The 72089-nt window shown below is 45.1% G+C and overlaps 2 protein-coding genes and 2 non-coding genes across 6 annotated transcripts in view; all 4 read right to left on the bottom strand.

Moving 5' to 3' along the window:
- Positions 1-19538: 19538 nt before the first annotated feature.
- Positions 19539-45777, bottom strand: TRIM28 (tripartite motif containing 28). Of its 2 annotated transcripts, none has more exons than XM_056543008.1 (17): positions 45128-45777; positions 33593-33702; positions 31228-31360; positions 27220-27352; positions 27013-27129; positions 25964-26078; positions 25598-25744; positions 25156-25270; positions 24425-24603; positions 24314-24338; positions 24169-24211; positions 23899-24094; positions 23068-23339; positions 22358-22460; positions 22142-22216; positions 21856-21990; positions 19539-21514 (listed from the first exon to the last, which is right to left on the bottom strand). In XM_056543008.1, the coding sequence occupies exons 1-17, from the start codon at positions 45375-45377 to the stop codon at positions 21302-21304; spliced, it is 2361 nt and encodes a 786-aa protein (XP_056398983.1). In that variant the 5' UTR covers positions 45378-45777; the 3' UTR covers positions 19539-21301. The 2 variants fall into 2 exon arrangements, with proteins under 2 accessions (XP_056398983.1, XP_056398984.1); XM_056543009.1 differs by having other exon boundaries at positions 24533-24603; positions 45128-45775.
- On the bottom strand, positions 31983-32123 carry LOC130294747 (small nucleolar RNA SNORD94). The gene has a single exon (XR_008848619.1). It is a non-coding gene; the product is annotated as a small nucleolar RNA SNORD94 (small nucleolar RNA).
- On the bottom strand, positions 34317-34455 carry LOC130294746 (small nucleolar RNA SNORD94). Its single transcript, XR_008848618.1, has one exon. It is a non-coding gene; the product is annotated as a small nucleolar RNA SNORD94 (small nucleolar RNA).
- An 11310-nt stretch (positions 45778-57087) lies between the features above and the next one.
- The window catches only part of THAP7 (THAP domain containing 7), a 37979-nt gene continuing 22977 nt past the window's right edge, over positions 57088-72089 (bottom strand). For both annotated transcript variants that reach the window (XM_056543020.1, XM_056543021.1), the window contains exon 7: positions 57088-60275. In XM_056543020.1, the coding sequence (XP_056398995.1) occupies positions 59609-60275 (667 nt within the window). In that variant the 3' untranslated portion in view covers positions 57088-59608. The remainder of the gene's footprint in view (positions 60276-72089) is intronic.

The raw sequence follows: 72089 nt of genomic DNA, 5'->3' as shown, positions 1-72089 counted from the left end.
CCACACACTGTAGCCTCTGAATATAACCCTGCCACACACTGCAGCCTCTGAATATAACACTGCCACACACTCTGCTCTCTGAATATAACCATGTCACACACTGTGCCCTCTGAATATAACCATGTCACACACTCTGCCCTCTGAATGTAACCCTATCACACACTCTGCCCTCTGAATATAATCCTGTCACACACTCTGCCCTGTGAATATAATCCTGCCACACACTCTGCCCTCTGAATGTAACCCTGTCACACACTGTGCCCTCTGAATACAACCGTCACACTGTGCCCTCTGAATATAACCCTGTCACACACTCTGCCCTCTGAATATAACACTGCCACACACTCTGCCCTCTGAATGTAACCCTGTCACACACTGTAGCCTCTGAATATAACACTGCCACACACTCTGCCCTCTGAATGTAACCCTGTCACACTCTGTAGCCTCTGAATATAACCCTGCCACTTGAATATAACCCTGTCGCACACTGTAGCCTCTGAATATAACCCTGTAACTTGAATATAACCCTGTCAAACATACTGTAGCCTCTGAATATAACCCTGTCACACACTGTAGCCTCTGAATATAACCATGTCATACACTGTGCCCTCTGAATATAACCGTCACACACTGTAGCCTCTGAATATAATCCTGACACTCACTGTAGCCTTTGAATGTAACCATGTCACACACTGTAGCCTCTGAATATAACCCTGTCACACACTGTAGCCTCTGAATATAACCGTCACACACTGTAGCCTCTGAATATAACCATGTCATACACTGTGCCTTCTGAATATAACCCTGTCACACACTGTAGCCTCTGAATATAATCCTGCCACTCACTGTAGCCTCTGAATATAACCATGTCACACACTGTAGCCTCTGAATATAACCCTGCCACACACTGTAGCCTCTGAATATAACCCTGCCACACACTGCAGCCTCTGAATATAACACTGCCACACACTCTGCTCTCTGAATATAACCATGTCACACACTGTGCCCTCTGAATATAACCATGTCACACACTGTGCCCTCTGAATTTAACCCTGTCACACACTGTAGCCTCTGAATGTAACCCTGCCACACTCAGGGTTACATTCAGAAGGCAGAGTGTGGCAGGGTTACATTCAGAGGCTACAGTGTGTGGCAGGGTTTTATTCAGAGGGCAGAGTGTGTGACATGGTTACATTCAGAAGGCAGAGTGTGTGGCAGGGTTATATTTAGAGGCTACAGTGTGTGACAGGGTTATATTCAGAGGCTAGAGTGTGTGACTAGGTTATATTCAGAGGCTACAGTGTGTGACTAGGTTATATTCAGAGGCTACAGTGTGTGGCAGGGTTATATTCAGAGGCTACAGTGTGTGACGGGGTTATATTCAGAGGCTACAGTGTGTGACGGGGTTATATTCAGAGGCTACAGTGTGTGACGGGGTTATATTCAGAGGCTACAGTGTGTGACAGGGTTATTTTCAGAGGCTACAGTGTGTGACAGGGTTATATTCAGAGGCTACAGTGTGTCACAGGGTTATATTCAGAGGCTACAGTGTGTGACGGGATTATATTCAGAGGCTACAGTGTGTGACAGGGTTATTTTCAGAGGCTACAGTGTGTGACGGAGTTATATTCAGAGGCTACAGTGTGTGGCAGGGTTATATTCAGAGGCTACAGTGTGTGACAGGGGTTATATTCAGAGGCTACAGTGTATGACGGGGTTATATTCAGAGGCTACAGTGTGTGACAGGGTTATATTCAGAGGATACAGTGTGTGACAGGGTTATTTTCAGAAGCTACAGTGTGTGATGGGGTTATATTCAGAGGCTACAGTGTGTGTGACAGGGTTATATTCAGAGGCTACAGTGTGTGACAGGGTTATATTCAGAGGCTACAGTGTGTGACAGGGTTATATTCAGAGGCTAGTGTGTGACGGGGTTATATTCAGAGGCTACAGTGTGTGACAAGGTTATTTTCAGAGGCTACAGTGTGTGACAAGGTTATTTTCAGAGGCTACAGTGTGTGTGACAGGGTTATATTCAGGTGGCAGGGTTATATTTAGAGGCTACAGTGTGTGACAGGGTTATATTCAGAGGGCACAGTGTGTGACAGGGTTACATTCAGAGTGCAGAGTGTGTGGTAGTGTTATATTCAGAGGGCAGAGTGTGTGACAGTGTTACATTCAGAAGGCAGTCACACACATTGCTCTTTGAATGTAATCCTACCACACACTGTGCCCTCTGAATATAACCCTGCCATACACTCTCCCCTCTGAATATAAAGCTACCAGTTTCTTCTTAGTTAAGCTGAATCCCATCCCTGTACTATCTTCTTCCAGATCCTCCCCCTATTCTCTTCCAGACACCTGTCTGCTTTAAACTCCTTTGCACTCCTCCAGACACATCTGTCTCCCATAGATCCCTAAGTCCTCCACCAGACCCCTTTGCCTACCCCCAGACACATCTGTCCTCCCACAGACCCTTAATCCTCCTCAGCTCAGGGGTCCCTCATTGATTACCCCTGCCCTGGCTGAATGTGCTTGGGCCAGGGAATCGACCCAGCATGAGGCCTGGCAAATCAACAGCTGCACAGGCTGGGAGAGCCAAAGCCACATATATTTAAAAAAATTAAAAGGACAATGTCCTCAATCAGGGAATGTCTGTCACCTTATGGAGAAGTGCAGTCACACATGCTGTCCAAAAGAAAGCCAACTCTATGGCACAGTTACGCCACAGTACCAGGACCTCCCAAAGCACAACTGAATTTACTTTGGGTGATCCGGCCGACTCCTTACATTACACTGCGCTCAGCCTTTCACCGGCTGAGGCAGGACATCGCTGCGGCCAGTGATACGCTGACGGCTCCGTGACGTTCCCGTCCCCAGGAAGCAGCATGAAGATACCGGAGCAACGGAGAAACATAGGAAGGTGAATCAAAGCTTATTTTATTTATTTTTGCAGCCTAGGCACAGGAATAAGGAGATTTTTTATTTACTTACCGTAAAGTCTCTTTCTCAAAGGATCCATTGGGGGACATAGACCATGGGTGTATGCTGCTGTCTCTAGGAGGTGTGACACTATGGCAATAAAAAAGTCAGCTCCTCCCAGCAAGATATACCCGCCTCCAGGCCCTGAGCTAATGAGTTTTAGTTCCAGAGCAATAGGAGAGGACCGACAGGTCAAGGAGAAAACACGAACTGTCCTAGAACCAGAGAAAATATATATAACTGAACTCACCCTCGGACAGAGAACCAAAGAAAAACCCAAAAGGGCTGGAGCTGTGCCCCCCAATGGACCCTTCGAGAAAGAGATTTTACGGTAAGTAAATAAAAAATCTCCTTTTCTCTATCGGCTCCATTGGGGGACACAGACCATGGGACGTACCAAAGCCGTCCCTTGGGTGGGAAGAAGTAAAACCTGGTTAGGCGGACGGCTGAACCACCGCCGCCTGCAGTACCTTCCGGCCCAGACTAGCATTAGCCGGTGCGAAGGTATGAACCCGGGGGGAAAAAATCCAGAGAGAGTATGCAAAGACGACCAGGTAGCAAAATCCAGAGAGAGTATGCAAAGACGACCAGGTAGCCGCTTGCAGATCCCCAAGATGCCCCAACAGAACGGGGAGAATGAGCCAAAACCCAGAAGGGAGGGATCTTCACCCTACAGCGAAAGGCGTCCAAAATGGCAGACCGGATCCACCAAGAAATGTTGGTCTTGGAAGTAGGTTGTCCCTAGCGACAACCTTCCGTTAGGACGAACGGGAATCACATCGAAGAAAGGAATCAGTGACAGAGAGGTAAGACTGAAAGGTCTGCACCACATCCAGATGGTGGATTAAACGCTACTCAGAATGGGAAGGAGCGGAACAAAAACAAAAATGGAAGGACAACGTCCTTACCGAGATGAAAAGCCCAAATTACCGTAGGCAAAAAAGAAGGAGCTGGCCGAAAAACGACTTTGTCCTGGTGAACCACCAGAAACTGAGAATGGCAGAAGAGAGCTGCCAATTCAGACATCTGCCGAATAGAGGTGATAGCTATAAGAAATGCCACTTTTCAACACTTCCCTAAGAGGTTCAAAAGGGGGACCATGGAGGACACCCAGAACCAGATTTGAGTCCCACAGGGAGAAGGGGACCGATGATGGAGGGGCAGCCCGTGCCACTCCGTGAAGGAAGGTCCTGACATGAGAATGAGAAGCCAGAGGACGCTGGAAAAGAAGAGAAAGAGCTGAAACCTGACCCTTAGGGGAACAGAGAGACAACCCCAATTCCCAATCCCGACTGCAAGCAAGCGAGAAGACGGGAGACAGAAAAAATAACAGGACAGAAGTCCTGAGTTGCACACCAACTAAAATAGGACCGCCAGGTACAGTGGTAAATTTTTTGCCGAGGAGGGCATACGAGCCCCGAGCATGGTGCGAATGACTTGGGAAGAAAACCCGCGGTCCCTCAAAACTGCGGCCTAAACCACTATGCTGTCAACTGCAGTGACTATAAATTGGGGTGGCAAAGAGGAACCTGCTACAGCAGGTCCGGACGAAGTGGAAGGCACAGCGGAACGTCGTCCAGGAGCCTGACCACGTCGGCGTACCATGTCCTTCAGGGCCAAACTGGAGCTACCAGTCTGGCGAGGACCCCCTCCGCCTGGGCTTCCTCAGAACCCTGGGAAGGAGAGCAAGGAGAGAAAAAAGAGAGGGCAGGGGAAACCCCACCCAAGGAATCCCAATGGCAACCACGGCTAGAGCCAAGGGGTCCCGGGACTTCGACACAAATGAAAGAATCTTCCAATTGTGCCGGACACGAAAAAGGTCCCCGTCTAGAATGCCCCAGAGGTTGCAGATCTGCGCGAAGACTACTGGATGTAGAGACCACTCGCTGAGGACCGGCTGAGGAAGTCCGCTTCACAGTGGGCACACCCGGAAGGAACCGCCGAAAAAGGCTGGAAACATACGTTCCGTCCAGAGGAGAATCTTTGACACCTCGGCCATGCTGCCGAACTGCGAGTGCCGCCGTGCAGACTGATGTCGAGGTGTTGTCCGACTGGATGCGGACAGGACGGGACAGAAGATGGGACTCCCAATGAAGAAGACAAAGAAGAATCGCCCCCAGGTCCAGAATGTCTATTGGAAGAAGGGCTTCCCTGAGAGACCAGAGGTCCTGAACCGACCAGCCCGACAGAGTGGCATCTGTCGTGACTACCGGCCCGTGGAGGGAAGGAATGGTCACCCCTGAAGAAGGGGGGAACGGAGCCACCAGAGCAGAGACTGATGGATCCGACGAGGGAGAGCAACCTTGCGATCGAGAGACAGAGGAGATCTGTCCCATAGAGAGAGAATTGCCAGTTGAAGGGGACGGAAATGAAAACTGGGAAAAGGGTACGGCCTCCATGGCCGCTACCATCCGAACCAAGACTTCCATACGAATTTGGATGGAAACTGGGGCCTTGGCCCGAAGAGAGCGGACTCCAGACAGGAGGGTCAGACGATTGTCCGGCGGAAGACAAATCCGGCCAGAGACCGTGGAAGTGAAGTCCCAGAAGATCAGAGACTGGGTGGGAGAGAGGACCGACTCGTCTCGGCTGAACGTCCACCCGAAGTGATTCAGGGTCTGGAGAGTAACATCCACAGTCTCTAGTGTCTGGACTCTGGTGAGAGCCTTGATGAGAAGGTTGTCCATGTGAGGAATCACTGAGACTCTGCACGACCGCAACAGGACTATCACTGGTGCAAGGATCATGGTAAAGACCCGATGAGCAGTGGCCAGACCAAAGGGTAGGGCTACGAATTGAAAAAGCCCCTCTGGAAACGGAAGGCGGAGGAACCGCAGATGGCCGGGGAAAGAAACTCCCCTTGTGCCCTAGAAGATGACGGTGAGACGCTTGAGGCCCAGAATCGGCTGCACAGAACCGCCTTCCTGGGAGACCACAAAAAAAAGTGGAATAAAAAACCCTGAAAATATTCCCCTGTAGGAACGGGGACAATGACTCCCTGGGCAGGGACTAGAGGGCCTCCCGAGACTGCTTCCCGGAGAAGGAGACCGGGGTGTTCGGGACTTCCTGAATGTGTGTGGTCCCGATGTCTCGAAAAAATAAGAGACGACCTCCCACCCGAGAAAAACCTGCGGGTGGTGGCTGCACTCCATGTGGAAGTGGGATTGCGGTTACCCGATTTTTGGTCAGAACGGTTGGTGTCCGATTTCCAAGACGAACGCGCCCGGAACGAGGGAGACCCCTTATTGGGGCCAAAGGTCCGAAAGGAAGAGGACTTCCCCCTGGGAAGAAAAGCGAGCCACAAGTAACTTTTACCCCCCGTTGCCACAGAGATAATCTCGTCAAGGCTCTTGTTAAAGAGACGGGTACCAGTAAAAGGCAACTCGGTAAGAGACCTTTTGGAGGTGGCATCCGCATCCCACGCCCTAAGCCACATGGGGCGGCAGAGGGCCACTAAGAGACCCACAGCAAAGGCAGCACAATGGACTGACTGCATGGAAGCTGTGCACAGAAGTCCCCAGCAATGGAGAACCAAAGCAAGATCGATCCACCGGGGGAAAATCCCGCCAGGATACTCTGACTGAGTTGTGAGCACCACAACAATAGGGTCTTGGACCCAGAGCCTGCTGCATCCGAGGCAAACTCTGCTAAGGACTCCACCGTCCGGTCTGTCGAGTCCTTGAAGGCAGCTGCATCTGCCAGCGGCAGTGTAGTAGCCCAGAGAAGCAGGAATTTGCTGGAACCATTGAGAGAGGGGAAACCACCTTAGAGGCAAGGTCCTTGGCGAATGGGTAACGCACTTGAACCCTCTTCATTCCCGTGAACCTCTTGTGCGGATGTTTCCATGCAGATTCCAGAAAGATGTGAAGTTCTGCGTGAAAGCTGAACCCTTGAGGTGCTGGTTGAGCACGATGAAAGGATACTTCAGGAGTAACGTCCGAAGATCCTGGGTCCTCTAAGTAAAAGGAGTCTCTTATGGCCGCAACCAATGAGTTCACCGTTTCAACTATAGTCGAGCGGTCCTCTGAGTCAGATGCTGATTCGGACGCCTCATCCGCCAGTTCACCAGGAGAAAGTGAACGCATGGAGGCAGCGTTGTGCGCGCGATCCAGGTGGCGGGGGCCAATTGGTCAGTGCCCCTGCTCTGGGAATGCCCCTCTCAGGGGTTAACACTTTACTGTCATAGGGGACACTATTCTGTTTCTCCCTCTAAACTGACAACTAGACTACTAGTCTTCTATTTTGTCGGTATGACATATTATTCCTAAAATGCCCACTGACTCTGCCTGCTCCACTGCTCCCCCAGACCCCCTAGCTTCCCCGGATGTTACAGTTCCGGTGGATTCGGCCGCCCCTTCAGCCTGGGTTTCTTCCTATCCCAGTATATGGCTGACTTGACTCAAGTCCCCCTTGTGGTGGCTGAGGCCTCACGTGACATGGTGTCTACCTTGAAGAGGTCTGCCCTGTGCCGGCCCTCTGGTGGGTCCCGCTCCTCTTTTCCACAAGCCTCACGCTCTCACAAAGCGTACTAGGGGTGTTTTGTCTGACTTTTACATTGAGTCTCCAGGTAGACGTGGGCGTCCCTCCATGGGTCTCGCCTCCCCGTGTCATCTGGTCACAGATGTCCCTCCTCCAGAGGAAGTTTCCGGAATCGCCGCTCTGCCCCGTCAGAGCCGTGTACCCGGTCAGGGTCGCCCCTCTCCAGGGCTGCCTCCATGCGTTCACTTTCTCCTGGTGAACTGGCGGATGAGGCGTCCGAATCAGCATCTGACTCAGAGGACCGCTCGACTATAGTTGAAACGGTGAACTCATTGGTTGCGGCCATAAGAGACTCCTTTTACTTAGAGGACCCAGGATCTTCGGACGTTACTCCTGAAGTATCCTTTCATCGTGCTCAACCAGCACCTCAAGGGTTCAGCTTTCACGCAGAACTTCACATCTTTCTGGAATCTGCATGGAAACATCCGCACAAGAGGTTCACGGGAATGAAGAGGCAATTTTGTGGAAAATTGCTGCTATAATTTGAAGCCATCTGATGTCTTCCAGAATTAAAAACATGTCAACTTTATGATGGAAACATAAAGAAGACATGTTGTATATGTGAATCAATATATAATTTATTTGGAATATTCATTTTCCTTATAATCAGAGCGCTTCAAAGTAAAAAAAAAAATGCAAAATTTTCAATTTTTTCATCAAATTTTGGAATTTTTAACCGAGAAATTATGCAAGTATGGACAAAATTTTACCACTAACAAAGTAGAATGTGTCACGAAAAACAATCTCGGAATCAGAATGAAAGGTAAAAGCATCCCAGAGTTATTAATGCTTAAAAGTGACAGTGGTCAGATGTGCAAAAAATGTCCGGGTCCTACAGTGAAAATTGGCTGGGTCCTTAAGGGGAAACTTAATCTGTACAAAATTTCAGTAGGTGATACGTGTCACAGTAACATCCACAGGACACAAGGTGGCCAACAGAATATCACACCACCCCTGCTGGCTTGTCTTCTTCCCATGCGCAGCAAAACACGTTGCATCTTAGTCCTAAAATAAACGAGTTGGATTTTACCTTGGCTCCTCTCAACTCCTCCCTGGTCAGTACCATCATATTCCCACCTGTGTCCAAAGTTACCTGTTCTTAAAGAGATTATCCAGAAATAGAAAGACAGCTAATTACTTTCAAAAACAGTTCCACGTCTGTCTCCACGTTGGGTGTGGTTTTTACAACTTGGCTCCATTAACTTCAATGGAACTGAGCTGCAGAACCACACCCAACCTGGAGCCAGACTGGGAGCAGTTTTTGAAAGAAAGTAGCTGTGCTTTTCTATTCCTGGATAACCCCTTCAAATGTCAGTGGTGGACAGGGGGTCTGCATGGGTGCTTTCATTGGTCAGCAGGGTCCCATACACAGCAAGCTGCAGTGTCCTATGTTGTCTGACTGGTTGTGCTTCCTTGGACACTATTTGTCAGTACTAACCCACAGCATGCCTGGAACATCGAACAAGACCTGTTGTTCTGGAGATGGTTCTCCCCCCCCCCTCCCCAAACCACTAGTTATAGCCAGATAAAAGCGCACTGCTGCGTGCTTCACTCCACCAGCTGGCTTCTGATCCGATTGATGTGCTTCATTATAATTTGTGGAATTTATCATCCAGCTAGCCAGAGAATAAAACACCCAGCAGTACACTTCACCTGGCTCTATTAACAATGCTTTAACCCCTTAATTTTCATTTTTGCTCCTTGCCTTTAAAAAATCATAACTCTTTCAAATTTGCACCTAAAAATCCATATGATTGCTTATTGATTGCGCCACCAGTACTACTTTGTAATGACGTCAGTCATTTTGCCCAAAAATCTACGGTGAAGCGGGAAAAAAAATCATTGTGCGACAAAATTGAGAAAAAAAAAAATGCTGTTTTGTGACTTTTGGGGGCTTCCGTTTCTACGTAGTAAATTTTTCGGTAAAAATAACACCTCATATGTATTCTGTAGGTCCATACGATTAAAATGATATCCTACTTATATAGGTTTGATTTTGTCGGACTTCTGGAAAAAATCATAACTACATGCAGGAAAATTAATACGTTTAAAATTGTCATCTTCTGACCCCTATAACTTTTTTATTTTTCCGTGTATGGGGCGGTATGAGGGCTCATTTTTTTGTGCCGTGATCTGAAGTTTTTGCATTGATAGGACTTATTGATCTTTTTATTCATTTTTAAATGATATAAAAAGTGACCAAAAATGCACTATTTTGGACTTTGGATTTTTTTTTGCGCGCACGCCATTGACCGAGCGGTTTAATTAATGATATATTTTTATAATTCGGACATTTCCGCATGCGGTGATAACAAATATGTTTATTTTTATTTACACTGTTTTTTTTTTTTATTGGAAAAGGGGGGTGATTCAAACTTTTAATAGGGGAGGAGTTAAATGATCTTTATTCACTTTTTTTTTTGCAGTGTTATAGGTCCCATAGGGACCTATAACACTGCACACACTCATCTTCTATGTTGATCACTGGTTTCTCATAAGAAACCAGTGATCAACGATTCTGCCGCATGACTGCTCATGCCTGGATCTCAGGCACTGAGCAGTCATTCGGCGATCGGACAGCGAGGAGGCAGGAAGGGGCCCTCCCGCTGTCCTGTCAGCTGTTCAGGATGCCGCGATTAGCCGCGGCTATTCCGAACAGCCCGACTGAGCTAGCCGGGAACTTTCACTTTTAGCGGCTAAAGGGTTAATATCACGCGGCGCCGCGATCGGCGCTGCGCGCTATTAGAGGCGGGTCCTGGCTTCACTATGACGCCGGGCCCGCCGTGATATGACACGGGGTTACTGTGCAACCCCGCGTTATATCAGAATAGCAGGACCAAGGACGTACCGGTACGTCTTTGGTCCTTAAGGGGTTAAAGCATACCTGTCAGATCAAACAACATACATTTTTTTTATGTTACTCAGTACCAACTCCTATAACAGCACTTTATTTTCTTTATTACATTTATTGTTGCTCACTTGCTTAAATTTATCTCAAAGGGAGGAGGCGTGGCCTCACTGTGCAGGCATCAGCCTGCCCCTCAGTCTGCTGTTAGCTCATCTCTTTGCATTAGCAAAAAGGAGATTTTTTTAACACTTACTGTAAAATCTCTTTCTCGAAGGATCCAATGCTGCTGTCTCTAGGAGGTGTGATGGTAATAAAAAAAAAAAGTCAGCTCCTCCCAGCAGGATATACCCGCCTTCAGGCTCTGAGCTAGTCAGCTTAAGTTCCAGAGCAATAGGAGGAGACCAATAGGGCAAAGAAAAACCCCAAAACTGTCCGAGAACCAGAAGAAAAAACATAACTGAACACACCCTCGGACAGAGAACCAAAGGAAAAATCCAAAAAGGGCGGGAGGCGTGTCCCCCAATGGATCCTTCGAGAAAGAGATTTTACGGTAAGTGTTAAAAAAAATCTCCTTTTCTCTATCGGCTCCATTGAGGGACACAGACCGTGGGACGTACCAAAGCCATCCCTTGGGTGGGCAGATAAGTAATCAGGCAGACGGCCGATCCACTGCCGCCTGCAACACTTTACGCCCCAGACTAGCATCAGCCGATGCGAAAGTATGAACTCGGTAGAACCTCGAGAAAGTGTGCAAAGACGACCAGGTAGCCGCCTTGCAAATCTGCGAGGCCGAGGCTCTATTCTGGAGAGCCCAGGATGCCTCCACAGAACGAGTGGAATGAGCCACAACCCTGAAAGGAGGAATCTTCCCCTTGCAGCGATAGGCTTCCGAAATGGCGGACATAATCCAACGAGAAATGGTGGCCTTGAAAGCAGGTTGTCCCTTGCGACAACCTTCCGTAAGGACGAAAAAGGAATCACACTGACGAAACTAAAAAGAGATGGAGAGAAGGCGGAACAGCCCAAACTACATCCAGCTTGTGTAATAAGTGCTCCTCAGGATGAGAAGGAGCCGGACAAAAGGACGGGAGGACAATGTCCTCATTGAGATGAAAGGCCGAGACCACCTTAGGCAAAAAAAAGGAACGAACTGGCCGGAAAACGACCTTGTCCTGGTAAATCACCAGAAACGGAGAACAGCAGGAAAGAGCTGCCAGTTCAGACACCCTCCGGATGGAGGTGATCGCAACAAGAAACGCCACTTTCCAAGAAAGGAGGCGGAGAGACACTTCTCTAAGGGGCTCAAAGGGTGCACCCTGGAGGGCACTCTGAACCAAATTCAAGTCCCAAGGTGGAGAAGGTGACCGATAAGGAGGAACAGCGTGCGCCACTCCTTGCAGGAAGGTCCGGACACGAGAAATAGAAACCAGGGGCCGAAACCAGACCTTTAAGGGAACTGAGAGACGACCCCAGTTCCAACCCCGACAGCAAAAAAAGGAGAGAAGACGGGGAACAAAGAAGGTCACCGGGGAGAAGTCCTGAGCTTCACACCAACAAAAATAAAACCGCCAAGTACGGTGGTAAATTCGTGCGGAGAAGGGCTTACGAGCCTAGAGCATGGTGTTAATGACTTGGGAAGAGAACCCGCAGGCCCTCAAAACCGCGCTCTCAACCGCCACGCCAACAAATGCAGCGACTGTAAATTGGGGTGGCAAGAGGACCCTGAGAGAGTAGGTCCGGGCAGAGTGGAAGGCGCAGAGAAGCATCGTCCAGGAGCCTGACTACGACGGCGTACCACGACCTTCGGGGCCAATCTGGAGCTACCAGAAAGGAGAGGATGTCCTCTTCCTTGATCTTCCTCAGCACCCTAGGAAGGAGCGGAAGAGGAGGGAACAGATAAGGTAGGGCGAACCCAGCCAAAGGAAGCACTAGGGCGTCCACGGCCAGAGCCTGAGGGTCCCGGGACTTGGACACAAACGGAAGGATCCTCCGATTGTGCCGGAACGCAAAGAGGTTTACGTCCGGAAAACCTCAGAGGTCGCAGAGCTGCGCGAAGACCTCTGGATGAGGAAACCACTTGCCGGGGTCAGGTGAGGACCGACTGAGGAAGTCCGCTTCCCAGTTGAGCACTCCCGGAATGTGAAACGCCGAAATGGCCGGAACCTTACTCTCCGCCCAGATGAGAATCTTGGTCACCTCGGCCATGGCTGCCGCGCTGCGAGCGCCGCCCTGTCAATTTATGTACGCCACGGCCGTGGCGTTGTCCGACTGAACGCGGACAGGACGGGACTGAAGTCGGGACTCCCAATGAAGAAGACAAAGAAGAATTGCCCGTAATTCCAATATGTTTATCGGAAGAAGGGTCTCCAGGGGAGACCAGAGTCCCTGGACCGTCCAATCCCTGAACACGCCGCCCCAGCCCGACAGGCTGGCACCGTTGTAACAACCTGCCAGAGAAGGGGAAGAAATGACCGCCCTTGGAAAAGAAAGGGGGAGCGGAGCCACCAGAGCAGAGACTGATGGACCCTGCGAGGGAGAACAATCTGACGATCGAGGGACAGAGGAGACCTGTTCCATCGAGAGAGAATCGCCAGTTGAAGGGGGCGGTAATGAAACTAGGCAAAAGGGTATGGCCTCCATAGTTGTCACCACCCGACCCAGGACTTCCATGTAAGTGCAGATGGAGACTGATACCTGGGTCCAAAGGGAGCGGACCACCGACCAGAGCGCCTGACGTTTGTCCGGCGGAAGACAAATGCGGGCAGAGGCCGTCGAATCGAAGTCCCAGGAAGGTTAGAGACTGGGTAGGATCTAGAACTGACTTGTCCCAGTTGACCATCCACCCGAAGCGAGTCAGAGTGTGGAGAGTGACATCCAGACTCTCCAGAGTCTGGACTCTGGTCGGAGCCTTGATGAGAGGGTCGTCCAGATAGGATATCACCTAGATTCCCCTCGATCAAACAGGCCCAACACTCGCGCAAGGATCTTTGTAAGGACCCGAGGAGCTGTGGCAAACCAAAGGGGAGGGCTACGAATTGAAAGTGCCCTTCCGGAACCGCAAGCGGAGGTACCAATGATGGCCCGGAAATATTTGCACATGGAGGTAGGCATCCTTGATGTCCACCGATGAAGAGAACTCCCCTTGTTCCAGGGACGCCACCACCGAACAGAAAGATTCCATTCTGAAGTGGTGGATGAGAAGGTGACTGTTGGATTGGTCGCACAGAACCGTCCATCTTGGGGACCACAAACCCGAAAACGTTCCCCTGGAGGAACGGGGACGATAACCTCCTGGAGAAGCAGAGACTGGAGAGCCGCTCGAAATTGCTTCGCCGGAGGAGACCGGGGGGCCCGGGATCGAAAAACGCGATCCCTCGGAAGGGAGGCGAAGTCGATCCAGTAACCGTTTGACACCACATCCCTGACCAAGAGTCCTGAATGTGTGAAGTCCAGATGTCTTGGAAAACAAGAGATGACCTCCCACCTGAAAAGAAACCGCGGGTGGGGGCCTCACTTCATGCAGAAGTGGGCTTGCGCTTGCCCGATTTTGGCGCAAAACTGCCGGAGCGGTTGGAGTCCAAATTCCAAGCCGGGCATGCCCGGAACGAGGGAGCCTTCTTGTCCCGCGAAGGCGCCTGGCCGGACCCTTAGCTGGAACCAGAGGTCCGAAAGGAAAAAGGACTTCCTTTGGGAAGAGGGGCAAGCCTTATTTTGAGTTAATAAGGAACGCTTCCCACCCGTTGCCTCAGAGATAATCTCATCGAGGCGTTTGCCAAAAAGACGGCCACCCGTAAAGGGAAGCTTAGTGAGGGACCTTTTGGGAGCAGCATCCGCATTCCAAGCTTTAAGCCACAAATCGGCGGAGGGCTGCTAGGTGACCCACAGCAAAGGCAGAACAACGGGCTGACTACATGGAAGCTGCGCACAGAAAGTCTCCAGCTTTAGAGCATTTGAGAGCCAGAGCAGATAGATATCCTGATGGAGCTTTTGGCACCACTCCGACAGGGCCTTGGACACCCATGTCGAGGCGAAGAAGGGAAGAAGAGAAGAGCCAGCTGCTTCAGAAGCAAACTTCGCTAGGGATTCTACCTTCTTGTCCGTGGGATCTTTGAAAGCAGCGGCAACTTCCAGAGGCAGTGTAGTCGCCCTAGAGATCCGGGAGATTGGTGGATCCACTGAGGGAGGGGAAACCACCTTAGCGACAAAGTCCTTGACAAATGGATAACGTTCTTGGATTGTCCTTATTCCCGGGAACCTCTTGTCTGGATGTTTCCATGCAGATTCCAGAATGTCGTCAAAGTCAGCGGGCGAGCTGAACCTTTGGAGGTGCTGGTTTAGCACGATGAAAGGATACTTTTGGATAGACATCTGAAGATCCTGGGTCCTCTAAGTGAAAGGCGTCTCTTATGGCTGTCACCAATGAGTTCACCGTTGCAATTGAGTACGAGCAGTCCTCTGAGTCAGATGCCGGCTCGGAAGCTTCGTCCACCAGTTCACCAGGGGAAGTGAATGAGTAAAGGCAGTCCTGGAGGGGGGGCGACCCTGACCGGGTACGCAGCTCTGGCGTGGCAGAACGGCGATTTCGAGAACGTCCTCTGGAGGAGCGACGTTTGTGCCCAGATGACAGGGGGCGGGACCCACGAGGGGAAAGCCCACGTCTATCTGAAGACTCAATGGAAGAGTCAGATGAGGCACCCTTAGTACGCTTGTGAAAGCGTGAAGCATGAGGAGACGAGGAGCGGGCCCTTTCAGAAGTCCTGCACAGGGAAGACCCCTTCAGGGCGGACATCACTACCCGGGAGGCCTCAGCCTCCGAACGGGAGACTTGGGTCAAGTCCGCTATATACTGGGTCAGGGAAGAAACCCAGGGTGGTGGAGCGGCTGAACCTCTCGGGACCGAAAGGGCAAGTGGGCACGGCAGAGCCAGGCATTTTGGTACTACAGTGTATACAGACCAAATAAGTCTATGTACCCTGGCAGCTGCAGAGAGAACAGCTCCATGCAGCTAGAGTGAGAAAAGGAACGGCCAATGGTAGAGGGGGGCGTGCTTGCAGCAGAGGCACTAACTAGTTGGCCCCCCTCTGACGGAAATTCGCGACCACGGCGCTGATTGGAGGCTGATGCGCGCCTCAGAAGAACTCCGACCACCCTGTGGGCAGAGCTAAAACCAGGTCGAGAAGGAGCTGTAATGGCGCCCGCTCCTTGTCCCGAGCGCACGTCATTCGCATATGCGCTCGGGGGAACAGAGCGGGCGGTTAATACGCCAGCAGAAACCGCCGGAGAAAATGAAAGTAAGCCGGCGCTGAGAGCGCCCGGCTCGTACCAGCACTGCGGCTGTCAGCCGCATATAAGGCGCTGCCGGCGAAAACGAAAGTAAGCCGGCCCGTACTACAGCCGCGGCTGTAAGCCGCATATAAGGCGCTGTTCAACGTAACACTACACACACACGGTGCCAAACATACATGCCCCCTCAGAGTGCCACTGCTCCCCCGAATAAAGTCCTCAATAAAAGTCCATTCCCAGTAAGCCAGCCCAACCTGAAAAGGTGGGCCAAAAACAGGGGGTCTCCAGCAGTTGCAAGTCCGCTTACCTGAGGAGAAAGTACTTACTTCAGAAGAACTTAATGAAGTCTTCAGTCAGCTGTAGTTACCTGCATCACACCTGGCTGGTATGCGCGAGCAGGAAAAATAGGAGGACCCGGACCCATGAGGTACCACCCAGGCGCTGACCGTTGGCAAGGGGGGTTAAAAGTACATATACACAATATCTGTGCCCCCCTTACTCGCAATGGGTAAACAGGGAACCGGAGTGCCCACCTGAAAACAGAAAAGAAAAGGGAATAAAAAAAAAAACACGTCCCTATACTAGGAAAACAAAAAAACAGAAGACCTGGTCTGGAGCAAACCAGACCATGTCCACCTCCTGCAAGACACTAAGCTTAAAACGGACTAGCTCAGAGCCTGAAGGCGGGTATATCCTGCTGGGAGGAGCTGACTTTTTTTTTTTTTTTATTACCAGTGTCGCACCTCCTAGAGACAGCAGCATAACCCACGGTCTGTGTCCCCCAATGGAGCCGATAGAGAAACCACAACTCCCAGCATGTCCTTACAGTCATGGCGTACTGGGAGTTGAAGTTTTTATAGGAGATTTAAGTGGCGGGCAGACAGTGAAACGGGCAGCAAGCGGAATCATCAGTGGCGGACAGTGTGAAATTAACAGCGGGCAGAGAAGTGGCTGCGGGCGGCTGTGTTAGCAGGAGAGCCGATGCGATACGTGTGGCAGTCTTGGGAGCTCCGCAGCAGCAGACAAGCAGTTTTCCTATGTACACTCCTAGCACTTACAGCATCAGTGATACCAGGAGTGCACTGGGGGGGGAAGCTAATGGCTGCGGCGGAGCTTCAGTGTAGTAAAAACCCTACTCACTGTGCACAGCCATGTCCAGGGTGCACAAATCATCATGACGCTGCTTCTAGACTCTGTCCCAGCAGGTATAGGGACCTCTAGTGGCCAGTTTAAGCCACAATTTCTATAAAAAAAATGTAATTACATTTTCTTATGAAGTATATTAGAAAACGTAATGTTTCGCCAAGACATACAACATAAGTTTTTGTATCTGACTGCGTCCATTTAAGATCTGGAAGGCCAAGGAAGAAAGGAAAACTGCTGTCATGTTCCTTGACCCTTGTAGATGGTGCATTGTACCAACAGTCTTCTGGCATAGGGGGTGAACTTGGGTCACAATACTTAAAGGGATACTCCACTGCCCCAGCGTACGAAAGATTTTGTTCCGAATGCTGGGTGCGAGCTGCGACTTCAGTCGGATCCTCCACAATCAGCTACTTATTCACCGATAGCAGTTACTCAGAATTTTAAGTGAGCGCATCTCCTGAGCTTACTTCAAAGACTCGTTGAAGGCCCAGGGTTTAAACATACCCTGTATAAAAAAATTAAATATAATAATTTTAAATCTAGTTTAAAAATAAATAAAAATGTGCCACCCCTGTCCTCAGGTTGTGTATAATATTACAAGTCTGCTCTATTAACTTCAATGAAACAAACTGCAATACCACACACAACCTGAAGACCGTTGTGGTGCTGTTTTTTGAAGAAAAAAAAAAAAGGCTGTTCTTCTAATCCTGGTTAACCCCTTTAAAAGGAGTTATAAAAGGGAATTCAAGAATAGTGCAATAGCCTATAGTTGAAGGGGTACTCTGCCGAAACATCTTATCCCCTATCCAAAAGGATAAGATGTCTGATTGCGGGGATCCCTGCGTTCTCCGACAGCACCCCAGTCATCTATGCAAGGAGCAAACTCTGTGCCGGATGACTGGTGACTACAGCTGCCACACACCCTCAATTCATGTCTATGGGAGGAGGCATGAAGGCTATGTACTAGCCATTACACCCCCTCCCATAGACATGAACTGAGGGGGCGTGACAAATGCAGAAGCTTCAAGCTTCCATGTTCCTGATGCTGCTGCAGCCAGACCCCTGTGATCAGACATCTCATTCCCTATCCTTTTAATAGGGGGATAAATGGCTGGTGACAAATATACCGATATATACCGTGGAACCACCGAAAGTTAAAAAAAAAAATACTGTGATACACACATTTGGTCATACTGCCCAGCCCTAAGCTCATAGTTAGAATTTCTGGGTCTGAAACAAATGGTCCTTTTAAGCAGAAGATGCAGTCACTGGCCGCTCCTACCTGAACATGTAAGAACGGATAAGAGATCTGCCAAACATGGTCTTTCAGCAGGATGGCCACCTTCATGTTTCCATTTGGATGTTCAAGGATACATTTATTAAAACACTACTTGAAAGTTGGATGAGCCACGCTGGAAACTATTCACCAGTGTCAGGCTGTCCACCACAAATGCCAGGTCTAAAACCTTGTAAATAGAGAAAAGCAAAGTTAGTGATTCGATTAGTCACGAACTTCTCGGCTCGGCGATTGCTGACTTTTCCTGCATAAATTAGTTCAGCTTTCAGGTGCTCCCGTGGGCTGGAAAAGGTGGATACAGTACTAGAAGACTCTCCTAGGACTGTATCCACCTTTTCCAGCCCACCGGAGCACCTGAAAGCTGAACTAATTTATTCAGGCTAAAGTCAGCAATTGCCGAGCCGAGAAGTTCATGACTAATAGAATTACTGTAACTTTGCTCATCTCTACTTATAACCTGTGGGGGCTACATCAGAGACTCTGTATGTATGTTTCTCCCCCCCCCCCCCCCCCCCCCCCCCAGCTACAGGATCTGAATGACCTGAGACAACTTATTACTGAAGCAGTGGAGGCCATTTCTGAGATTATGCTGGAGGTCTGGACAAATCTGGACAACAGACATCTGCCATGTCACCAATGGAAATCACTTTGAACATTTGTAGTGTATAGATAACACCTTTAAGGTTATAAAAAAAAAATTTTATAAAATAACTAGAACCTAAAACTATGGAGAAAAAAAAAAAAAAAAAAAGAAGAAATAAGACCAGGTCTTAGGGGCTCCAGACCTGTGTCTGCCTACTCTGACACTAAGCTAAAACTGAGTTACTCAGCCAGGAGGCAGATATATCCTGCCGGGAGGGTCCGACCTTTTTGTTTTTGCCTAGTGTCAGCCTCCTAGTGGCAAGCAGCATATTCCCATGGTCCTGTGTCCCCCAATGAAGTGCTCAAGAAAAAAAAATTAGCACCATACTTATTGAATCACCAGGTACAAACCATTCCTAGCGTCAAAAACTAAAAAAACATTATTTCATCTCTAGTGACACTGTAGGGTTACACCGGCTATCAGTTTTCTTGAGATATTGTAGGTAATCCAACAGCAGATTCAGAATTGATGTACCACCCCCTTAAAAGGGTAATCCAGAAAACATGAGTTACAGATTGTTCACAAAAGTTTGTAAATTTCTTCATGCATGTTACTGAGAGTATAAGTTATGCTGCTTGTCTGCAAGACAGAGCCGCTTCCTCAGAAGAAAATGCTACCAAGGTCTCCTGCTAAAAATGACAACAGGACAGAAGTAAAAGAACAGCCATTCCTTAAGGAAACCAACGCACCAAATATTTATTTCACAAGAAGCATTCTAAAATATACAGCCATATCTTAGCCAGGTACTGCTAGTAAAATAAACCGGAACTAGAATAAATGCCACTTCTGTAAAACGAATACAAGCTTGTAAGTGTTTGAGCTTTATTTCATAAAAATAAACAAAAAAACAAACAAAAAACAAGTCATCATAAAGGATTACTGCTCTTACAAAATGGTCTCACCAGGCATCTCCATTAGTATCAAGGCAAACAGGACAGCACACGGGCTAATGAGTAGACAGGTAAAGGCTACAACAGTAGTAGTGGGGAAGGGGCAAATGTCGATTTATTTAACAGTACAGTAATGATACACATCAGCTCACATCTGTCCATGTTGTCATCCTCTGGGGGTGGGGATCCTTAATATATCAGTGTCCAATCTTAATTTGAGAACCTTCATCCAGAATGGTCACTAAGCATCAATGGGCTTCATCAAATCTATAAAGGGCACATGACACCTAAGAGCAGTATTACAGTCTTATAAGCTACAACAAACCTAGTGAACATTTTGTAAAAGAATAAAGTGAAATGTAAATTAACAATATCTATATCCTGATTGCAATTTCAGGATATAGGTTTTAAGAGTAAAAAAAAAAAAAAAAAGAAAAAAAACTCAAAGCCCAAGTGACCCAAGACTCCGCACTGGGATTTCTTCTAGATTTTGTCGGTGTTTATGCAAAACAAAGTATAAAACAATAACTTCAATGCAGACTTTATTCTATTTTAAACCAAGTGATCAAGGAAATAGGAGGTCGGGGAAAAGGTGGGTGGGAGGTTGGGACCCTATGACATAAAGATGGCACCAAGCTCTACACAGTACAACTTCTGAACCTGAATCTGATTATCTATAGGGCAAAATGGACTTCAAAATAATGTTGGTTAAGTCTTTGCATGAACAGTTTGGTTAAAGGCCTGCAGTGCAGGAAAAGGGGAACAGATTCAAAAAGGTTGTGTAACAGGTAACACGTTCTTTGGATTTACCCAAAACAGCAAAGACAGCTATAACAATATAAGATTGAGACCTTGTTATTTTATTGGTTATAGGAAGATGGTTAATGCCATTTAGGAAGTGTAATCCAGGCACACACGTCCACCCGATCTGACACTGGGAGTCCGAGGCCCAGCAACTATTGTGCACATAAAACTCATGAACACAACTCTGAGCATCATATGGTGTCTACATTATTGATGTCCGATTGGCTGAATGAGTGATCGCCTGTAAAACCACTTCAGCATATCCAGACATTTTGGGAAGCCCAACCATAGGGTCAAGGGGGGTGGGGGCCAGGAAAGAAACATTTGGTCCCGGGCTAGGCTGCTATCAAAGGCTGAAAAGTGGAAGAGAATATATTTCAGCCATAAAACAAGATGTAGCCTACAACAATATGCATCCTGACTTACCCCACAGAGAATCTATAAACTACACTGAAAGGATGTGGTTACATGCCAGCCCCGTATAGAAAGTTAGTTACATACCAACTTAGTATGGACCAACATCTTGAGTCTTGTCAGCACTGACTGTTTTTGGGCATTGAAGTGATCCATGGCGATTTCCTTGTGCAAAACAGGTAAACACAGCCGAAAACGCAATGAAAGGAGTTATAGAAACAATTGACTCAGATGAGATACAAGCTGTGAATGAAACAGATAAGAGCTTCCTAACTCTACAATACAGGCCTCTCAGTGTCATCCATCGCTCGTTGACTCTAGGACTTCGCTATATAGAAAGGGGGAAAGGGCTATAGAAGTTTTCCAGTCATTAGCGCAGTTGTCTCCTTTTAAACTAGACATGCGCATGTCACCTTGAATTGAGCTATAAGTGGACAGATCAGGATGGATTTCCATTAAATTGGTTCGGTGCCATTTTTAACAGAAGATACACTGTCGCTGGTTGTGCTGACAGGGGAACTTCTTTGAGTTCCACTTTCACTGTGTGGTTCGTCATCTTTACCAGCTTCTCCCACGAGACATGAAAATTTGCGATCCCCAAACAGAAGACTGAGTCTTGCTTCAAAGAAAGACTGGAGTTCAATGATTGACTGAACCACGGCTTTATCCTAAAGAGAAGAGGAAAAAAATATGAACGATCATGCAGATGAGTTACATAAATGTCATAGCCCTACAAACTACACAATGTGCCTCCAAGAAATTACACAAAAAGCATCACTTACTGCTACTCCATTTAGGCACCTCCAATAATGGGAGTTACACAATTTGCATAAGAAAGTAGACTTTGCTCATTTCAGCTTCCGGGCCGGGTCTAGCGGCCACAAACAAGCTGGGAGATGGCCAGGAAGCCATCTTATTCGTACAATAGAAAACTCGCAGCAGTCGCCATGAATGGCCACCAGTAAGAGACCTTAAACTGAATTCAATATATTACAAAATGCCATCTCACCTCTGCAAACTTGCTGACGTTTCTAAACATCATCCAAACATCACGCACAAAGTCATCAGGGTTCGCATAATATGGTGTTAGCTTCTGTTGTAGCTTAGCTCGGATAAGCGTCAAGTCGATCATTGGTTCTCCGTCCTAAAACAAGTTACCATCAATTATGAAAAACCCAAATATTCTCTCATCTCCTTTGGAAAGTACTGAAACATTAGTTCTATTTCTTATGCCCACTCCAAGTTACAGAAGGAATCATAGAACTAATAAGAGCTTCATAAAAAGTGACACCTACCGCACTGACGGACAGTCTGTGGAAGGGCCGGCAAGGCTCATGGCAAAGCAGTTCCAGCAGCACACGCTCACATTTCTAGAGAAAAAAAATTACAGATTTAATCTATAATACTGCATGCTGGAATGTCTAGCAGGAATATAAAGCAGGGGTCAAAGAAGAAGAACTTGCTAAGAACAAGTAGCTAAGGAAGTTTGCAGCTAAATTATGTTTCCAAACCTTCTGATCAACTGTTGAGAGGCTGGTGGCATTAGCATCTGGAGCAGCTTCACCTTGATCACCCTTGGGCATGTCGTGGCACAGAATACACTTCCAGTCTCCGCTGAAAAAATAAAAGTTGGTGTTAAAGTATCAACAAAATTCTCAACCTTACTACCAACTGAGAACCACTAGTCGGAGAAGACAAAATAAAAGAAGCTCTCATCCCTGCCTTGTAGGTAATGCATTCAGTAATTCTTGTCCAGTGCTAGCTATAATCTGCCTCAGATATTTAGAATGCTTTGCAAAGTATCTTAGCAAGCAACATTGATTTTGCCTCTACTGCAGAGGAGAAGTGTCTTGTTGCCGTGTTCTTGATCATGGCTCAAGGAAACCGAGGTCTGATATTTAGGCAGCATTTGCTATCCAGACAATCAAAATGGATCAGCATCGTATGAAGCCAATATCACAGGCACTAGAATCGCCAGCGCTAAAAAACCTTATAAAGTGTCTGAATACAATTCAGCACTAAGAAAAAAGTCATCTAAAAAGTTTTTTTGCTGTTGAAAACTTATAGATTCACTAGTAATGTCAGATTGAAGCTCAAGCCATACATCTACAGACTGAAGACTTAAGTATCCAGGTCCCTCACTCTAAACATGAGAAAGTCCCCAAAGCAACAGCCCCTCATGGACCAAGGAACCCCCAAAGGCATGTTCTGCACTTAATACCTTATAGTTTCTGTAACTGCAGGCAGATGGCAGTCACGGTGGATAGTTACTTTACATTGGCTGCATGCAAGCATCGGTCCTTCTTTTTGGCACACTTTACAGCGAGCTTCTGGAACTGCAGATCCACTGGAGCCTTGAAATTCGACAGCAGCAGTAACATCAATAGTAGAGCTTTGGGGTCGAACTGCAGGTGTTACACTTTCTGGCAAACCAGCAGAACGCACACCGGAATCAACTGTGGGAATACCAATGCCTGTTTCCATGGCTTCCTCCTACAATTAATAGCAATTTTAGTGGTAGATCGTATGGCTAAAACAGAGTGACCCTCAGACAAACCAGTGAAAACTAACTACAGCTATATGATTGTTAGGAGTCACATAATAAAGCTGCTTACTGTGCCTTGCATAAGCATGCAAATTGTGCTGATCAAATGTTAATTCTAATAGAATTCCAGGGGGTAAATGCTAAATACAAGGCACTGTATGTTGAACAGTTTTTATAAGACATTAGGGAAAGCCACCATGCTGTGGATCGGCATTTTGGTTATTTTCAACAACTTGAACCATTAGTATGCTTCACCTGAGTAGAAGTACCAAAAAAGCATGACCTTTTGTACAAGCCTGTATGAACAGTCTGAACCAGGCCAAATATTGGACTGATGCCCCTATGATAGAACACAAGTGCAACTATAATTTTTTTGGACTGGTCTATGACAATAGAGAAAAATGGTGTTTAGGTTTTGCCTGACCGTGGAAACACAGGGCAGAAGAAGGTGCATAACGTTTTTGAAAACCCTTGCAAAAAAGTGTTTTACTAAAAAACAGAACTTACCTTTACTACAGGCTCTCCACCATTATTCCCCCTCTCAATCACAATTAAATTATAATCTTCATTTGTGTTTCCGGGGAAAACTTTAAAGACCGGTGGCTGATTATCACGATTGAGATCCACGTCCAAACGTTCTAGGCTCACACGGGGAACCTTTTTTAACAGTTCGTTTACATCACCGCCCTCTGAACTCCGTCCCCTTCAGAAGAAGTGAATGTAATAAATGGAGAATATATGATATATCTATATACACATACATACACACACACACACCTTTTCTGTCCACCAATGTAGTCTAGTCCAGATGATTCACCCTCTGAAGGAAAAAAAATAAAAATTAAAAACTGAAAAGGAAAGCAACTTTTACCCAATGTAGAATGCCTCAAACCCCTCAGTTGTATTTTCAGGAAATGCATACCTGTTCCATCATAGTCATCCATGGGCTGTAAAGGAAAAATTTTAATTTAGTTCTCCTATAACAAGTGAAATGTCATCACCAGTAAACTGACTACAAGGCCAGAAACTGCACCTGCTGCATGAAGCCCCCAGGGCCACCGCCTGCAGCTCTCCCTTGAGAAACACCAGGTCTTGCTCTACTCTGCACCATCGGGTTAAAGTTGGTAAGTGGAGAAAGTACCTGAGATGTTGAGTTCATTGATTGTGTGGCAGTAGACGACACGACTCCCGTTTTGTCAGATACAATTTTACCTAAGGGGAAAAAGAAAAGTCCATGATCACCAGTGAGTAACCATTATAACATTAAAATAAGCTGAATGTATAAGGAACAGCACCATTTCTGGCCATTATATAACGTATATGTAGACAATATTTGTAATCAGTTGTCCCTGGGCTAGTGTATAGAGCCTAGCCTCAATGTCTCCATGCCTCAATGTCTCCAACACTCTGCACACATCAGGATTTTTCTCCCTAGCAAAATTATACAAAACCTATATCAATTGGGTTTCGTTTTAATTGTATGGACCTACAGAATAAAGATAGTAATTTTTATCGAAGTGCACTACGTAAAAACGCAAACTGCTAAAAGTTGCATAATGGCGTTTCTCCCCCCAATAATTTTTATCTTTTTTGGCTTTATCATATATTTTGTGATAAATCGAGTGATGTCATTATTAAGTACAACAAGCAAACACGCACTATTGATGAAAAATTGAAAGTTATGGAATTTAAATGACGAGGGGGAAAAAAACACGCATTAAAAAACGAAAAATCGCTGCGTCATTAAGGGGTTAAAATTCTCACCAAAAAACTCTGCATGTTTTGTCCAGGTATCTGCATCCCACTGAAATCTCAAGTCTCCTAAAGGCTCAACCGGGTCCACCACTACCTTCAGAGCACGGTGCAGCTGGAAATATATCTGGAAGTGAAAAAACAAACCGGTCAATTTTAAGGCAGTTAGAGGAGTACGTTAATCCCCTAGTTACAGTTTAAGGGATAAGTAGCTGATCAAAGGGGGTCTGATGGCTGGGGGCCCCCACGATCTCCAGGGCTTGACCCAGGCTCTCAGTGAGGAGTGTGTCGTCTACCGGGTCCGGTTCCAGTGATCGTTGAGAGCTCCAGCAGTCGGACCCCCGCAATCAGCTACTTATCCCCTATGCTGTGGAATGGGGATAAGTTATTTTTTACCTAAGATCTTTTAAACCAAAACAATGAGAATGTAAACAGCAAAGAAAGGCAACCGCACCAGTTTTTTAGAAAGCAGCAAAGCCGTATTATTATCACTTTCTAATGCCCAGGTGGCAAAGCGGAGGATGTGTTCCTGGTGCTTCTGAAGTTTGTTCATATTCCAGTGTTGCTTCTCCAACTTATCCTGATGTGATTCTGTCACTTTCTGTATGGGAAGAGGCAACAAAGCTTAGAACTGGTAAAACAAGTTGAAAGATTTTTATTTTTTTACTTTCAAGCCAGAAAAAGAAACCGGTGCTTCTCGGTCCCTGAGCAAGTTTACCTGAAAGACATTGCATATGATACGCACCCACCATCAACAAGCACCAATTTTATCTTGAAGTTGATTCACAGACGCACAGCATTAGTTGATAAGTAAACCAACCTGCATATCATTTACAAGTAGTTTGCCACGCTTGTTAAGTTCCTTCATAATCTGCAAGATCGCCATCTTCACATCCACCTGCAATTTCTTCTGAACATCAATCACTTGACGAATTCTGTGCATTAAAAGGGAGACATGAAAAAAGGTTCAGATATCAATCCTTTCTAAACCAGTGGCTCTCCAGATTAGGGATCGACCAATATTGATTTTTTTCAGAGCAGATACCGATAACCGGTGAACTTTCAGGCCGATAGCCGATAACTCAATTATATTCCATACATGGGGGGTTGACTGTCATGTGCCCCTCATATATAATACCCCCTGTCCTGTGACCCCCACATATAATGCCCCCCCGATATGTGCCCCACACTTATAATTTGCCCGTCCATACCACACCCGAGCAGTGGTAACCTCTCTCACATGCTGCTCCGTTCTTGCAGTGTGAGTGAAAGCCGTGGGGACGTGGTCTCTGGGCGCCATCCTACCGTGGATGGCGTCACCATGGCTCTCACTCCCACTGCAAGAATGGAGCAGCGTGAGAAAGGTGAGGGAGTGGTGGAGCTGTACAGCTGACAGCTCCCGCTGCACCATGCCGTCAGGGAGGGGCCACAATCTCAGGGAGGGGGGTTCCCCCCTGGATCCACCACTGCTTCAGGGCCGGGATTAACTCCTATGCATAAGTCCCACAATTCGTGCGCCTAGTGCGCAGACGCATTATCGGCAAGGTTAGATGCAGATACCGATAACTCAAAATCGTGAATATCCTCCGATAATATCTGCCAATCCGATAATCGGTCGATCCCTACTCCAGAGGTTGCAAAACTTCAACTCCCAGCATGCCCAGACAGCCAGGGGTTGAAGTTTTGCAACATCTGGAGGGCTACAGTTTGAGACCACTGATCAACAAAGAGGTATACAAGTTACTACAAACATGAGGGAGCTGGCACAAAAGATGTGCCATTAATGCTCTACTTATACATTGAACCAAGTTGCCCATTACCAAGTACTTTTCAGAAACCAGATGAAGATGTTTAGACAATTATACTTACGAAGAATGAACATCCTTTGTGGACTTCTGCAGGTGAACGTGTTTTTCTCCCAATCTCTTCACTAAAGCAGACAGAATTTTCCGCTGGTTTTTGACAGCATCCTCCAAAAACTGATACCTGGAGGATAATCAGAAAGTGAAGAATGAAGTTATAAGGTTTTGCTTCCAAGCCACTGGGTCCGGCTCTAAATCCTTGAGCTGTACGTACTGATGATCCTTGTGTCCCTGCAGTTGGCAGTCACGGCAGGTCAATGTGTCACAGGTATCACAGAAGAGCATGAGGGGCTCTTGTTTATGGACTGGGCAGAACACTGTATGTTCAGATTCAGTTTTAGCGCCAGCTGAATAAAAGGACAGAAAAACCTTGTGTCAACCAGTTATAGTTAATTTTGATGTAGGGATGTCACATCAGCTGATTGCAGAATTACATCCTCCTTTATTAAACCTGGCCTTATGGTCCATAGAAACTTCAGCTTTAATAAACCAAAGTACATCCAGTATCTACACAGGAAAAATGTATATGTACGAATATATTTATTCATTGAATTTTAAAATGTTAAGAAAACAGTGGTTTTCAATTCATCACCTAAATAGTTTTCTCCAGTCTCCAACGTGACACCCAGATAATCCGATTACACTGGGTCTTGCACCGGGTACTGAGGAGAGAGCAGGAGGTTTCATCTCCTGTCACATAGCTACAAGTGGTGGGGAGAATGGCACCTACATTGAGGCATTTAGGTTCTGAAGTTTAAATTATAACTTAGAAAATTTGGAGGTACACTTGTTCTGAAAAAGTGAAAGCAGTAATACAATTGGTTGTTGATTGTATTGTATTAAACAGGGCAAAGTGGCCGGATCACTTACAGTATCTCCCATAAGTGAGTCCACCCCTCACATTATATACAGTATTTCCCATACGCGAGTCCACCCCTCACATTATATACAGTATATCCCATAAGTGAGTCCACCCCTCACATTATATACAGTATTTCCCATACGCGAGTCCACCCCTCACATTATATATACAGTATATCCCATAAGCGAGTCCACCCCTCACATTATATATATACAGTATCTCCCATAAGCGAGTCCACCCCTCACATTATATATATATACAGTATCTCCCATAAGCGAGTCCACCCCTCACATTATATATACAGTATCTCCCATAAGAGTCCACCCCTCATTATATATACAGCATATCCCATAAGCGAGTCCACCCCTCACATTATATACAGTATATCCCATAAGCGAGTGCACCCCTCACATTATATATACAGTATCTCCCATAAGTGACCCCACCCCTCACATTATATATACAGTATCTCCCATAAGTGACTCCACCCCTCACATTATATATATACAGTATATCCCATAAGTGAGTCCACCCCTCACATTATATATACAGTATATCTCATAAGTGATTCCACCCCTCACATTATATATACAGTATCTCCCATAAGTGACTCCACCCCTCACATTATATACAGTATCTCCCATAAGTGAGTCCATCCCTCACATATATACACACAGTATCTCCCATAAGAGAGTCCACCCCTACCATTATATATACACAGTATCTCCCATAAGGAAGTCCACCCCACAATTTTTTATTTTATTCTAGCTTTTTTCATGTGACTACACTGTAGCAAAGTGTCTTTTTTTCAAGTAGTGAGGGAAAAGCCTGTATAAGCGTGTTTAACCCTTAAGGATGCAGACCGTTTACCTCTATACATGATATGATAAATTTCCCTTTATTATGTGGGTCCATACGATTAAAATGATACCCATCTTTACATACTTTTCTAGTGTACTAATTAAAAAAAAAATTCTAGTGTTTACCAGTGCCTTTTGCACATATGTGACTAATCCGTTTTTTTCTGGCATGTGATTTTAACCAAAGATCAGCAATTTTTTATTTATTTTTTATTTTTTATTTTACATTACGCCGTTCACTGTACGGTAACATTTATACACTTTTTAGTCCCCACAGGGATCTTTTTATAGCCATATTTAACCACTTAGGGACCAAGGGCGTACCCTGGGGACAGGAATGGGATGCCTGCTGAAATAATTCGAGAAAACTCATGGGGGGGGGGGTCCTGAGACCCGATTGCCTCAAATCGCCCGTCGTCAATTCCGGGTCATACAGGTCTCCAGTGACCAGGAAAATAAGAGGGATCGGGGCTGTCCAAGACACCCACAATCCCCCTGAATGGATAGGAGTGAGGTGGCAGGGGTGCCACCCCTCCTATTGGTCGCTCAGAAGCGACCAACCAATAGCAGATCAGGGGCGGGGGGTTAAAGTTAGGTTCCCCCACTCTGCCGACCCACAGTAGTCTGGGCAGAACGGGGGAACTGTGCTATGTCCGGCGGCGGCGATGATTAGGTGCAGCTCCCTGGTGCAGACTACGGAAGCTGGTGAGTTGTTGCATGGTGAATTGTAAATTCACATGGCCCCTGACTTGCATTCCAAACAAATTCTCTCCAAAAGCTCAATGGCGCTCCTTCTCTTATAAGCATTGTAGTGTGCCAGCAGAACACTTGACGTCCACACACCTGTGGGGTGTTAAGGCTCACTGGTCCCTTTGTTACATGCCTTGAGGGGTGTAGTTTCCAAAATAGTATGCCATGTGTTTTTTTTTCTGTTATGGCACCATAGGGGCTTTCTAAATGCGACATGCTCCCCAAAAACCATTTCAGCAAAATTCACTCTCCAAAATGAGTAGGGATCGACAGAGTATTGGTTCAGCGGATATTATCAGCCATTATTCACGATTTTGGATGTTACCGGCAAAGGCAATTACCTTGCCTTTTTTTTTTTTTAAATCATTTTTACTTTTAAAAACTGACCACTAGGGGTCTCCCTACATATCCCTGCTCATTGATTTCGGACTCATGCCGGCCTGGCAGCACGAGTCTGAAATCTCAGTGCAGCCGCACTGAAAAGCACAGCGCAGCTCCCTGCCTTTCACTCAAACAGGTGGTAGCAGCGCTGTGCGCTGCAGACAGGACAGCTGCTGTGCCTGCCTGTGATAAACACCCTCCCAGAGCCCAAGGACCCCATCCCCACCGCCCCAACCAAACTCCGGATGCAACTTTACGTCCTGGTGCGCCAAGCGCCCTCTAGGGGGTTAATGAAGTTAGCCCTCAAAATACTACAAATCAATTTCTTAACCTTGGCAACAAAACAGCACATCCCTAAATAATTATTACAGGCTGTGCACTCACAACTTTACATTGTAGCCGAGTAATTTCTTTAGTGTTGTCACATGAAAATATAATAAAATAGTTACAAAAGATCTGAGGGATGGACTCACATTTAAGAGATCCTGTTTACTGCTCTGGAAAGCAAACCTCTATGATAATACTAGAGATGAGCGAACTTGCAGTAAATTCGATTCGTCACAAACTTCTCGGCTCGGCAGTTGATGACTTATCCTGCATAAATTAGTTCAGCTTTCAGGTGCTCCCGTGGGCTGGAAAAGGTGGATACAGTCCTAGGAAAGAGTCTCCTAGGACTGTATCCACCTTTTCCAGCCCACGGGAGCGCCTGAAATCTGAACTAATTTATGCAGGCTAAAGTCATCAACTGCCGAGCCGAGAAGTTTGTGACGAATCGAATTTACTGCAAGTTCGCTCATCTCTAGATAATACCACTCAAATGTGCACTGAAAAGTAGTCTTTTCAAAGAAAGTGGGGCCACTATGCATAATGTACAGTGGACTGAGAATCCTTAACAGAGTCTGGTCTAACAAGTGGGTAGTCTCAGAGAGATGGTCTGTTATAGACTTTACTGCATACAAGACTTCTCATAGCTACAGTTAGGAACATACAGGGGGAGATTTATCAAAACCTGTGCAGAGGAAAACTTGCCCAGTTGCCTATAGCAACATATCAGCTTGCTTCTTTCATTTTCATGAAGGCCTGTGAAAAATGAAAGAAGCGATCTGATTGGTTGCTATTGGCAACTTTTCCTCTGCACAGGTTTTGATAAATCTCCCCCATAAAACATATATTAGACATCTTTTTAGCAAGAACTTCTGGCTTCACCAAATATTAACTTTCAATACTAACACAGCTGGTGTAAAATTCTACCTGGAAATAATGTAGTCACATTGATGGTCGCAAAAATTCAGCAAAGAAAAGCAACAAGTAAATATACTGATAAGTGGCAAGAATTTGTCTAGGAGACTTTACTCCACACATCACTCACTTGTGACTTTGACGGTGTGATCTTTTGTGTACTTCACACGCTGATGAGCCTCTACGCAGGTTTCACAAAGCCACTCAGCACACTCACAGCAGTAACTATTTGCTATGGCGTTGTCATCACAGCTGGTGCATCTCTGCATCAAATGGAAAATATTTTTGTCTTAAGCAAAATTTTGAAACATTTTTTTTAAGCATTTTAGTCATGTCAGACATCCATATAGGATAAGGAGACACATTGAAGACAGTCAAAACCACAGCAAGACATAGTGAAACTCCCAAACTTGTCACCTGGCCATAGCCTACTTGGCACACTGCGAATACATGACTCTAGGGATAACTACTATATTGATCTCCAATTGAAGCAGATAAACTGAAACTGACCACACAGACCATTAACCATAACCACGAGTATCACCAGCACAGAAATCAGCGTCCTAATGTGAGTGGATGACATAAGACTCAAACAGACATCAAAAACTGATCGGACAGGGTCTCAGCACAACACCGATTACTGGATATAGCCAGGAGAAGTGCACAGCTGCTTCACTTTTATGTCCATAACAACTTATGATAATGTAAGCCTTACCTAACAATCACGTGAATGACATTGTGTAGTCAGAAGTACTAGGTATAACCCCCTACCCAAACTGTGTCCCTTGTTATTGAGATTACAGACCATATATGTCCAGATTAAGAAATCCCAGATAAATCTGTTCCACTGCAGACTACATGCAGGGGTGTCCCAAGTACAGTGATGTGGCTCAGTTGGGCGACAAGTTCATGCAGGCCAGTTCCGAGTAGCCAACTACACGTCTGCCATCTCAGAATATCCAGCACTGCATTCGGCTCCCATGATACAGCCGAGGTCCGTACCCCTGCGCGACTCATCATTGCCACCATTGTACTTTCTAATTAAGCCATTTCTATTGCTGCCATCTGACTATACAGACCCCGGTAAGAGCCTGTATTCTCCAAGATCTGAAAAGCAGAGACCTCATGTCTAATGTTATCAACTAAGCCAGTATTTCCCAAACTAGGTTGCCTCCAGCTGTTGCTGTTCAGGCATAATGGGAGTTTTAGTTTTGCATCAACTGGAGGTACCCTGGTTAGGGAACACTGAACTAAAGCCAACATGTATTTAGTATCTTGGCATATAAAGTGTTGAGCTAGATGGTCACACAATAACCAGTCGGGGAAAAAAAATAAAAAATCAGCAGCACACCGGTCTAGATGAACATGTGTCAGGCTTTATTCATTAGCGGCATCTGATAAATAAAGCCTGATACATTCATCTAGACCGGTGTGCTGCTGCTTTTGTCTGACTTATCTGTGGGAGCCCTTGACCCAGGCTTTGCCAGCTTGCACACGCATCATCCATTGGGAGTGCGGTTCTCTTTTGGAATACGGTCACACAATAAGCTACGGCTATAACCTCTGCCTGACACTTCATCTGCACCAAGTATCAACATAGTGCAACAACCAGAGAAATGAGCAAAGTCTAAGGGGTATTGTGCAAATGTCATTCCACTTTAAAAAGGTATTCGACTACAGCCTCATGTGAAAAATGTTCTTATAAAGTAGGAATACTTGCCCCTTTGTTTAGTTAAACAGCTACCAGATTAAATCCATAAACTGGCGGGACGAAGCTTTACCAATTATAGTAAACTAAAGATGACCATGTTTGCTTTCACCTATCAGATACAACCAGATTCTCACGCTGCTGACTGGCTCTGTGCCATTGAATGGAAAAAGCAACAATTATCAGCTCTGCACAAACCACAAATACCCACAATCATGATAAATTCATCAAGGACTAAAAAGTTGTGGATGTTACAAGTTTATAAATGTCATTGACTCGCTATGGGAATTTTTTGTAGGAAACACACTGCAGATTTTTTTAAAGCTCCAACAAGCCAATTTGAATGCTTTGTGAGGGATGTTCATCATAGATTTCATCCCTTTAATACGGTTACACATAGAATTGGAACAAAACCCATGGCAATAAGTTTCCTAAGTGCACAGACATAACTTTTGATGTCTATGCAGCCTAACTATATAAGTGAAGCTAATAGACTGCATTTCATTAATGCACTATTCTCGTGGACATGGGGTGAGATTTATCAAAACCTGTCCCAAGGAAAAGTTGTCTTTAGACCATAGCAACCAAATTGCTTTAATTTATTTTTTTTTTTTAGAGGTCTTTTCAAAAATTAAAGAAATGACCTGATTGGTTGCTATGGGCAACTCAACAACTTTGCATAATGGGGGAGATTTATCAAAATCTGTCTAGAGGAAGAGTCTTAAAGCTGAGGGGTCCTTTATACTGATAAGGTGTAACTGGTATTTGTCACTTGTTTGTTTCTTACCTGAATGGTTCCAGCAGATTGGCCTGCAGCATCCTCCTCTCTAAGAAAATAGTTCTCAACAATCTCCTTCTGATAGCATTGATTCTTACATACTGGACAAGGAACCATAGCTGGAAAAGTACAAGAGATTATGTGAAACGGATTAGTACCAAGCTCAAAGGACAAAATGATGACATTACATAAACTGACAGTATTCCGCACAGTGCTTGATTCACAGTTTATACTGCTTAGTACCGATCTATAATGTCCACCATGCTACTACTTCTTGTGGTGTGCTACAGACCAAGTTCTCATCTGCGTGAGAATAGTGTATGGTAGATGTCTTGTATTATGTACATATACTACAGCATATCCTGAAGAGTCACCAAAAGGACCAGTTCAATTTAAGTACAGTATATTTGTTTACCTGCAACTTTAGGCTAATTTTATATTGTGAGTGCCACCCCCATGACCATTAATTTTCTAGAGTTAACAACCAAACACATGAGAATGGCGATCTGTCTGGTACAACCTTTCCATTCATTCTGACAGCTGAAGCATTGGGTTATATCGAAATTGTGTACAATCTCAAATTAAATTGTGTAATCAGAAGTTTTTGATTTATCCCACTCCCCGAACTGTGACCCTTCTTATTGAGATTTCATACCCTATATGACCAGATTAAGGAATCCCAGATAAACCTATTCTGTTCCACAATATGCAAGGGGCTCCCAAGTACAGTGATGTGGCTCAGTTGGGCGACAGGTTCATGCAGGCCAGTTCCGAGCAGCCAACTACACGTTTGCCATCTCAATATCCAGCACTGCATTCGGCTCCCATAATTCAGCCGAGGTCCGTACCCCTGCGCGACTCATCATTGCCACCATTGTACTTTCCTATTGAAGAGGTACTCCATTAGGAAAAAAAATATAAAAAAATTTAAATCAACTGGTGCCAGAAAGTAAAACAGATTTGTATATTTCTTCTTTAATAAAAAAAAATCTTAATCCTTCCAGTACTTAGCTGCTGTATGCTCCACAGGAAGTTCTTTTCTTTTTGAATTTCCTTTGACCACAGTGCTCTCTGCTGACACCTCTGTCCAGAGCAGGAGAGGTTTGCTATGAGGATTTGCTCCTATTCTGTACAGTTCCTAAAATGGACAGAGGTGTCAGCAGAGAGCACTGTGGTCAGACAGGAAGGAAATTCAAAAAGAAAAGAACTTCCTATTGACCATACAGCAGCTGATCAGTACAGGAAGGATTTAGATTTTTTAATAGAAGACATTTACAAATCTGTTTAACTTTATGGCACAAAAAAAATAATTGACCAGTGGAGTACCCTTTAAGCAGTTTGTATTGCTGCCGTCTGACTATACAGACCCTCGATTGGGCAGACACCTCATATGGGCCAAATTGTTCTTATCTGTAGACACATTCTATGTTTCTCTTAAGAACCTGTGCTCGCCAAGATCTGAAAAGCAGAGACCTTGTGTCTAAGGTTATCCCAAACAGGGTGCATCCAGCTGTTGCTGTCCGGCCCTGATGGGAGTTTTAGTTTTGCAACAACTGGAAGCACAAGGGTTGGGGAACACTGAGCTAAGTGGTGTATTTAGGGTCTTGGCAAAAATGCAAAGTGTTAGCAGGTCACACATTAAAGTACAACTGTCACCAACTTGGAACCCCCCAGACTACTACTACAACAGAACTGGTGACAACAAATTAAATACACCCATCCCTTTGGCTGCTCTTTTCTTCAAATTTGTCTCCCCGAAAATAAATTTATATTGGTGGTCAGCAACAGTCTGTACAGTAATGTAGTAGTCTGGAGGGTTCCAAATTGGTGACATTGAGCTTTAAGCTGTGACTATAACCTCTACATCACACTTCAATTGTACCAAAAAGCAACTTAGTACAACAACCTGAGACCTGTGCCAAGTATAGGGGTATTCTGGTTTCTCCAAAATTCAGCCCATGTATAAGATATACATTTTACAGCATACTTTGTGACAATTCTTGGTTTTCATAACGTTTGCAGTTCGCCTACAGGACTTGTCATGGTTTACTACATGGACATAAAAATCTGTCCCTCTCCTGAGAGGGACACAGAGACAGCTCATTCACAAGACAGGCCAACTGCAATGCAACATGTCCTGGCTCTGTGTGTCCCTCATGTGACCCAGACTTGCAAAGAGCTTAAAGGGCTATTTCAGGCCAAAATTTTTTTTTTTTTCAGATTTGTAAATTACTTCTATTAAACAATCTTAATCCTTCCAATAGTTATTAGCTTCTGAAGTTGAGTTGTTTTCTGTCTAACAGCTCTCTGATGACTCACGTCCCGGGAGCTGTGCAGTTCCTATGGGGATATTCTCCCACCATTCACAGCTCCCGGGACGTGACATCATTGAGCAGTTAGAAAACTTCAGAAGCTAATAACTATTGGAAGGATTAAGATTTTTTAATAGAAGTAATTTACAAATCTATTTATCTTTCCAAGGCCAGTTGATATATATAAAAAAGGTTTTGCCTGGAATACCCCTTTAAGCCCCAGGCACTGGCAATGCTACACTACTATACACAGCAATACCGTCATGCAGTGTTAGAAGTCAGTGATTCTGGCAGGTTGTGGCTGTACTAGTTGGCTCCTGTGGGCAGTGCTTGTAACAAGCATTGATGTCTGGCAGGAGTTGAGGGAAGATCACTGGTGTACAGTGATTGCCTGGAATATACAGACAAGCTGTCAGCCAACCAGCATCAAAGTTCTACCAGGAACATTAAGTCACTGCATACAATATACAGAAGTAGCATTACTATAGCTGCTGCAGCTTTGTTTATTTTACATCATAGGAAAAAGGGGAAGTTAGAATAAATGGTAAGGGTCCCTGTTCTGTACTGGCTTACTAACAGTATTACATTTCATATATTTCATAGAAAGACGATAAATGTATGTTCACTTGGGGGGGTTGTCCTGGACCCCCACTCAGAACAGCAGTCCCTAAGTGCACCGTGTGAATGAAGTGGTAGTCCACTATACCAGTGTTACCCAACCAGGGTGCCTCCAGCTGTTGCACAACTACAACTCCCAGCATGCCCGGACAGCCAACACTGCACTATACGATCCACTACAGAGGTAGCCAGAAGTCTTACCTCTGCTTCCCTGGTGTCCATGGCTCTGTCATTGATCCTGGCTGGACTAGGCTCCATCAATGGATCGCAGAGCACACAGGTAACAGAGTTCAATAGAACTCTTATTGATCTGTATGAGGAATCTAATGATTCCTCCTATAAGTCCCCTAAGGGACCAAGTAAAAATAGAAAAGAAAAAAAAAGGTTTTAATCAGTTTATAAGACACACATTAGCCCCTTCCATATTAAAAGTTCAAATCACCCCCTTTTCCTATATAAAAAAATGAAAATATAATAAAAATAAACATATTTTGTATTGCTGCGTACGTAATTGTTCGAACTATTAAAATATAACATTATGTATCCCATACGGTAAATTACATGAATGTAAAAAAAAAAAATAAAACAAACCAAATAATTGCAATTTTTCTAATATCCCAGAAAAAAAAAAAAGTTAAAAGTGATTAAAAAGTCACATCAATAACAAAATGGTACCGATACAAAAACAAATTATGGCGCAAAAAATTGAGCCCTCACATCCTTGTATGCGAAAAAAATCTAAAAAAAAAACAAAACAAAAGCAACATTTTTTTAAATTAAAACATGACAAACTGTACAAATCTGGTATTGCTACAATATGGACGGCCTTAAGGGGGTATTCCAGGAAAAAAACTTTTATATATATCAACTGGCTCCAGAAAGTTTAACAGATTTGTAAATTACTTCTATTAAATAATCTTAATCCTTTCAGTACTTAGGAGCTTCTGAAGTTAAGGTTGTTCTTTTCTGTGTAAATCCTCTGATGACACCTGTCTCTGGAAACGCCCAGATTTGCTTCTAAACTGGGCGTTTCGAGACACGTGTCAGAGAGGATTTAGACAGAAGAGAACAAGCTTAACTTCAGAAGCTCATAAGTACTGAAAGGATTAGGATTTTTTAATAGAAGTTATTTACAGATCTGTTTAACTTTCTGGAGCCAGTTGATACATAAGTTTTTTCCTGGATAACCCCTTTAAGTATCAAACTAACATGTTAGCTCAACCACAATGTAAACGGCGTAAAAAAGACCACTACCAAATTTGCAGTTACCTCTCACTATTTCAATTTAACCTCACTAATGTTTTGTTTCGGAGCATATGTTATGGAAAAGTTAAGGTATCATTATAGAAGCTAGTTATGGCTATGATAGGGCGAGGAGGAAAAAACGAGAGTGTAAGGGCAGGTACACACATACAGGATTTGTAACTGCTAATTAGAAGCTGTGCTCAGTCATTTAGTTTACAATGAAATCTGCAGCAGAATATCCTGTGCATCAAACCAGCGTACGTGCGAACATAACCTAAAAGCAAAAAATGGCCAGGACAAGTGGATCGTCATGAGGGACAAGTAGATTTTGCTCTGTTGTAGTCCTGTGGACAAGTAGTTTATTAAATTTCCACACCCCTGTACTCACACAAGATTTCCACTCAAGGGTTAGTCCTGCAGGACTCCTGCTAATTGGAACAGTGTTTCTGCTGTGGAAAAAGTGCAGGAACTCCATTCACATGAATTCCTGCAGGACTTGAGCCCTGTCTGTACTGCATTCAAATGGGGGCTACTAGTAGGGATCCTGGCAGTCGGACACGCTGCAATCGTACACAAATGCTTTTATTAGGCCGTTCTTATTTTGCGAACATATTTCTGCAGCTTCAGAACCCATTACCAGTTTTCCATAGCAGAAGAAAGTGGATGTCCAGCCGAAGAACTTGTGCAATAAAACTTCAAGTTTATTCCATTATCATATGCAGATACAAGTGCAGACAGGTAAAGTGATGCGTTTCAGCCTAAATAGAGGCCTTACTCATTGCACGAGTTCTCCAGCTGGACACACTTTCTTCTGTTATATTACCTATGGTGAGGTCCGTACTTGATTGAACTGCAATTTGGGTGAGCCAGGATGCACCTTGCTTGCAGTTTTCCATAGGTATCAACATACAATGTGGTCCGGGAACAATTAGAGTAGTGCAGTGACAAATACAAGGGATAGTGGATAAGTTCTAGATCGCGGGGGGGGGGGGGGGTTTCGACCGCTGGGACCCCAGTGATCTATAACTTATCCCCTATCAGTTGGATAGGGGATAAGTTATCTTTCACTACACTACTCCTTTAATAGGGTATGTTGAGGGATCACGGTACAAGATTACAGCAAGCAGAGATGATAAAACCCAAAAGAGTATTGGAATATATTGTTTTGAACTTCTTTGTAGATAATGAACATTTACCACCCCCTGCCTTTATTTTTATTATTGCTCTGTATCTTCTACTCAGTCTCAGTAAGCTCCACAGACTGGGAAAAGCCGTGACCGCACCACCCTCAGCATTCTGCACTGAACTCTATAGTGTGTCAGCTCTGCCCAACAGATTGCAAAGGGAGCAGAAATATTTAGCATTAAGCACTGAAGGTATGAGGACTACAGTCTAATTAAGCTCAAAGGGAACTAAATTACTTATCTTGGGGCTGCACGAGATACGGGGAAAAAATGTGTGATTGCGATATAATAAATAAATGGTGAAATCCCCCCCCCCCATTTCATGTCCAATCTTCTCCATTTCATGTCCAATCTTCTCCATTTCACATCTATCCACCTATTTTATGCCCAACGCCCATTTCACATCTCTCTGCCGCCCCTCCCCCCGGTAGGTAGCTTTTTGTACTGCAGCAATACACTTCGTTTCCCGGACGGCTCTCAAATCTTCCAAAACCTAGTGTGTTTTCAGCCAAAAAAAAGACCTTTCTCCATCAGCCAATCACTGGCTTGACACGTGACACCACTGCGGCCAGAAATTGGCTGAAAAGGGAAAGGTCCTACTGCTTGTATGGAGAAGAGAGGAGACATCGGACTGCACGGAGACAAACAGCACCTGCAGGGACAAGGAGTAGGTGAGCAGAAGGTTTTTATTTTCTCCCTGTTGTGAAACCACTAATCCCAGCATGCCATGCTAGGAGTTGTAGTTTTTTAACAACTGGAGGCACCCTGGTTGGAAAACAGTGACTTAGTATTTAAATTTGTTTTTACCTGCTCTGGCCGCCTCCCGCATGCTATATCGCAAAAAGCAAAAATTGCGATTCGATTGCTTTTGCAATATATCGTAAAGCCCTAATTTGGCTCTATACTCAGTACTGAGGTACCATGTGCATTATTATCTGACTTGTCTTACCAATGTTTCTGCAGGAGACAATCTGCAGGCAGGACCAGAATGTGGCCAAACATTTAGGGGTCAATTTAACACAGTTACAACATTTTATGAAGTATATTACAAAAGTAATTTAAATAGGCTTAACAAATATATTGATATTCCTCATGAAACGTACCATTTAACCCATTCTTGCCATCCCAATTTAAGTTTTTACCTTATCTTCTAAGGTACATAACATTTTTACAGATGAGTAACAGATTTTAGGGCATGCTGAGAGTTGTAGTTAGCAACAGCTAGAGCCACGTTGCAGACCCCTAAAGCCTGCCTATTTACCTAACGTTTACGGTTACTTTAGCTGCTAATACCATTCACAGCTATGTATGCAAATGTTCCTGGTATTGCAGCACTTTAGACAATGAGGGAGGGGGGTAGTTATCGGCACTTCCTGTCACTCACCCCACAGAGGAAAAACATCTGGCTGATAGCAAGAAACAATAGGATGCATTCACCTTCACTGAAACTGGAGGGAATTAAGACTCTGCAACATGTGGCACTCCAGCCTTTGCCAACTACAACTCCCAGCAGGCCTAGAATGGCACAGCTCATACATTCACACCAAAACAAAAGCAATACTGCACATGTAGACATTATCAATAGGTTAAAGCATGCTGGTACTTGTGGTTCCACAAATTACTTGGGGCTTTGCATGCTGGTACTTGTGGTCAAAAGTAAAGATTACAAGGTGGAGACTTCGATATTACATGTATGTACACAGTCAAATACCAGAGAGTGAATGGATTAGAGGTTAAGCATATGCTCTGCAGCTTCATTCACTCAGGATATGCGGTTGCAGTACGGTTTTTAAACCGGAGGCAAAACCGTGGTTGACCACGATTTTGTCTCCGGTTTAAAAACCGTACTGCAACCGCATAAGTTTTTTATTTTAACATGGACGTCAATGGGAAACGCACATGTATACGGTTCCATACGGGAAAAACGTATACGTTTTTACTTTGCACATGCGCATTTGAATCCTAAAGTCCCCACCCAAGACCCCTCCCATTAAAAATGGCCAACATTTTCAAAAACGTATGGGTTTTTTTCTATAAAAACTGACGGAACTGTATGCACTTTTAAAAACAGTATACTGTTTAAAAACACATACGTTTTACTTTTTTCCATACTGTTCCATCCGTTTTTTTGCCATACGGTTTTCTTTAGAAAAACGGATTGAAAACAGTATGGCAAAAACATAGTGTAAACCCAGCCTTAGCCATGCTGTGTATAGGGGGCATATTAAACTTCGGATAACCCCATTCAGCACATACAGGAGAGCCCTGCAGAGATCAGTACATCCTGGTACTTTAGGTTCTACAACAGCAAAACCCAAGGTTCAATGCTGTCACTTTCAGAACCACAATTGTACAAGTAGTGTTCAGGAAGAAGGAGAATGTCCAGCGCAGTAGAAGCTCAATTGCAGATAATATTTATTCTGACACGGCAATACAGGTAAAACAGCAGTGACGCGTTTCGACCGCTTAAGCGATCTTAGTCATACTGGCATACCAGTATGACTAAGATCGCTTAAGCGGTCGAAACGCGTCACTGCTGTTCTTTTACCTGTACTGCCGTGTCAGAATAATTATTATCTGCAATTGAGCTTCTACTGCGCTGGACATTCTCCTTCTTCCTGTATGCTCACAGCCTAATCCGGGCTGAGGCCGTTGCGCGTGAGTGGCAACCTATTAGGGGTGATCTGGATATATCTGTGGACTGTGCTACAAAGTAGTGTTATGTCAGCAGGGACTCAGGCAAAAGATTGGTAGAGCATACACTGACATTCCATGCTGAGACCTGTAGTTCCACATCAGTTTATTGGGGTGACTGCACACTAATACTTTCAGTCCCACAGAATTCTCTGCATTGGATAGCAGTACTGGATAAACTAGTCATATACAGGCCTAGTTACTTTAAAGGGGTATTCCAAGTTTTTTTTTTATCAACTGGCTCCAGAAAGTTACAGATTTGTAAATCACTTCTATTAAAAAATCTTAATCCTTTCAGTACTTATGAGCTTCTGAAGTTAAGGTTGTTCTTTTCTGTCTAAGTCCCCTCTGATGACACGTGTCTCGGGAAACCCCTAGTTTAGAAGAGGTTTGCTATGGGGATTTGCGTCTAAACTGGCCATTTCCCGAGACAGGTGTCATCAGAGAGGATTTAGACAGAAAAGAACAACCTTAACTTCAGAAACTCATAAGTACTGAAAGGATTAAGATTTTTAAATAGAAGTAATTTACAAATCTGTTTAACTTTCTGGAGCCAGTTGATATATAAAAAAAGTTTTTTCCTGGATAACCCCTTTAAGTGTCTGATGCAGGGTTTAGAGCTGTACAGAAGATGTCAAGTTTAACATCACAGCATGCTAGTACTTGTAGTTCCACTCCAGAATGTCAGGTTTTGCCACCCAAGACTGTAGAAACTACTATGTCACATATGTAGGCTAGAAGAACAAAACTGTGTAGCTTGGAGTTGAACTACAAGTACCAGCATGCTACAATCTCTTCAGAAACCCCAAGTGCAACAGGTTAAACTTCCAAAGCTAAACTTTGAGCACTACAACTTCCAGCACACAATGGACTCAGTAGCAGACATTATTAATAGCATGTCTACATATAACTATTAGGGGGCATTCCCACCTGGCATATTTTGCTGCGTATTTTCCTACCCATTGACTTCAACAGGAAAATAACATACACAGCAGCAAATATGCCAGGTGGGGACGTACCCTTAGTCTATGCAGGCTTGGTGTGCAATAACCAGTATATGTAGCCCTGCAATTACCAGAAATGCTTATGTAAAGTTCAGTGCATGCTGGGAATTGTTGTTCCACCAAAGACCAACTAGAGCAGTGGTCTCAAACTGTAGCCCCCCAGATATTGCAAAACTTCAACTCCCAGCATGCCCGGACAGCCAACGGCTGTCCGGGCATGCTGGGAGTTGAAGTTTTGGGAATCGTAGTTTTAGAATTGTAGTTCCACCCAAGACAAACACTAGACCAGTGGTCTCAAACAATGGCCCTCCAGATGTTTCAAGTTTTGAAACATCTGGATGGCCACAGTTTGAGACCACTGCACTAGACACCATATGTAGCTCTGTACTTACTATAAATTTGTGCTGCTAAGTTCAGTGCATGATGGGAGTTGCAGTATGAAAAATTCTGTCAAGTTAAACAACACATTCCTGCAAAGGTTTGAGCATGCTGGGACTTTTAGTTCCTGTCAAGGATGCAGATACGAATACAAGTATTGCAGGGTTCAGTACATGCTAAAAGTTGTACTGAAATTTTGGATAAATTGGCACAACTGAGACTTTTGCAGAGGTTGGAACATGCTGGTAATTGTAGTTCCCCCCCCTGGATGCAGATACTAAGTTATACGCAGCCCTGTAATTCCTATAAGTGTGATGCAGGATTCAGTGCATGGGACTTATGCAAAGGTCGGAGCATGCTGGGATTTGTAGTTCCTCACAGAACGCATGAAAAATATATAGCCATGTAAATAACTACAAATGTGTGCATGCTAGGGGTTGTAGTACTACAAGCTTTGAAAGGTATAGCTACCCGCATTTATGTGCAGAGGTTGGAGCATGCTGGGACTTGTAGTCTTTTTATATTTAGAGCTGTGTAATGCAGGGTTCGGTGCACATCGGATGTTCTTGTACTAGATTACTGTAGAGGCCTGTGAATGCTGAGACTTGTAGTTTCTCACAGGGTACAAGTACTAACAGTTCTATATAGTAGGGATCGACCGATTATCAGTTTGGCCGATATTCACGATTTTGGACGTTATCGGTAATCACCTTGCCGATAATCCGATAGATGTGTGTGATACAGGGTTTAGTGAATGCTGGGAGCTGCAGTACTAAGTTTTGGAAACTCAGTGCATTTAAAGATCGGAGCATGCTGGGACATTTACTTCCTCTCCAGGATGAATATTTTTATATCTAAGCTCTTTAATTAAAATGCGGTTGAGGGTTCAGTGCAGTTTTTCCCAACCAGAGTGCCTCCAGCTGTGGCAAAACTACAACTCCCAGCATTCTCAGACAACCAACTCAAAGTCATTCCCCAGCACACAGGAGAGAGAGAAAAAAAACAAAAAAAAACTGCAGGAAACCTCTATGTCAGTGTTTACAAACCAGGGGACTTCCAGCAGTTGCAAAACTACAACTCCCAGCATGCCCGGACAGCCAGAGGCTGTCCGGGCATGCTGGGAGTCGTAGTTTTGCAACAGCTGGAAGCACCCTGGTTGGGAGACACTGGTTCAGTGCATGCTGGGAGTTGTAGTTTTGCAATAGCTGGGGGCACACTGGTTCAGTGTATGCTGGGAGTCGTAGTTTTGCAACAGCTGGAAGCACCCTGGTTGGGAAACACTGGTTCAGTGCATGTTGGGTGTTGTAGTTTTGAAACAGCTGGAAGCACCCTGGTTGGGAAACACTGGTTCAGTGCATGCTGGGAGTTGTAGTTTTGCAATAGCTGGGGGCACACTGGTTCAGTGTATGCTGGGAGTCGTAGTTTTGAAACAGCTGGAAGCACCCTGGTTGGGAAACACTGGTTCAGTGCATGCTGGGAGTTGCTGTACTAGAAGTGTTGGGAAGTATAAACCTTATTTGTGCAGAGGTGAGATACTGCTGGGACTTATAGTACCTCTCCAGGCTCTCTCTATATCCCATTAGTTAACGATACATTAAGTGCATGCTGGGAGTTGCAGTATAAAGTTTAAGGAAGCACATGAATGACTTCTGCAGAGCTCTGCTGGGACTTTTAGTTCCTCTCCAGGCAGATGTTGAGTTCTATTATTAAGCCTTTTAGTTAATACAGGTGTGTGATGTGTCTCGGTGCATGCTGGGAGTTGCAGTACTAAAAGTTTTGGGAAGAATAACTGTCCCTGCAAAGGTCAGAGAGCACGCTGGGTCTTGTAGTTCCCCAGGCTGCACGCGCTGGGCGCCTCCAGTACAGCGGTAGCAGCCGCAGGGCCCGGCACAGAGAGGCACTCAGGGGCCCGGAGGGATCAGTCGGGGCCCCGGGGGTCCTCCAGGCCTGCAGGGCGGGCAGCCCTTTGTTCTGTATCCGGGCCTCATGGGCCTGGCGCGGGATGGAGGCCGGAGGGGGAGGGGATCGGGCGGCGCGGACAGGCCGTGGCCCGCACAGGACGGGTGACACCGGGGGTGGGGGGTTGTTTGTGGCGGGAAATGCTCTTACCGGATCCGGTGTCGGGGCTGGCCTCGGCGGGCTCGGCGCTCAGGCAGCTCTTACACATGGTGTGCAGGCAGGGAAGCAGCTGCGGCTCCCGCTCCGCCCTCAGCCGGCTCTTGCACACCCCGCAGTTCTCCAGCAGCTCGGGCCCGTCGGCGGCAGGCTCCCCGCTACCATTATCCCCGTTGTTGGTACTGGCGGTGGTGGCGGTCGCGGTGGCCGTGCTCCTCTTCTCGCGGGTCGCGGTGGCCGACATGTTTCTCCGGTCGGTGTCGTCTGCGGCTTCTCTGTGTGACGGTGTAGGTGGCGGCGGTGTCTCCCCGGTGATCCCTCTGCAGCGCTGAGGCTTATGGCGGATGGATACACACGCGGTACAGAAACCCCCGCTCTCTCTAGCAGCGGCGGCGGAACAATCAATTAAAATAGTGCGTGCCCCGAAACGCGATGACGTCAGGAAACGGGGCGGGGCCTGACACAGATGGCGCCATGTGGTGCCTAACTGACTCCAACGGTGATTGTCCGGACCTGCTTTCCTCCTAGCGGAATCCCTCCGCTCCTCAGAGAGGGCAAATCACTCCAGTCAGTATCTTGTGGCGCCAGTTTGTTCTGACTGGAAATTTCGATTTATTATCGACTCGACGAGTCTTTCCCCATAAAACGATTTATATCACATGATTGTGACCATATGGTTTATTATTAGTCATTACTATATGATTTATTATTACTGATGACCATTTTATTTATTATTATGATTTTATATTCATTGCTTCTGGAAGAGCAGAAAAGTGAAAAGAAAAAAAAATTAAATTAATTAATTACACCCCATAATAAAAACAACAGCAGTTCCTCTCAGACTGGTAAATCGCCCTCTAATAGTCTAACCTTTTTTTTTTTTTTTTTTATCTACACACCCAAATGATGAGGCTTGTTTTTTGCAGGACCAATTGATAATTCATAATATAGGCTCCAAAACCGAAAATGTTTTCTTTGTGAGGTGAAATTGATAAAAGAAAAAGAATTTAGCAAGTTGGGGGGGGGGGGCTCTTACTTATACTGTTAACCGTGCGGTCAAACTAACATGTTATTTAGGTCAGCACAATTACAACGATACACACTTTGTATAGTTTGTCATGTTTTACTTCTTTTAACCCCTTAAAGGAAATCTGTCAGCAGAATCACCCGCACTAAACCTGTCACACGGGCGATGATGCTGATCAAAATGATACTCACGGCTTCCAGATTCGCCCAGCCATTTCGCCGCAATTCAACTTTTTCTTTTTATGCAAATTAGGGGCTTGGGGAGAGCTTCGAATCGAGCTTGGGGTACACTGACGTCATCTTCCCCGGGCTCATAACCCCCCTCCCTGCTCTTGTGCCCCGTGTTAGTATACTGAAGTAGGATCCACATCTGTGGGTGTGAAAGGTGCTCCAGTCGGCGCTTCTCCCATAATTTCCAAGGAAGGAAGTCGGTTCAGAAAGGATGTACTCAGACCATCGAGTAGTAGAAAAACCAGTAAAATGTATTCAGATAAAAGCGCTAGGACTACGCGTTTCGAGGGGAGGGACCCCCTCTTCGTCAGGCTGGACCTGTGTTTGCCATTGACCATGGTTTTTATCTAACGCTATATTGTAATATAATTATTTTTATTTTTTATTACATTATTTTATTAAAAAAATGGGAAATGGGGGGTGATTCAAACTTTAATTAGGGAGGGGCATAGGGGGCTATAGCATGCAACCTTTTGATTGCATCCACTGTTCAATGCTATACCATAGAATAGCATTGATTAGTGTTATATGCTGCTCCAGTCTGCATGGCAGGCTTGGAGCAATAGAACACCAATCGGACAGCGAGGAAGAAGGTAAGCACCCTCCCGCTGTCCTCTCAGCTGTTCGGAATGCTGCAATTTCACCGTGGCGGTCCCAAACAGCCCACTGAGCTAACCAGCAAGTCTTTTTTCCCGTTTTAGACGCCGTGATCAACCTTGAAAGGGTTAATACCAGACATCAACCCGATCAGCGATGTACGGTATTAGCCACGGGTCCTGGTTGCTGATAGCAACCGGGACCCACCAGGTATGAAGCGCACTCAGCTCCTGAGCGCGTTGCACATAATGGAAATATACGGACGTGGTTGTTAAGGGGTTAAAAAATGCCAAACATTTTTAGAATGTTGTTTTATTTTTTTTTTCCTTTTTTTGTTTTTAAATTGCCATTCTCTTACCCCTATATCTTTTTTATTTTTCCATATACTGTACAGGGCTGTATGAGGGCGCAGTTTTTGTGCCGTGATCCCTAGGGGTCTTTTATAAGTCATCAGTAGATGTCCTTTATAGATCACTGTAATATTATTGCATTATATTAATCTATGTAATCGGCAATCAATTGCCTGACTAAGGGTCTATTCACACGGTAGAAATTCTGCCTCAAATTAAAGCCCATAGACTTCTATGGGATTCTGCACTCCCATTCGCACTTCTAAATTTCCGCTTGCGGAATTCCGCAAGCGGAAATTCAGAAGTGTGAATGGGAGTGAAGAATCCCATAGAAGTCTATGGGCTCTAATTTGAGGCGGAATTCCGCAAGCGGAAATTCTGCCGTGTGAATAGATCCTAAGGCTAGGTTCACACAGCGGAATCTCCGGGCAGAAAATTTACGCCCGGAGATTCCGAGTGCGGCCAGTGCCGACTGAATCATACGGTGCTAGGACTGTGCGGACACTGCAGTCTCCAATAGCAACGCCATTCTTCAGGCGGAAATTTTCAAGCAGTTTTTCCGTTCACAAATTCCGCTTCACAGATTCCGAAGTGTGAATTTGTGAACGGAAAACCATTCACTATCCTATACATTTTAGTAAGCAAAATTTCTGCCTGAAATTTCAAAGCGGAATTGCAGGCGGAAATTCCGTAGTGTGAACCTAGCCTAAGGCTTTAAATGGGTATCAACTGCTCAGCGTTTGGAACAATCTGTTCCGAATGCTGGAACCGGCGCCGGGAGCTCATGACATCATATCCCCCTCATGATGTCACGCCCTGCCCCCTCAATGCAAGTCTATGGGAGGGGGCGTGATGGCTGTCACGCCCCCTCCCATAGACTTGCATTGAGGGGGTGGGGCGTGGCGTCATGAGGGGGCAGGGCTATGATGTCACAAGCTTCCGGCTCCAGCGTTCGGAACAGTTTTGTTCCAAACGCTTAGCAGCGGAGTACCCCTTTAACAACTTCCAATCCAGTGAAGACGCCGAGGACCAGTTAAGGCCCCAGGCTTCCACAACAACCCATTGGCACCCTGCAATAACATGTGGGACCACTAGGGATTATTGATATTTAACCCCTAGAGGACGCAGGGAGTACAAGTACACCCTTGGATGCCTGGGACCTGTACGCCCTGAGTCCTGCCACGGCTATGACGCGAGAGCAGAAGCTGCGCTCGCATCATAACCATTGGTCCTGATGCATTGCCATAGAATGAGATTTGCCATAGAATGAGATGCTCCGCCTCCATCACATCCTATTGGCGTGCCTCCCTAGATCCACAGCGCTATCGGGATCCCTATGCCCGATAGCGCTGTCAGCGTGCCTCCCGCCAGCGCTAACTACACCCCACGCCCGCAGCTCTACTCCCCGTCCCCCGTTAACGCTCAGGGAGCGAGGAACAGAAACTAGAGCATCGGGTGCAGGTAAAGTAGTTCTGCGCATGCAGCTAAAGCAGTAATGCGCATGCGCAGCACTACGCAAATAGCGTAGGGAAGTAGGTAGGTAGCGTAGCCGTAGATTAGTGTAGTTTGTAAGTTAGAATAGTTTAGTATTAACAGTGAAAAGAAGTTAGGCACCACAACTCCCAGCATGCCCAGACAGCTAAAGGCTACCCAGGCATGCTGGGAGTTGTAGTTTAGCTCATAGTGCAGCGAAGGCAGCTTCTGTGGCCCGATTGAATGGGGCCACAGAGCCCATGTGAGCTCCGTGCAGCTTCAGCTATCACAGGGAGAGGAGATCCTCGCCCTGTGATAGCCAAACTGAGACTGCTGTGCGCGACGATGCGTGACGGTTAAATATGTCACGTGACAAGTGTGAGCCAATAGGATGTGATGGAGGCGGAGCATCTCATTCTATGGCAATGCACCGGCTGCTATGAGCAGCTAGGGACCTGCTGGTAATAGTGGACATCCCTGTGGGGACTATAAAAGTGTAAAAAAAAGTTTTAACAAAAGTGAATAAGCCCCTCCCCCAATAAAAAATAAAATTTCCCTCTATTCTTATTTAAAAAATAATGGAGTAAAAATTTAAAATCAATATACTTGGTGTCGCCGGGTGTGGAAATGTCCGATCTATAAAAACATTCGGTTAATGATCCCATTTGGCATAATCCAAAAATATTGATTTTTAATCACATCATATATCAGAAAAAGATTAAAAGCAATGAAAAAAAACGACAGATCATGGCGCAAAATATGAGCCCTCATACATCCCCGTATATGGAAAAATAAAAGTTATCGGGGTCAGAAGAGGACAATTTGAAAGATACAAATTTTGTTCAATAAAGTTTGACTTGTTATAAAAGTATAGCAATATTAGAACAACTACATAAATTGGGTATCATGTTAATCGCATGAAGCTACAGAATTATTTTAACCATAAAGTGCACCGCATAAAAACGAAACCCCCAAAAGTTGAAAAGTTGCTGTGCCCGCTTCATACATGGCAGGTCCCGATTGCTATCAGCAGGGACATCAGGGATCACGCCCATTCCTGCCATTAACCCTTCAGATGCTGTGATCAATACTGATAACAGCATTAGCGGTGCGGCGGGCAACTGATTGTACCACCTGCGGCAAATTCGCTGCGGTTTGATCAGTCAAGATGGCCACTGGAGGTCCCCTTACCTGCCTCCTGGTGGCTCCGGCGATCTGCTGCCCATGTGTTCTCTGACCAGTACTGTACACAGTATTCCATGTGTGGTCTGACTAGTACTGTACACAGTATTCTATGTGTGGTCTGACCAGTACTGTACACAGTATTCCACATGTGGTCTGACCAGTACTGTACACAGAGTTCCATGTGTGGTCTGACCAGTACTGTACATAGTATTCCATGTGTGGTCTGACCAGTACTGTACACAGTATTCCATGTGTGGTCTGACCAGTACTGTACACAGTATTCCATGTGTTCTCTGACCTGTACTGTACACAGTATTATTCCATGTGTGGTCTGACCACTACTGTACACAGTATTCCATGTGTGGTCTCACCAGTACTGTACACAGTATTCCACATGTGGTCTGACCAGTTCTGTACACAGTGTTCCATGTGTTCTCTGACCAGTACTATACACAGTATTCCATGTGTTCTCTGCACAGTACCATACACGGTATTCTATGTGTGGTCTGACCAGTACTGTACACGGTATTCCATGTGTGTTCTGACCAGTACTGTACACTGTATTCCTTGTGTGGTCTGACCAGTACTGTACACAGTATTCCATGTGTTCTCTGACCAGTACTGTACACAGTATTCCATGTGTGGTCTGACCAGTACTGTGCACAGTATTCCATGTGTGGTCTGACCAGTACTGTACACAGTATTCCATGTGTTCTCTGACCAGTACTGTACACAGTATTCCATGTGTTCTCTGACCAGTACTGTACACAGTATTCCATGTGTTCTCTGCCCAGTACTGTCCATGGTATTCCATGATTCCATATGTTCTCTGACCAGTACTGTGCACGGTATTCCATGTGTTCTCTGCCCAGTACTGTATACAGCATTCCACATGTGGTCTGACCAGTACTGTACACAGAGTTCCATGTGTGGTCTGACCAGTACTGTACATAGTATTCCATGTGTGGTCTGACCAGTACTGTACACAGTATTCCATGTGTGGTCTGACCAGTACTGTACACAGTATTCCATGTGTGGTCTCACCAGTACTGTACACAGTATTCCACATGTGGTCTGACCAGTTCTGTACACAGTGTTCCATGTGTTCTCTGACCAGTACTGTACACAGTATTCCATGTGTTCTCTGCACAGTATCATACACGGTATTCCATGTGTGGTCTGACCAGTACTGTACACGGTATTCCATGTGTGGTCTGACCAGTACTGTACAGAGTATTCCAGGTGTGTTCTGACCAGTACTGTACACTGTATTCCTTGTGTGGTCTGACCAGTACTGTACACAGTATTCCATGTGTTCTCTGACCAGTACTGTACACAGTATTCCATGTGTGGTCTGACCAGTACTGTGCACAGTATTCCATGTGCGGTCTGACCTGTACTGTACACAGTATTCCATGTGTTCTCTGACCAGTACTGTACACAGTATTCCATGTGTTCTCTGACCAGTACTGTACACAGTATTCCATGTGTTCTCTGCCCAGTACTGTCCATGGTATTCCATGATTCCATGTGTTCTCTGACCAGTACTGTACACGGTATTCCATGTGTGGTCGGACCAGTACTGTATACAGTATTCCACATGAGGTCTCTGACCAGTACTGCACACAGTATTCCACATGTGGTCTGATCAGTACTGTACACAGTGTTCCATGTGTTCTCTGACCAGTACTGTACACAGTATTCCATGTGTGGTTTGACCAGTACTGTACACAGTATTCCATGTGACTGTACACAGTATTCCAGGTGTTGTCTGACCAGTACTATACACAATATTCCATGTGTGGTCTGACCAGTACTGTACAGAGTATTCCATGTGTGGTGTGACCAGTACTGTACACTGTATTCCTTGTGTGGTCTGACCAGTACTGTACACAGTATTCCATGTGTTCTCTGACCAGTACTGTACACAGCATTCCATGTGTGGTCTGACCAGTACTGTGCACAGTATTCCATGTGTGGTCTGATCAGTACTGTACACAGTATTCCATATGTTCTCTGATCAGTACTGTACACAGCATTCCATGTGTGGTCTGACCAGTACTGTGCACAGTATTCCATGTGTGGTCTGACCAGTACTGTACACAGTATTCCATGTGTTCTCTGACCAGTACTGTACACAGCATTCCATGTGTGGTCTGACCAGTACTGTACACAGTATTCCACATGTGGTCTGACCAGTACTGTAGTGTTTCAGTTGTTCTCTGACTGATACTGTACACAGCATTCCATGTGTGGTCTGACCAGTACTGTACACAGTATTCCATGTGTGGTCTGACCAGTACTGTACACAGAGTTCCATGTGTGGTCTGACCAGTACTGTACATAGTATTCCATGTGTGGTCTGACCAGTACTGTACACAGTATTCCATGTGTGGTCTGACCAGTACTGTACACAGTATTCCATGTGTTCTCTGACCTGTACTGTACACAGTATTATTCCATGTGTGGTCTGACCACTACTGTACACAGTATTCCATGTGTGGTCTCACCAGTACTGTACACAGTATTCCACATGTGGTCTGACCAGTTCTGTACACAGTGTTCCATGTGTTCTCTGACCAGTACTATACACAGTATTCCATGTGTTCTCTGCACAGTACCATACACGGTATTCTATGTGTGGTCTGACCAGTACTGTACACGGTATTCCATGTGTGTTCTGACCAGTACTGTACACTGTATTCCTTGTGTGGTCTGACCAGTACTGTACACAGTATTCCATGTGTTCTCTGACCAGTACTGTACACAGTATTCCATGTGTGGTCTGACCAGTACTGTGCACAGTATTCCATGTGTGGTCTGACCAGTACTGTACACAGTATTCCATGTGTTCTCTGACCAGTACTGTACACAGTATTCCATGTGTTCTCTGACCAGTACTGTACACAGTATTCCATGTGTTCTCTGCCCAGTACTGTCCATGGTATTCCATGATTCCATATGTTCTCTGACCAGTACTGTGCACGGTATTCCATGTGTTCTCTGCCCAGTACTGTATACAGCATTCCACATGTGGTCTGACCAGTACTGTACACAGAGTTCCATGTGTGGTCTGACCAGTACTGTACATAGTATTCCATGTGTGGTCTGACCAGTACTGTACACAGTATTCCATGTGTGGTCTGACCAGTACTGTACACAGTATTCCATGTGTGGTCTCACCAGTACTGTACACAGTATTCCACATGTGGTCTGACCAGTTCTGTACACAGTGTTCCATGTGTTCTCTGACCAGTACTGTACACAGTATTCCATGTGTTCTCTGCACAGTATCATACACGGTATTCCATGTGTGGTCTGACCAGTACTGTACACGGTATTCCATGTGTGGTCTGACCAGTACTGTACAGAGTATTCCAGGTGTGTTCTGACCAGTACTGTACACTGTATTCCTTGTGTGGTCTGACCAGTACTGTACACAGTATTCCATGTGTTCTCTGACCAGTACTGTACACAGTATTCCATGTGTGGTCTGACCAGTACTGTGCACAGTATTCCATGTGCGGTCTGACCTGTACTGTACACAGTATTCCATGTGTTCTCTGACCAGTACTGTACACAGTATTCCATGTGTTCTCTGACCAGTACTGTACACAGTATTCCATGTGTTCTCTGCCCAGTACTGTCCATGGTATTCCATGATTCCATGTGTTCTCTGACCAGTACTGTACACGGTATTCCATGTGTGGTCGGACCAGTACTGTATACAGTATTCCACATGAGGTCTCTGACCAGTACTGCACACAGTATTCCACATGTGGTCTGATCAGTACTGTACACAGTGTTCCATGTGTTCTCTGACCAGTACTGTACACAGTATTCCATGTGTGGTTTGACCAGTACTGTACACAGTATTCCATGTGACTGTACACAGTATTCCAGGTGTTGTCTGACCAGTACTATACACAATATTCCATGTGTGGTCTGACCAGTACTGTACAGAGTATTCCATGTGTGGTGTGACCAGTACTGTACACTGTATTCCTTGTGTGGTCTGACCAGTACAGTACACAGTATTCCATGTGTTCTCTGACCAGTACTGTACACAGCATTCCATGTGTGGTCTGACCAGTACTGTGCACAGTATTCCATGTGTGGTCTGATCAGTACTGTACACAGTATTCCATATGTTCTCTGATCAGTACTGTACACAGCATTCCATGTGTGGTCTGACCAGTACTGTGCACAGTATTCCATGTGTGGTCTGACCAGTACTGTACACAGTATTCCATGTGTTCTCTGACCAGTACTGTACACAGCATTCCATGTGTGGTCTGACCAGTACTGTACACAGTATTCCACATGTGGTCTGACCAGTACTGTAGTGTTTCAGTTGTTCTCTGACTGGTACTGTACACAGCATTCCATGTGTGGTCTGACCAGTACTGTACACAGTATTCCATGTGTGGTCTGACCAGTACTGTACACAGAGTTCCATGTGTGGTCTGACCAGTACTGTACATAGTATTCCATGTGTGGTCTGACCAGTACTGTACACAGTATTCCATGTGTGGTCTGACCAGTACTGTACACAGTATTCCATGTGTTCTCTGACCTGTACTGTACACAGTATTATTCCATGTGTGGTCTGACCACTACTGTACACAGTATTCCATGTGTGGTCTCACCAGTACTGTACACAGTATTCCACATGTGGTCTGACCAGTTCTGTACACAGTGTTCCATGTGTTCTCTGACCAGTACTATACACAGTATTCCATGTGTTCTCTGCACAGTACCATACACGGTATTCTATGTGTGGTCTGACCAGTACTGTACACGGTATTCCATGTGTGTTCTGACCAGTACTGTACACTGTATTCCTTGTGTGGTCTGACCAGTACTGTACACAGTATTCCATGTGTTCTCTGACCAGTACTGTACACAGTATTCCATGTGTGGTCTGACCAGTACTGTGCACAGTATTCCATGTGTGGTCTGACCAGTACTGTACACAGTATTCCATGTGTTCTCTGACCAGTACTGTACACAGTATTCCATGTGTTCTCTGACCAGTACTGTACACAGTATTCCATGTGTTCTCTGCCCAGTACTGTCCATGGTATTCCATGATTCCATATGTTCTCTGACCAGTACTGTACACGGTATTCCATGTGTTCTCTGCCCAGTACTGTATACAGTATTCCACATGTGGTCTGACCAGTACTGTACACAGAGTTCCATGTGTGGTCTGACCAGTACTGTACATAGTATTCCATGTGTGGTCTGACCAGTACTGTACACAGTATTCCATGTGTGGTCTGACCAGTACTGTACACAGTATTCCATGTGTGGTCTCACCAGTACTGTACACAGTATTCCACATGTGGTCTGACCAGTTCTGTACACAGTGTTCCATGTGTTCTCTGACCAGTACTGTACACAGTATTCCATGTGTTCTCTGCACAGTATCATACACGGTATTCCATGTGTGGTCTGACCAGTACTGTACACGGTATTCCATGTGTGGTCTGACCAGTACTGTACAGAGTATTCCATGTGTGTTCTGACCAGTACTGTACACTGTATTCCTTGTGTGGTCTGACCAGTACTGTACACAGTATTCCATGTGTTCTCTGACCAGTACTGTACACAGTATTCCATGTGTGGTCTGACCAGTACTGTGCACAGTATTCCATGTGCGGTCTGACCTGTACTGTACACAGTATTCCATGTGTTCTCTGACCAGTACTGTACACAGTATTCCATGTGTTCTCTGCCCAGTACTGTCCATGGTATTCCATGATTCCATGTGTTCTCTGACCAGTACTGTACACTGTATTCCATGTGTGGTCGGACCAGTACTGTATACAGTATTCCACATGAGGTCTCTGACCAGTACTGCACACAGTATTCCACATGTGGTCTGATCAGTACTGTACACAGTGTTCCATGTGTTCTCTGACCAGTACTGTACACAGTATTCCATGTGTGGTTTGACCAGTACTGTACACAGTATTCCATGTGACTGTACACAGTATTCCAGGTGTTGTCTGACCAGTACTATACACAATATTCCATGTGTGGTCTGACCAGTACTGTACAGAGTATTCCATGTGTGGTGTGACCAGTACTGTACACTGTATTCCTTGTGTGGTCTGACCAGTACAGTACACAGTATTCCATGTGTTCTCTGACCAGTACTGTACACAGCATTCCATGTGTGGTCTGACCAGTACTGTGCACAGTATTCCATGTGTGGTCTGACCAGTACTGTACACAGTATTCCATGTGTTCTCTGACCAGTACTGTACACAGCATTCCATGTGTGGTCTGACCAGTACTGTACACAGTATTCCACATGTGGTCTGACCAGTACTGTAGTGTTTCAGTTGTTCTCTGACTGGTACTGTACACAGCATTCCATGTGTGGTCTGACCAGTACTGTACACAGTATTCCATGTGTGAACTGACCAGTACTGTACACAGTATTTCAGGTGTTCTCTGCCCAGTACTGTATACAGTATTCTATGTGTGGTCTGACCAGTACTGTACACAGTATTTCATGTGTTCTCTGACCAGAACTGTACACAGTATTCCATGTGTTCTCTGACCAGTACTGTACACAGTATTCCACATGTGGTCTGACCAGTACTGTAGTGTTTCAGGTGTTCTCTGACCGGTACTGTACACAGTATTCCATGTGTGGTCTGACCAGTACTGTACACAGTATTCTATGTGTGGTCTGACCAGTACTGTACACAGTATTTCAGGTGTTCTCTGCCCAGTACTGTATACAGTATTCTATGTGTGGTCTGACCAGTACTGTACACAGTATTCCATGTGTGGTCTGACCAGTACTGTACACAGTATTCCATGTGTTCTCTGACCAGTACTGTGCACAGTATTCCATGTGTTGTCTGACTAGTACTGTACACAGTATTGTTCTCTGACCAGTACTGTGCACAGTATTCCATGTGTTCTCTGACCAGTACTGTACATAGTATTCCATGTGTTCTCTGACCAGTACTGTACATAGTATTCCACATTTGTGGTAAAACATTGCATACGCAATACTGAAGACTCTAGGAGAATAAGGGACGGCAGCAAAATAGCAGAAACAGGTAAAACTACACGAAATACAAGTTTATTGTGGAACCAGACAAGTTAACAAAATAAAAATGGAAACAAAAATATATTAAATATCCCAGTTGTCAACCAAACACAAACCATCTGTGCCAGCAAACCAGGTAGAACATGGAACAGCATATCATAAGCAGGAAAAGAGAATGTCAGCGTGATGTCCGTCTCTATAGAATTCGATGGGTTCCCTGCCCTGGAAAACACCCTATAAGGCAGTAATGCCCAACCAGTGTGCCTCCAGCTGTTGCAAAACTACAACTCCCAGCATGCTAAGCAGCAGGTATCATGATCTGGGCAGTGGAAGACCAACAGCAATTCTCAGAGCAGTGCTTCCCAACCATGGTGCCTCTAGCTGTTGCAAAACTACAACTCCCAGCATGCCCAGACAGCCGAAGCTGGGAGTTGTAGTTTTGCAACAGCTGGAGGTACCCTTGTTGGGGAAAAAACACTGCTATAAGGGCTTATATGATGGGGGCTCTGCTCAGAACCTCTTTCTATTGCCCTTCTTACAGGACTTAAAGGGAACTGTTCAACGAAACGGGGTTGTCCAATGGTTTGGTGCGGAGTTACCCTGCTATGTATCAATGTTGCACACCTTCCTGTTTGGGTCCGCCGATGCTCCTCTGTGCGGGAGACCAGTCTGATGTGGTGTCTGCCTTGACCAAACCTGACATCATTTAAGGGGTTGGGTTATCCAGGAATAGAAAACCAGAAGTAATGTCTTCCAAAAACAGCGCCGCCTCTGTCCTCAGGTTGTGTCCGGTATTACAACTTGCCTCCAATCACTTCAATGGAACAGAGCTGAAACACCACACACAACCTGAGGACAGGGGTGGCGCTGTTGTTGGAAGAAATTAGCTCTGGTTTTCTATTCCTGGACAACCCCTCTAACTGTGGAAGAGCGCACAGAGGAGCGGAGCACAGACAGTAAGTATACGGAGGAGGTCATTGTTTTCTCAGTATCGCCAAACGTAACTAAATCCGTGAAGACGCTCGTCCCATTGTATGTAAATTAACCGCAAACGACTCTGTATAAAAACGTTGGGTAACTTTCTAATAGACTTCGGTCTTCCAATACCTCAATCCAGATCTCTGCTTGCTGTCAGGGAAAGGAAACGTACTCATTTCAAATTCAAACAGTTCTGAGCTAGCCCCGTACACACAGTCTAATGTTCGTTACAATGTGTCAGTAGGTATGAGCTATAGACCAGGAGATAGGGGTTGCCTTGCATGTACATGAATGCCATAGACAATTTTGATCAGTCGGAGTGTTCAGACCCCGACTAATCAGAAAGAGGCGTAGTGGGTTCTCCCCCGACTCACATGTCACATGACCAGGACGGACTCAATGTAAGTCTATGGGGCCTTCCTGGTCTCAGACAACAGAGCTGGGAGAGAAGTGCGCTCTTTCTCGTAACCATTCAGCATCTGAACACCTCCGACCAATACTGCTAAAAAATTTTTTTTTACTTTTATTAAAAAAGTTTTTCTTCAATTTTTTAATTTTTATTGACAGATACATTTTAAATACCTTGAAACAAGCCTAGCATCTGTAACAGCAGACAAGGCCTGGGTGGGTCTTTGGCCTGTAAAACAGTGTTTCCCAACCAGAGTGCCTCCAGCTTTTGCAAAACTACAACTCCCAACATGCCCGGACAGCCTTCGGCTGTCCGGACATGCTGGGAGTTGTAGTTTTGCAACAGCTGGGGGCACACTGGTTGAAAGACATTGCTCTAAAATGCAAAAGGGGTACTCCGCTGTAAAAAAAAAAAAATCTTTAAATCAACTGATGCCAGAAAGTTAAACAGATTTGTAAATTACTTCTATTTAAAAATCTTAATCCTTCCAATACTTATCAGCTGCTATATATTCCACAGGAAGTTCTTTTCTTATTTAATTTCCTTTCTGTCTGACCACAGTGCTCTCTGCTGACACCTCTGTCTATCTCAGGAACAGTCTGGACAGTTCCTAAAATAGACAGAGGTGTCAGCAGAGAGCACTGTGGTCAGACAGAAAGGAAATTCAAAGCGGATCATACAGAGGCTGATAAGTACTGGAAGGATTAAGACTTTTAAATAGAAGTAATTTACAAATCTGGCACCAGTTGAATTAAAAAATATAAAGTTTTCCAGTAGAGTACCCCTTTAATCAATGGATGATTCAATGCATTTCAGAGTTCAACCGCTCCGTAACACATACAAACTCAGTTCGGCTGGGCATGCATGTGTACCCAATAGGGAGAGGTGGGGTAAGCTGCTGTCGGACTCCTCTAGCGGTGACTTATCACCCCAAGAACAAAAGAATCAGCCAGCTATAATCCAACAGGCCTTATCCTTCTCGTTCTCTACATCTGCCTCATGGGAGTCGGAAGACCCCCATACGCATAGTCAAAATTTGTGGGTTCAGCTGACACTAATCCAATGTGTTCGGCCAGATTTATTATGGTAAAAGATAGAGTGACCCTTTATTATACAATGATTAGACATGGACCCCGCCCCCCCAGTCCATTTTACACATAGTCATTGATGAGCTGTAATTCGAACACTTGTAGGTGCTCCTTTAATTTTTCTCTGACGTCAGTCTGCGCGCGCCGCTCCCGCATGTGTTCCTGCTGCAGAGAAGAGATCCGTAGGCGGAGCCGCTGTTCGCGCCTCTTACAAGCCTCCAGCTGCCTCTGGACTTTGCTCAAAGCCTCCAGCGCGGCTTCCGCTCTCCGCTTCCATAGTAGTGCATTGCCCACGTGGTAACTGTGTTCGTTCTGTATGTATGCGCCCGGCGGCTGCGGGATGCGCATCATGTACGTGGAGGGGGACACGGGCCGTGGGGTTTTGTCTGCCTCCCCTGGAGGTTCACTTGGTTCTGTGTCCAGAGACATCTCGTGGGAGATCTCATCTCGTACATGTGACAGTTCTAAGTCCGATAGCGGCCCGTTCATGACTGACGCCAACTCGATGTCTTCCAGAGCCGCCTCCGGGTGCATCTGCTGGTCCACAGTGCTGGCCAGGGCTCCTTCAGCCGGAGCAGCATCTCCAGGAATATCAAGGTTTTCAGGGCATAGTCCATGGAAGTTTACCAGATCCGGAGTGGGTACATTGTCGTACCGACCATCAAAACACTGGTTGTTGGAAGGATCGGCGCTCTCTGGTGGGACCGGGTTATCGCTGACCAGGAAGTCCCTATGAAGGAAATGAAAACGAGTAAATACTATCAAATATATAGTAGTTACCAAACACCTCCCCTCCAGATCTATCTGTATACTGCCGCTATCTCTATAGGACCAGTAAATATAGTAGTTATACACCTCCTCTCCAGCTCTATCTGTATACTGCTGCTATATCTATGGGATCAGGATATATAGTAGTTATGCACCTCCCCTCCAGCTCTATCTCTATGATATCAGGATATATAGTAGTTATACACCTCCCCTCTAGCTCTATCTCTATAGGATCCATATATATAGTAGTACAGAAAGAAGGGAGATTGGATCCAGCTCTTGAGGTATAAAAACTGCTTGTTTATTCCGACATAACAAAACACAGGAACACAGGTAAGTGTCTCATACCAAGCGCAGGTGCGCTGTAAGTCATGCCACCTACCTTTCTGCTCTGTTTGTATACTGCTGCTATCTCGATGGGATCAGTATATATAGTAGTTATACACCCTACCGTGTGTGAGTCTGTCTGTGCGTGTATGTGTGTACATGTGACCTAGCAGACAAGACAGTTATATATATATATCTATATATATATATATATATATATATATATCTATATATATATATCTATATATATATATCTATATCTATATATCTATATCTATATATATATATCTATATATATATATCTATATATATATATATATATATATATATTATAAACCTTTGGAAACTGAAATCTTCCTGGGTTCACAGATAAGAAGACAGGAGAAGGAACGTTGTAATTGTCTCTTAATTGAAGTTAAGTCCCAGAGACCTGATGCCCCCCCTGATCTCTGGAGCAGGTTCCTTAGATGTTGTAGTGCGGCCATAAAACCTAGGGACAGATGATTTTACATTCCTGGACCCTTCCGTGGTTTTGTGATTTTTAATCGCCCTTTAATACCACAGCCTTCATGTGATCTAATCGTGTCCTGGGCTACAGAAATGTTTAGCTGCAGGTAGATGTGTCCTCCTGTCCTTTATTAAAGGGGTACTCTGCGGAACTAAACCCATAGCCCATCATTTCCCTCTCATGAACCTATTTATTTGTCTAAATATCATTCATTAGCTATACAGAGCAATTTCCCCTCTCTGGTTCTCACTTACATCCATGAAGTGAGGGAATGACATCATCCAGCCATCCACACTGTCTCTGTCCAAACCTCTCTCTGAAAGCAGCCCCCACCCTTCTGAGAGACACAGACCATGTGGTTTCTGCCCTGCACTGATGAGTCATGCTCCCTTTAGTGCTGAGAACTTGGAGTTGTGTGCAGCCTCAGCCAATCAGACACTGAATCTCTCTCTGCTGCTCAGAGCAGTATGGTGGGGGCTGGCAGAGCAAAGCTGCAATGATTGCTGGGAGATGTAGGCAAAGGGATAGAAGGATGGCAAAAAATACCAAGCTTTTTTATAATATATATTTCCCTGGAGTACCCCTTTAACCCCTTAAGGACCCATGACATACCGGTACGTCATGAGGCCGCTCCCGTTCTATAACGAAGGGCCACGGCGAGTGGGGCCCGGCCGGGACCAGTGGCTAATAGCGCACTGATCACGGTGCCGCGCACTATTAACCCTTTAGACCCGGCGTTCAAAGTTGAACGCCGCGTCTAAAATGAAAGTAAACCATTGCCGGTTAGCTCAGGGGGCTGTTCAGGATCGCCGCGGCAAAATCGAGGCATCGCGAACAGCTTACAGGACAGCAGGAGGGTCCCTACCTGCCTCCTGGTGTCTGATTGTCAAATGACTGCTCAGTGCCTGAGATCCAGGCATGAGCAGTAAAGCAGCAGAATCATTGATCAATGGTTTCCTATGAGAAACCACTGATCAATGTAAAAGATCAGTGTGTGCAGTGTTATAGCCCCCTATGGAAGCTATAACACTGCAAAAAAAAAAAGTGAATAAAGATCGTTTAACCCCTTCCCTAATAAAAGTTTACCATACAAAAATAAATAAAATAAAATAAAAAACACAACTGTGTAAATAAAAATTAAAATAAACATATGTGGTATCGCCGCTTGCAGAAATGTCCGAATTATAAAAATATATTGTTAATTAAACCGCAAGGTCAATGGCGTACGCGTAAAAAAATTCCAAAGTCCAAAATAGTGCATTTTTGGTCACTTTTTATATAATGAAAAAATGGATAAAAAGCGATCAAAAAGTCCGATCAATACAAAAATGGTAACACTAAAAACTTCAGATTACGGCGCAAAAAATTAGCCCATGCATTTTCCTGCATGTAGTTATGATTTTTTCCAGAAGTACGACAAAATCAAACCTATATAAGTAGGGTATCAATTTAATCGTATGGACCTACAGAATAACGTGAAGGTGTCATTTTTACCGAAAAATGTGTCTGTGTAGAAACGGAAGCCCCCAAAAGTTACAAAATGGTGTTTTTTTTTTCCCCAATTTTGTCTCACAATTATTATTTTTTTCCGTTTCGCCGTCGTTTTTGGGGTAAAATGACTGATGTCATTACAAAGTGGAATTGGTGGCGCAAAATATAAGCAAAATTGAAAGAGTTATGATTTTTTAAAGGCAAGCAGGAAAAAACGAAAGTGCAAAAACTGAAAAACCCAGGGTCCTTAACCCCTTGGGGACGGAGCCCATTATGACCCTAAGGACGGGAGCATTTTTTGCAAATCTGACCACTGTCACTTTAAGCATTAATAACTCTGGAATGCTTTTACTTATAAATTTGATTCCGAGATTGTTTTTTCATGACATATTCTACTTTATGTTAGTGGTAAATTTTCGGCGATACTTGCATCCATTCTAGGTGAAAAATGCAAAAATTTCATGAAAAATTTGAAAATTTAGCATTTTTCTAACTTTGAAGCTCTCTACTTATAAGGAATATGGATATTCCAAATAAATTATGTATTGATTCACATATACAATTTGTCTACTTTATGTTTGCATCATAAAATTGACGAGTTTTTACTTTTGGAAGACGCCAGAGGGCTTCAAAGCTCAGCAGCAATTTTCCAATTTTTCGCAAAATTTTCAAAATCGGAATTTTTCAGGGACCAGTTCGGTTTGAAGTGGATCTGAAGGGTCTTCTGGTTAGAAATACCCGATAAATGACCCCATTATAAAAACTGCACCCCTCAAAGTATTCAAAATGACAATCAGTAAGTGTGTTAACCCTTTAGGTGTTTCACAGGAATAGCAGCAAAGTGAAGGAGAAAATTCAAAATCTTCATTTTTTACACTGGCATGTTCTTGTAGACCCAGTTTTTGAATTTTTACAAAGGGTAAAAGGAAAAAAATCCTCTCAAAATTTGTAACCCAATTTCTCTCGAGTAAGAAAATACCTCATATGTGTATGTCAAGTGTTCGGCGGGCGCAGTAGAGGGCTCAGAAGCGAAGGAGCAACAATGGGATTTAGGAGAGTGAGTTTTTCTGAAATGGTTTTTGAGGGGCATGTCCCATTTAGGAAGCCCCTATGGTGCCAGGACAGCAAAAAAAAACACATCGCACACTATTATGGAAACGACACCCCTCAAGGAACGTAATAAGGGGTACGGTGAGCCTTAACACCCCACAGGTGTTTGACAACTTTTTGTTAAAGTCGGATGTGTAAATGAAAAAAATATATTTTTCCACTAAAATGCTGGTTTTTCCCCCAATTTTACTTTTTTACAAAGGGTAATAGGAGAAAATGCCACCCAAAATTTGTAACCCCATTTCTTCTGAGTATGGAAATACCCCATGTGTGGACGTCAAGTGCACTGCGAGCGAACTACAATGCTCAGAAGAGAAGGAGCACCATTGAGCTTTTAGAGAGATAATTTGTTTGGAATGGAAGTCGGGGGCCATGTGCATTTACAAAGCCCCCCTGGTGCCAGAACAGTGGACCCCCCCACATGTGACCCCATTTTGGAAACTACACCCCTCACGGAATGTAATAAGGGGTGCAGTGAGCATTTACACCCCACTGGTGTTTGACAGATCTTTGGAACAGTGGGCTGTGCAAATGAAAAATTAAATTTTTCATTTTCACAGACCACTGTTCCAAAAATCTGTCAGACACCTGTGGGGCGTAAATGCTCACTGTACCCCTTATTACATTCCGTGAGGGGTGTAGTTTCCAAAATGGGGTCACATGTGGGTATTTATTATTTTGCATTTATGTCAGAACCGCTGTAAAATCAGCCACCCCTGTGCAAATCACCAATTTCAGCCTCAAATGTACATGGCGCTCTCACTCCTGAGCCTTGTTGTGCGCCCGCAGAGCATTTTACGCCCACATATGGGGTATTTCCGTACTCAGGAGAAATTGCGTTACAAATTTTGGGGGTCTTTTTTTCCTTTTACCTCTTGTGAAAATAAAAAGTAAAGGGCAACACCAGCATGTTAGTGTAAAAATGTTTTACACTAACAGGCTGGTGTAGACCCCAACTTTTCCTTTTCATAAGGGGTAAAAGGAGAACAAGCCCCCCAAAATTTGTAGTGCAATTTCTCCCGAGTACGGAGATACCCCATATGTGGCCCTAAACTGTTTCCTTGAAATACGACAGGGCTCCGAAGTGAGAGAGCACATGCGCATTTGAGGACTAAATTAGGGATTGCATAGGGGTGGACATAGGAGTATTCTACGCCAGTGATTCCCAAACAGGGTGCCTCCAGCTGTTGCTAAACTCCCAGCATGCCTGGACAGTCAGTGGCTGTCCGGAAATGCTGGGAGTTGTTGTTTTGCAACAGCTGGAGGCTCCGTTTTGGAAACACTGCTGTACAATACGTTTTTTATTTTTATTGGGGGGGACAGTGTAAGGGGGTGTATATGTAGTGTTTTACTCTTTATTAGGTGTTAGTGTAGTGTAGTGTAGTGTTTTTAGGGTACATTCACACTGGCGGGTTACGGTAAGTTTCCCGCTAGGAATTTGCGCTGCGGCGAAAAATTTGCCGCAGCTCATACTTGAAGCAGGAAACTTGCTGTAAACCCGCCCGTGTGAATGTACCCTGTACGTTCACATGGGGGGGGGGGGGGAACCTCCAGCTGTTTCAAAACTACAACTCCCAGCATGCACGGTCTGTCAGTACATGCTGGGAGTTGTAGTTTTGCAACAGCTGGAGGCACACTGGTTGGAAAACCTTCAGTTAGTTTCAGTTACCTAACTCAGTATTTTCCAACCAGTGAGCCTCCAGCTGTTGCAAAACTACAACTCCCAGCATGCATGGTCTGTCAGTACATGCTGGGAGTTGTAGTTTTGCAACAGCTGGAGGCACACTGGTTGGAAAACCTTCAGTTAGGTTCTGTTACCTAACTCAGTATTTTCCAACCAGTGAGCCTCCAGCTGTTGCAAAACTACAACTCCCAGCATGCATGGTCTGTCAGTACATGCTGGGAGTTGTAGTTTTGAAACAGCTGGAGACACACTGGTTGGAAAATACTGAGTTGGGTTCTGTAACCTAACTCAGTATTTTCCAACCAGTGTGCCTCCAGCTGTTGCAAAACTACAATTCCCAGCATGTCTGATCACAGAAGGGCATGCTGGGAGATGTAGTTATGCAACAGCTGGAGGTACGCAACTACAACTCCCAGCATGCCGAGACAGCTGTTTGCTGTGTGGGCATGCTGGAATTTGTAGTTTTGCAACATCTGGAGTGCTACAATTTAGAGACCACTGAACAGTGATCTCCAAACTGTGGACCTCCAGATGTTGCAAAACTACAACTCCCAGCATGCCCAGACAGCAAACAGCTGTGTGGGCATGCTGGGAGTTGTAGTTTTGCAAGATCTAGAGGGCAGTATAGAGATCACTGTGCAGTGGTCTCTAAACTGCAGACCTCCAGCTGTTGCAAAACTACAAATTCCAGCATGCCCACACAGCAAACAGCTGTCTGGGCATGCTGGGAGTTGTAGTTTTGCAACATCTGGAGGGCTACAGTCTAGAGACCACTATAGTGGTCTCAGACTGTAGCCCTCTAGATGTTGCTATGCAACTACTCACCGGCTTCCGTCGCATCCGGGAGCCGTCCTCTTCTGCCGCACATCTCCGTCGCCGCCGCCGATCCCCGTCGCTCCGCTGTCTCTGGAGGGGTAAGTGGATTCCGGCGCCGCTCCTCTTCGTTTTCCCCGTTCTGCCCCGCCTATTGTGGGAGGGCAGGACGGGGAAAACGAAAGTAAACCCCTCCGCCCCAGATCTGCTATTGGTGGTCGCGTCTAGACCACCAATAGCAGAGATAGGAGGGGTGGCAACTCTGCCACCTCACTCCTATCGCTTTAGGGGGATCGTGGGTGTCTTAGACACCCGCGATCCCCCTTCTATTCCGGGTCACCGGGTCACCATAGACCCGTAATGACCCGTAATCGGCGCAAATCGCAAGTGTGAATTCACTTGCGATTTGCGCCGATCGCCGACATGGCGGGGTCTAATGACCCCCCTGGGCATTTGCACGGGGTGCCTGCTGATAGATATCAGCAGTCACCCCGGCGCGGCGGGGGCCGAAATTCCCACGGGCGTATGGATACGCCCTTCGTCCTTAAGTACCAGGACGCAAGGGCGTATGCATACGCCCTTCGTCCCCAACAGGTTAAAGGGGTACTCCGGTGAAAACCTTTTTTCTTTTAAATCAACTGGTGGCAGAAAGTTAAACATATTTATAAATTACTTCTATTAAAAAATCTTAATCCTTCCTGTACTTATTAGCTGCTGAATACTACAGAGGAAATTCTTTTCTTTTTGGAATGCTCTCTGATGACATCACGACCACAGTTCTCTCTGCTGACGTTATTATAATAATAATAATGCTTTATTTATTGTTGTCCTTAGTGGGATTTGAACCCAAGTCCCCAGCACTGCAAGGCAGCAGTGCTAACCACTGAGCCACCATGCTGCCCTTAGCATACATCTGCTATACATCTGCTATGCATGGTTGCTAAAATGTCAGCAGAGAGCACTGTGCTCGTGATGTCATCAGTGTTCCAAAAAGTAAGGAATTTCCTCTGTAGCATTCAGCAGCTAATAAGTACTGGAAGGATTAATATTTTTTTAATAGAAGTAATTTACAAATATGTTTAACTTTCTGTCACCAGTTGATTTAAAAGAAAAAAGGTTTTCACCAGAGTACCCCTTTAAGGGGTTAAGCGGTGATAGGACCTCATCCTCACAAGTAAACATCCCAGGACTCCTAGTCCCTGTTGTGTGTTAGGGATACAGATCCTGTCTGTCTCACACCAAGACAGAAGGGTTCGGGAATGTAAATTCATGACCATCCTTGACACAATGAAAACGTGACGGAATCGCTCCCAAGGTTTTATGGCCGCAACATCTAAAGGAATGAGTCTAGAGATAAGGGGGGGGGTTCACACTCTCCTGTCTGCTTATCTTTTAACTCAGGAAGGATTTCTTTTTCTAATTCAGTTTGTTTTTAAAGTTTTATTTTTTTTGTTTTCCTTTAACCCCTTAAGGACCAGCACAAGAAAACCTGTACGCCCCTGAAAGACCAGGCCTGTTTTTTCATATCGGGGATGTCTGTCTTTATTAGCGAATAACTCTGGTAACGTCTTGCCAATCACGATAATTCTGACATTGTTTTTTTTACATGTACATAGTAAAAGTAAACAGATATCATTTGTATTTTTTTTTTTTTTTTTTTTTACAATGCCAAAAAATCATGACATTTTTTAAAAAATTAAGATTTTCTGCTATTTTAACACTAATAGGTTTCATATATTTATACTTACTGACCAAATAGTTTATGAAACAAACTTTCAGATGTCTACTTTATTTTGACAGCATTTTTTTTGTTTTTAATTCACATTTTAAATTAATTAGAAGCCTAACAATTTAACTTGAAATTTAGAAAATTTTGAAAATGTCAAAAGTACCGTATTTTTCGCCCTATAGGACGCACCGGCGTATAAGACGCACCCAATTTAAAGGTGCCAAATCTAAGAAAATAAAGATTCTGAACCCAACAGTGGTATTCAACCTGCGGACCTCCAGATGTTGCAAAACTACAACTCCCAGCATGCCCGGACAGCCAACGGCTGTCCGGGCATGCTGGGAGTTGTAGTTTTGCAACATCTGGAGGTCCGCAGGTTGAAGACCACTGGTATAGGAGGTAATACTCACGTGTCCCCGCCGCTCCGGACCAGTCACCGGTGCCCTGGATGTCGCTCCATCGCTGTCGCTGCGTCCCCGTGGTGTCGGCGATGCTCCGGACTTCTTCTTCCCCCTCTCCACGCTCTCTGTCGCCGTCATCACGCCGCTCCTATTGGATGATGGCGTGCGCGACGACGTGATGACGTTGAAAGAGAGCGCAGGGGATCCCGGCACAGATAAGACACTGAGGAGGCAGGTAAGGTCCCTCACGGTGTCCTGTAAGCTGTTCGGGACGCCGCGATTTCACCGCGGCGGTCCCGAACAGCCCGACTGAGCAGCCGGGATAGTGTTATTTTCGCTTCAGACGCGGAGGTCACCTTTGATCGCCGCGTCTGAAGGGTTAATACAGGGCATCGCCGCGATCGGTGATGTCCTGTATTAGCGGCGGGTCCCGGCCATTGATGGCCGCAGGTATTCGCCGTATAAGACGCACCAACTTCCCCCCCCCCCCCCAGTTTTGGGGAAGAAAAAGTGCGTCTTATACCGCGAAAAATACGGTACATCTTTTTTTATGTGCTATGCAAGGTTTGCAGAAATTTGAAGGTGGTAGAACATAGGAACACCCCCCAAATGAGCCTATTTTAAAAACTAGACCCTTCAAGGTATTCGCTATGGGGTACAGTGAGTATTTTAACACCATCGTTTTTTTGGCAGGAATTATTTCAAAAAGTCAGTGTTAAAAATTCGAAATTTGTATTTTTTTCACAAATGCATCATTTGTGGGACATATTTTTTGTACATCACTTCTGATATTGCAAGAAATGCACCCTATATTTTATTTAGCTGCTCGGCCCGTGTTTGGAAAAACCCCTGCTTAGGCCATATTTGGTTCCTTGGCCGCGTGGTAGGACCCAGAAGGAGAGGAGCGCCATTTGGCTTTCAGGGCATCATTTTAGGCCGAATGGATTATTGGCCGCACTTCATGCCTGCAAAGGGTTTTAGCTGCCAGAACCATACAGAACCCCCACAAGTGACCCCATTATATATAGTGTATCCCCACAAGTGACCCCATTATAGTGTACCCCCACAAGTGACCCCATTATAGATACATAACCCCAACAAGTGACCCCATTTTGGAAACTACACCCCCTAAAGTATTCATCTAGACCAAAAGTGAGTACTTTGAGTCCATTTTGTGTGGCTGGAATGGATTCAAAGTCAGTGAAAAAATTTAAAATTTCTTTTTTTTCACAAATGCATTATTTGTGGGACATATTTTTTGTACATTGCATCTGAAAAGTAGAAAAAGCGCCCCATATTTTATTACGATGTTCTTCCCGTGTTCGGTAATACCCCCGCTTAGCCCATATTTGGTTGCATGGCCACATGGTGGGACCCAAAAGAAGAGGAGCACCATTTGGCTTTCAGGATATCATTATAGAAATTATGGGCCGCACTTCATCTTGCAAAGCATTCTAGCTGTCAGAACAAAACCGCACCCCCAGATGTGACCTCATTTTCGAAACTACACCCCCTAAAGTATTCACCTAGGGCAAAAGTGAGCAAATTGAGCCCTTATTGTGTGGCTAGAATTATTTCAATGTCAGTGGAAAAAATAGAAATAAGCTTTTTTCCCACAAATTCTTTATTTGTGGAACATCATTTTGGCAAGTCGCTTTTGAAATGGAGGAAATGCGCCCATATTTTATCACCCTGTTCGTCCCGGGCTGGGCAGTACCCCTACTTAGGCCATATCTGGTTGCCTGACCGCCTGGTAGGACCAAGAAGGAGAGGAGCCCCCTTTGGCTTTCAGGGCATCATTATATGAATAGTCCCCATTCATACTGCGTTTCTGCAGTATCGGTGTCCGTTGTCATGTCAAAAAAGGGATCCAATGTATACTGTAGCCGTCTCATTCAGAAATGAATGGAGCTGCTACAGTATACGTCAGCATCACTCTTTTTGACGTGATGCTGACGGATACCTCTAACACTGCAGAAACGCAGTATGAACGGGACGCAGTGTAAGGGCACAGAGCACATCCGCAGCTTATTTCACACCACGGATGCCCCGCCAGCAGTCACAAGGGGCGAGATCACTGCTGCGGCTGGGTAGCTCAGTGAATCCGATCATGACTGCCGGCGGGAATGAGTGGACACACAAAGCTACCCAGCCGCAGCAGGGAGCTCATTATCGTGACACTTGGCGGGCATCCGCAGCATGTAATATGCTGCGGATGTGCGCCGTGTGATCCTACAGCCGTTGGCTGTCCGGGCATGCTGGGTGTTGTAGTTTTGCAACATCTGGAGGTCCGCAGTTTGTAGACCACTGTCCTATACTTTTACATTGCACGGATCCCTCAACATGCGATGGTTTCAACAAACGATGGTCCATTTGGAATGGATTACCACCGTATATTGAGGGACCACTGTATAGTAACAGATGTGATAGTTGGCAGCTATGGAGGGTGGAGAAAAGAAGCAACAAGAACAAGTTCACAGGATGAAAGCGCAGATGCAGGGCTATTTGTCACTCTTTCTTTTTACTAAGGAACTGGTCGTACAATGTTTGTTTTTGTTTTTTGGAGACTTGTGTGGTTTTACCTCACGGTATACAGTGGGGATCAAAAGTTTGGGCACCTCAGGTAAAAATGTGTATTAATGTGCATAAAGAAGCCAAGGAAAGATGGAAAAATCGCCAAAATACATCAAATTACAGATTAGACATTCTTATAATATGTCAACAAAAGTTACATTTTATTTCCATCATTTACAATTTCAAAATAACAGAAAACAAAAAAATGGCGTCTGCTAAAGTTTTGGCCCCCTGCAGAGTTAATATCTTGTACTGCCCCCTTTGGCAAGTATCACAGCTTGTAAATGCTTTTTGTAGCCAGCCAAGAGTCTTTCAATTCTTGTTTGAGGTATCTTTGCCCATTCTTCCTTACTAAAGTCTTCCAGTTCTTTGAGATTTCTGGGCTGTCTGTCACGCACTGCTCTTTTAAGGTTAATCCATAGATTTTCAATTATGTTGAGGTCAGGAGATTGTGACGGCCATGATAAAACCTTCAGTTTACTCCTCTTGATGTAATCCCCCGTGGATTTCGAGGTGTGTTTAGGATCATTATCCATTTGTAGAAGCCATCCTCTCTTTAACTTCAGCTTTTTCACAGATGGCATCAAGTTAGCATCCAAAATTTGCTGAAATTTTATTGAATCCATTTTTCCTTCTACTCGTGAGATGTTCCCTGTGCCACTGGAATAGAACCCCAAAGCATGATTGATCCACCCCCATGCTTAACAGTTGGACAGAGGTTCTTTTCATTAAATTCTCCAAACGGACCTTCGCTCATTCCGGCCAAAAAGGGATTGTGCAGTCAAACGTGGGTTTTGAATTGTTTTTCTCACAATCCTGTGAGCTGTTCTGTCTGATATTTTTCTTGGTCTTCCAGATCTTGCTTTAACTTCCACTGTTCCTGATGACTGCCATTTCGTAACTACATTCCAAACAGAGGATACCGACATCTGCAAACGTTTTGCTATCTTCTTTTGCCTTCTCCAGCTTTGTGAGAGTCAACTATTTTCAGTTTCAGATTTCTAGACAACTGCTTAGAAGAACCCATGGTGCTGATTGTTGGGGCAAGGTCAGATGAGTCTGGGCATTTAAAACCTTTGAGATTGACATCACCTGGTCTTCCCAGATGATGATTGAGAACAATCCATGACACTGGCAGG

The sequence above is a fragment of the Hyla sarda genome, chromosome 10, assembly GCF_029499605.1.
Source record: "Hyla sarda isolate aHylSar1 chromosome 10, aHylSar1.hap1, whole genome shotgun sequence".
Classification (NCBI taxonomy): Eukaryota; Metazoa; Chordata; class Amphibia; order Anura; family Hylidae; genus Hyla; species Hyla sarda.
The sequence above is the reverse complement of the archived record's forward strand: the minus strand, read 5'-3'. Positions and strand labels throughout refer to the sequence as shown.

Bases quoted from the DNA above. Each gene is read 5' to 3' on its own strand.
- TRIM28 (XM_056543008.1), bottom strand. From the start codon at position 45,377: ATGTCGGCCACCGCGACCCGCGAGAAGAGGAGCACGGCCACCGCGACC. The intron at 24,339-24,424 runs GTGCAGTTTCTG...TTTCCTTTACAG, and splicing joins CTGGGGGCTTCATGCAGCAG to CCCATGGATGACTATGATGG. The intron at 24,212-24,313 runs GTATGCATTTCC...TTTTTCCTTCAG, and splicing joins GGATGACTATGATGGAACAG to AGGGTGAATCATCTGGACTA.